Source organism: Bombina bombina, chromosome 7, assembly GCF_027579735.1.
Source record: "Bombina bombina isolate aBomBom1 chromosome 7, aBomBom1.pri, whole genome shotgun sequence".
In the NCBI taxonomy this organism is placed as follows: Eukaryota; Metazoa; Chordata; class Amphibia; order Anura; family Bombinatoridae; genus Bombina; species Bombina bombina.
Window position 1 is genome coordinate 54,788,618 of NC_069505.1, and position 72,089 is coordinate 54,860,706.

Sequence of the window (72,089 nt, forward strand, 5' to 3'; positions counted from 1 at the left end):
TTTGTAAAGGATTTAGCTATGTATTGTAGCGAGAGCTCCACCCTCATATAGAGAAATGTGCCTTAAATTGTATTTGAAGAAAAAGTATAAGAAGCTAAACAGCTATTTTAAAGTAAAAGGTAATAATTTAAGAAAAATGCATATACAGAGCATACAAATACAGAAGAAATTATGAAGATTACAAATTCTAACCATGTACAGAATGAACCGCAGACATAATATTCTTTTCTCTTATTGACGTTCACCTTTTATAATAGCGGAAATATGAAGGTAGAGGTGGATTGGTGTTGGTCTGGGGCATTCCAGGCGGATACGTATGGTGAGTGACCTCATTATTCTTTTCCATACATTACACTACATGGCACTGGATGTTCAGTAGCTGAACCATCTTTTCCTTTCTTTTTTCTTCTTCTATCTTTTAGTTGAATATTCACTTTAGCTAGTTTAATTAAAATAGGTTAGGTCATGTTAATTTATTGTTTTGTATCGTTATATTTATTTATTTTATTATTGTGTGTGTATAATTGAACTTGGGTGCGAAACGTTAATTGATGGATATTTGGAGACAAATGCATGATAAAAAGACAATACAATAACACTTAGTCTGAACTTCAAGTGAGTAGTAGATTTTTTTCTGACAAATTTCACTTATGTCTATTACCACTCCCCCTGTATCATGTGACAGCCATCGGCCAATCATAAATGCATATATGTATATTCTGTGAATTCTTGCACATGCTCAGTAAGAGCTGGTGACTCAAAAAGTGTAAATATAAAAAGACTGTGCACATTTTGTTAATGGAAGTAAATTGGAAAGTTGTTTAAAATTGTATGTTCTATCTGAATCATGAAAGTTTTATTTTGACTTAAATGTCCCTTTAATCTTACATTGTGTGTAACTGAATGCTGCTTTTTTTTTTTTTTGCTTTATTCAATGATTGCTTTGTGTGCACTTTTTAAAAAAAAATTAATTCTAACCATGTTTAAAAAAAAATACATAGAAAATGTACTTTTTGATCCTAATCATTCATAAAACCAATAACTACATGTCTGCCTTTTATCAAGGAAATGGTGTATTTGGAAATGACAAGTAGAAAAGCTGGAACTGTGTCAATGGGACATGGATCCAAAATGTTTGCAGACCTGGCAAAAACTATCTTGTTAATGGTGTCTTCCAGTTCCCTGTTGTAGTGGAGCCAATTAGTCATTAACTTAACTATTTGTTTATTGAAACCAGCCTTTACCAGTTGTGCCGTCCTTAATCCATGGGAAAAAATAATATTTCAAAAGGTTTTGGGACTGTACGTTACCTTGAAAGCAACAAGAACATACTTAGAATTGCAACATGGAGTGAACAGTGGGTGGAGTTAAAACAGGAGGAACAGTATTTAAGGTAGAGAGGCAAAGGAAGGATAAGCAGATAAAGATAGATGAAAAGGCAGTAGGCAACTTATGAAAAAGTTTAATAATTTTTGCCTGGATTGCCAGCTAATTTGTCAGTGTCTTTAAGAATTTTGGAAAAGCCTTTTCAAACTAAAATAGCCCCCAACAGCTTGAGGTCTATGGCGTTCAATGATATTCTTGAGTCTTTAGGGGGAGTAGGGTACTTCCAGATCATGCATAGTATCCTTCTACTGATACCGGTGACCCTGCTAGCGTGCCATAACCTCTTGCAAAATTTCACAGGGGCAGTGCCTGCTCACCATTGCAGGGTTCCCTCTAATGTTTCTCAGAATCTTCAGGTGAAGACCTCCAAGGATCTGAACCAAGCAGAAATCCTAAAGTTGTATATACCATTGGACAAAGACAATAAACCAGAAAAGTGTGTCCGATACAAAATCACAAGAGGTTTGCTCTTGCTGCCTAATTCAACTGTCAAAAGACGGGAAGATGTGACCAAAGAGATTTGTAAGGAAGGATGGGTTTATGATCAGAGGGTCTTCTCATCAACCATCATTTCAGAGGTAAGACTGGAATTAGATTTTATCTTGGACATTATTTGATTATTTGATAATTAATGTATTAAAGTTTGTAATTGAGGGTTATGAAGTTTATGAGTTTTACAGATTGAGGGTTTTTTTTATCTAATGTAGCAGTCAATCACAATCATTTAGAAAAATTTCTCATATGATTTGTCTACGAATTTCCCCATAGACTTTGTTGGTGAATTTTGTAGAAAAATCATTAATTTTTTCAAAAGGATTGTGATTAACCCTGAAGTGCAACTATCTAACTAAATGGTTTTATTTTATGCAAGTTAAGTTCATAAATATCCCTGGGTTTATAGCTAAGGTTACGTAGACCTCTGGTTATTTCTTATATGGATAGGCTTGTGACAGATTAATATAAACAAAATGAACACCACAGATACTATTTTAAATAGCCAAAACCTTTTAAAAAAAAACTCATTAGAGCAGTGTATGTATCAACATCAAAATTTACAAATATAAAAGAAAGAAAAAAAGCTGTGCACTCAAGAATGAGTCAATGTAACACCATCATACATTAAATATAATTGTCTGGACAAAGATTGCAAACACCGCCAGAAGTAAACATAGTGTGTATATTACAAGTTGAAAGTAAATTATCTTCACATGGGATAACATGTTTTTTTATTTATAAATATTTATATACAGTATATGATCTTTTTTGTAAAATATATATCTATATTTATCTATTTAAAGATAAGACAAGCAAGAAACAGTAAGAGCAATAGAGAGACCCAATCTAATATTGTCCAGGGAGGCGTTAGTGTTAATAGGTTTTAGGAAGAGCTTATTATTTTATTGCTGCTACTATAATGACAAAAATGTAAGAATCTATCTCCCATATACAACTTCCCAGCCTGTAGAAGGAGACCGGTTGCTGTATTTGGAGGTGTGCTCAAAAAGAACTTAAAGTACTGCAATAGTCTAATATGCTTTTAATAAATACAATTAAAACATACAAACGATTGCACTCACAAACTTTAATGAATTATGAAGTATGATGAATGCAAAGGTTGGTAATTAGGGATGGGAAAATGTGCTGAAAGTGTCATTTGTTTGGTAGAATGAATAGTCCTGTGGACATTGTCTTACATACGATGGGTAAATATGGTTTATAATCGTACCCTTTTTTTCCAGTGGAACCTTGTTTGCGAGCAGAGCTCCTGGAAGCAGGTGGCACATTCGATTTACATGACAGGGGTGTTTTTTGGAGCCATAGTGTTCGGCAGTCTAGCTGATAAGTAAGTGTTTTTATTTATTCAATATAATTCTAGATATCACAGTATTACTATTTTGTCTTATAATATCCACCTTCCATATTCCAGCATCTTAAAAATATTGATCCAGCAAATGATAACTTTTATGTTTTAGATCCATAACATTCTATAAACTCATGATTCAGTGACACATTCGTCAGTAGTGTTTTAAATGGATAAATGTCAAAACATGTTGATATAAGGGCTGCCAGTTTCTTTGTCTAACACATCTGTTTCTTCTTGGGTTTCAAAGAGGCCTACAACTTGCATGTTGGGTAACAATCAGTTAATAGGGTGTGTCTGTACAGTCTGTTTCATGATTCAGATAGAACATGCAATTTTAGGACGGCCCATTTTTGGCTCAGCACACTTGATATTGCTTTCTGATTGGTGGCTTTATTTAGCCACTAATCAGCTAGCGCTACCCAGGTGCTGAACCAAAAATGTCTCCCAGCTTAAATCTCTGCTTTTGAAATGAAGATACCAAGAGAATGAAGAAACATTGATAATAGGAATAAATTAGAAAGTTGCTTAAAATTGCATGCTCTATCTGAATCATGAAATAATAAAATTGGGTTTCATATCCCTTTAATAAAATGGTAGGCTAAATATATATGAAATCCTAGAAATATCAAACAATGCTTGTCTGACAAATGTAGAAGAACATTGATCTATGTGTTTTATAGTATGTCCATCTGGACCAGGGTCCCTTTATATGTTTCTGTTACTAACATTTTGATATTAATACCATTTGATGCCAGCCAATCACAGAGAACCACACCTACTCACCAATTTGTCATAACTAGTTATTTTTTAATCTATTTTTTCACTTTCCTTTTACAATAGAAAAATAAAGTAAACTTTGATTGTCCTTTCCTCTGCCCTTCATAGGCTTGGTCGCATGGAAATACTCACATGGTCCTACCTCCAGATGGGAATATCTGGCATCTGTGCAGCATTTCTGCCCAACTTTGATGCATATTGTGCTTTTCGATTTCTTTGTGGAGTGGCATCTTCTTCAATATCTGTTAATACCATCTCTCTGAGTGAGTACCCACCTAAGCTATTCAAATCAATTTGGTAGATAGGATTGCCAGGTTCAATATTTATATAAACAGACCAGTATTTCAACTGGTTGGCCCATAAAATATAAGAAAGGAAACTATGCACTTAACTATTAGGTCTGTTCTGAGGTCTAATGTGGGTATATGGATGAGAGTGGCTTCAGGCTTGGATTTGATCTGAGGTTCTCTATGACCATATATCTACGGTCTCATAATAAGGCATTTTCTATATTTTTCTACTCAATCGCCTAATATTTTGTCCATAATTTTTGTGATTGGCCACCTTAATAATGGTACACATCAACAACATAGATGCATAAAATTGTAACATTATCTAGGTAGTCTCTAATACAATTAGTTGACAGTGTGATATTTATTTTGCTTCTACATAAGGTATTTCACCTATATAATCCAATAAAAAATAAACAAATACAGTTCAGGTGTAATGTGATGTGGTTATTACATTTTTTTTTTATATAAGGTACCACCCAAAACAGTCCCTTGATATTATACCAACTCATTTGCTTTTATTAAAAACAAAAAAACAATAGCAAAAGAAAAACATGTTTAACTAGTATATTGTTGTAATGAATTGTAATATATATCTTGTACTGCCTTGGAAAATACTTTTTTTTAATAGAGGAACATTTTTAAGCAGTTTTGATAACTCATTTTTCTGTTGTTTTTTTAACCAGTCCTGGAGTGGATGCCGCAAAAAGGAAGGACACTGGCTGGAAACTTTTTTGGCTTTTCATACTCCTTGGGGCAGATTTTACTAGCTTTTGTAGCATATCAGATTCGAGATTGGCGTCAGCTCCAGTTTGCGATCTCTGCACCGTTTTGTATCTTTTTTTTATACTCCTGGTATGTATTACAGATATTACATTTTGTTTTAATTTGACTTCAAATATTAGCTCTAAATTGCTTGTATCGAATATTATGCACGTTTATAATTAATTATAGGGAAAGGTTATTCTAGCATTAATAGTGTGGTTCTTTGAGCAATCTCCAGTCTTGCTTTGGTAGTTCAGGGCAGGGTCAGTGTAGATTTTAGGCATAACTGGTGGTTCTAGGAGGAGTTTGGGCAGTCAATAAGTTGGTTTGGATTGTTCCTGATTTTATGATGTGAAACTGGACATAAGGGTTGATCATTATCTTTTAGAAAGGTTTATACTCATTTGAATTATGGTGAAGATAAAGGCAGGAGATTAAAACCTTCCATTTCATAAAAATATGAGTAATATATTATTATTGTATAGAAAATTAGCAAATATAGGCAAGTATCCTGCTTGCTTTATCCCAGAAGTACTTTCTAGACATAGTTACCAATGCACCAGATTGCCTAGATTTGCTAATTTTCTATACAATAATTCTATGACTTACTTTAAGGAAATAGAGGCTTTTACTCTCATGCTTTTATCTCCACCATAACTCAAATAAGATTTTTTTCCCCCTGGAAATAAGCTTCACCAAGCATCAAATCAAACCTATCTTCTGCCAATGAAAGTTAATAAACTCGGAATGGCTGTGCAGAAGTGGTTTGTTTTTTTACTGCACCTACCCCATAAAGGGAAAATTGCTGGGCTTGAACATAGTGTTGGAAGCAAAAAGCATGAGATATTGTATATCTAATTTGCATATCTTACCCAGAGTTCTATAGTACATTGGTAAAAATGGAAAGGGAGTTCTTCGAGGGTAAGTAAGCGGGATTCTTGCCTAAATTTGCTCATTTTTTTTATACAATAATTCTATCTCTCTTAGGAACGTTTAGCAAATTATTTATGTACAAAAATCTCTATAGGCTTTAATGGGGAATTTTGTAGAAAAATCCTTTGATCAACTTTTCTAAAGGATTGTGATCGCAAATCAATTCAACTTTTGCTAATCTTATAAAAAGCAGTATGGTTGGCAACTTAAAGGAAAATTAGATGAAATAAAATTTAAATTTGCCTGGCACCCTGTGTCAGCCAACCACAGGCTCATATGCATATACACTATGAATTCTTGCACATGCTCAGTAGTAGCTGGTGCCTCAGAAAGTGTGCAAATATAAAAAGACAATTTAAAAATTTAAGTAAATTGCAAACGATCTTAAAACTGCTGTTATATCTGAGTCAAGACAGTTTAATTTTGACAGTAGTGTCCCTTTAAGTTTATTGTTTTGTCTTGAAAACCCCCAAAATTATATGATATCAGAACTCTAAACACAGTATCGGTAAATAACTCCCTTTACTTTAAAGGGATACTGAACCCTTTTTGTTTATTTCATGATTTAGATAGAGCATGCAATTTTAAGCTAAATGTAGCCATCAATCAGCAAGCGCTACTCAGGTGCTGAACCAAAGATGGGCCGGCTCGTAAGCTTAAATTCTTGCTTTTTCAAATAAAGATACTAAGAGAACGAGGAAAAATTGATAATGGAGTAAATTAGAAAGTTGCTTAAAATTGCTGCTCTATATGAATCATGAAAGAAAAAAATTGGGTTCAGTGTCCCTTTAACACACAAATATAAAAGCTAAAAATATTTTTCCCCAGCATAGGAAAATTAATTCATCAAAAAAAAAAAAAAAAATGGAAAGCCCTCTCTTTCATGCAAAACAATTAAAGGGACAGTCTACACCTAAAACAGCGTTACCCCATAGTTACGATCTCATGATTACAATTCTATTGATACCCTGGATCCCTATTTTCGTGTATCCGCTTACCCACTTTTTTAGAAAAATAGTTTTTATTCCTTGATTCAAACATGGCCGTTTAACTCCTCCCATTAGCTTCTCCTCCTGTCTTCTCGAGTCCTGATCTTCCCCTATAACACTCGTGCACGGACTGAACAGTGACCTCAATAGACCCTAAAACGCATGCGCAATTATCCACAGTTCAAAACCGGAAGTCGGTATTTGTTATCTCTGCACACACAGAGGGGTCGATCCGATAAAAATCGTCGCCCGCAAAAGCCGGCGACGCCAATATTTACGCTGGTTTGGTATCACATATACGGCGTAACCTAGAAGTTACGACCGTATATTTCTGCAGTCGCCTGTAGTTTTTTGGGCCATAGGCAGGTATACCAAACCAGCGCAGTTTGGTATCCAATATGCAGCGTAAGGACTTACGTGGCGAAAATGGAGAAATCTTACTCCATTTTTACCTCGCCACAAAAAGCAGCCGTAAGAAGCCTTACGCTGACTATTGGAGCCCCGTAACTCCCTAAACTAACTAGAAAAGAAACCTAACACCTAACGCATGCGCAATGTCTATCTACCTGTCACCCGCGATCTGCTAAATAAAACCTAACACCTAACGCATGCGCAATGTCTATCTAACTGTCAACCGCGATCTGCTAAATAAAACCTAACACCTAACGCATGCGCAATGTCTATCTACCTGTCAACCGCGACCCCCCCCCGAAATCCCTAATAAAGTTATTAACCCCTAAAACCGCCGCTCCCGGACCCCGCCGCCATCTACATAAACTAACCCCCTACTGTGAGCCCCTAAAACCGCCGCCATCTACCTTATCTATCGCCTAATGTGAACCCCTAAAACCGCCGCCATCTACTTTATCTATCCCCTAATCTGACCCCTTACACCGCCGCCACCTATATAAAAATTATTAACCCCTAATCTAATCCCCCTATACCGCCGCCAGCTATATTAATATTATTAACCCCTAATGTAAGCCCCTTACACCGCCGCCATCTCTATTAAAATGATTAACCCCTAATTTAATCTACCTACCCCGCCGCCAGCTATATTATCTATATTAACCCTAAGTATATTATAGTTAATATAGGTATTACATTATATATATTAACTATATTAACCCTAATTATATTAGGGTTAATATAGTTAATATAGTTACTATAGTATTTATATTAACTATATTAACTCTATCTAACCCTAACACCCCTAACTAAATTTATATTAAATTAATCTAATTCATATTATAAACTAAAATATTCCTATTTAAATCTAAATACTTACCTATAAAATAAACCCTAAAATAGCTACAATATAATTAATAATTACATTGTAGCTATGTTAGGGTTAATATTTATTTTACAGGTAAATTGTTAATTATTTTAACTAGGTATAATAGCTATTAAATAGTTATTAACTATTTAATATCTACCTAGTTAAAATAATTACCCAATTACCTGTAAAATAAATCCTAACCTAAGTTACAAATACACCTACACTATCAATAAATTAAATAAACTACAAATATCTATCTAAAAATACAATTAAATAAACTAAACTAAATTAAAAAACAAACACTAAATTACAAAAAATAAAAAAAAGATTACAAGATTTTTAAGCTAATTACACCTATTCTAAGCCCCCTAATAAAATAATAAAGCCCCCCAAAATAAAAAAAATTCCCTGCCCTATTCTAAATTAAAAAAAGTTCAAAGCTCTTTACCTTACCAGCCCTTAAAAGGGCCTTTTGTGGAGGCATGCCCCAAAGAATTCAGCTCTTTTGCATTTAAAAACATATACAATACCCCCCCACCCCATTACAACCCACCACCCACATACCCCTATTCTAAACCCACCCAAACCCCCCTTAAAAAAGCCTAACACTACCCCCCTGAAGATCTCCCTACCTTGTCTTCACCACACCGGGCCGAACTCCTAATCCGATCCGGGCGATGTCTTGCTCCAAGCGGCAAAGAAGAATTCTTCCTCCGGCGATGTCTTCCTCCAAGCGGCAAAGAAGAATTCTTCCTCCCGGCGACGTCTTCCTCCAAGCGGCAGCAAAGTCTTCTTCCTTCCGGCAACATCTTCCATGAAGCGGCATCTTCAATCTTCTTTCTTCGCTCCTCCACCGCGGAGCATCCATCCCGGCCGACGACTGAACAACGAATGAGGTACCTTTAAATGACGTCATCCAAGATGGCGTCCGCCGAATTCCGATTGGCTGATAGGATTCTATCAGCCAATCGGAATTAAGTTAGAAAAATCTGATTGGCTGATTGAATCAGCCAATCAGATTCAAGTTCAATCCGATTGGCTCATTGGTTCAGCCAATCGGATTGAACTTGAATCTGATTGGCTGATTCAATCAGCCAATCAGATTTTTCTAACTTAATTCCGATTGGCTGATAGAATCCTATCAGCCAATCGGAATTCGGCGGACGCCATCTTGGATGACGTCATTTAAAGGTACCTCATTCGTCGTTCAGTCGTCGGCCGGGATGGATGCTCCGCGGTGGCGGAGCGAAGAAAGAAGATTGAAGATGCCGCTTCATGGAAGATGTTGCCGGAAGGAAGAAGACTTTGCTGCCGCTTGGAGGAAGACGTCGCCGGGAGGAAGAATTCTTCTTTGCCGCTTGGAGGAAGACATCGCCGGGAGGAAGAATTCTTCTTTGCCGCTTGGAGCAAGACATCGCCCGGATCGGATGAGGAGTTCGGCCCGGTGTGGTGAAGACAAGGTAGGAAGATCTTCAGGGGGGTAGTGTTAGGCTTTTTTAAGGGGGGTTTGGGTGGGTTTAGAATAGGGGTATGTGGGTGGTGGGTTGTAATGGGGGGGGGTATTGTATATGTTTTTAAATGCAAAAGAGCTGAATTCTTTGGGGCATGCCCCCACAAAAGGCCCTTTTAAGGGCTGGTAAGGTAAAGAGCTTTGAACTTTTTTTAATTTAGAATAGGGCAGGGAATTTTTTTTATTTTGGGGGGCTTTATTATTTTATTAGGGGGCTTAGAATAGGTGTAATTAGCTTAAAAATCTTGTAATCTTTTTTTTATTTTTTGTAATTTAGTGTTTGTTTTTTTTTGTAATTTAGTTTAGTTTATTTAATTGTATTTTTAGATAGATATTTGTAGTTTATTTAATTTATTGATAGTGTAGGTGTATTTGTAACTTAGGTTAGGATTTATTTTACAGGTAATTGGGTAATTATTTTAACTAGGTAGATATTAAATAGTTAATAACTATTTAATAGCTATTATACCTAGTTAAAATAATTAACAATTTACCTGTAAAATAAATATTAACCCTAACATAGCTACAATGTAATTATTAATTATATTGTAGCTATCTTAGGGTTTATTTTATAGGTAAGTATTTAGATTTAAATAGGAATATTTTAGTTTATAATATGAATTAGATTAATTTAATATAAATTTAGTTAGGGGTGTTAGGGTTAGATAGAGTTAATATAGTTAATATAAATACTATAGTAACTATATTAACTATATTAACCCTAATATAATTAGGGTTAATATAGTTAATATATATAATGTAATACCTATATTAACTATAATATACTTAGGGTTAATATAGATAATATAGCTGGCGGCGGGGTAGGTAGATTAAATTAGGGGTTAATCATTTTAATAGAGATGGCGGCGGTGTAAGGGGCTTACATTAGGGGTTAATAATTTTAATAGAGATGTCGGCGGTGTTAGGGGCTCACTTTAGGGGGTTATAGATTTAATATAGCTAACGGCGGGGTACGGGAGCGGCGGTTTAGGGGTTAATAACTTTTTGTATTGTTAGGCTAGTGAGGGGGGATAGCGGATAGAGGGTTAGACGTGTCGGGCTATGTTTAGGAGGCGTGTTAGACAGTGCGGGTGATTTAGACTTTAGTCAGGTTTTATAGGCGCCGGCAGTTTCTAACGTGGCGCAAGTCACTGGCGACTCCAAAAATCTGTACTTACGCAGATTTCTGGACATCGCTGGTTTGTGAGACTTGCGCCACTTTAGCAAGTGACGGCGCCGCATATTGGATAGCTCGAGTTGCGAGCTGAAACTGCGGGCGATGCGGGTTCCCTCGCTTGCGCCGCAAACTGCGATCTATATCGGATCGCGCCCAGAATGGGTAACTTACAATAAATAAACACTGGTACTTCTGTGAATTCATAGCGTTAAAAACATAGATCGAAACTTTGGTTCCGGATACTTGGTTCCCAGTTAAGTTGCGCATGCGCGAAGCAATGAATGCGCAATACAGTTTTTTAATCGGTGATCAGTTTTTTATTGGACGATGCAAACTAAGAGAGTGGGTGACGTATTGAGTGGGCGGATCGGAGCAGCCATTTCTAACAGTGAGAATATAGCTTTTCCGAGAGAATAACTCTGGATGTGTAAAAGTCTCGATATGGTTGCAGGGGTGAGCAAACAAAATCGGAACTTTATCTAATGGATGGGTTAACATTGTTTTAGGTGTAGACTGTCCCTTTAACAAACAGATAAATAAATACATTAAGTTACTTTGATGTCTCTTAGACATATTTTTTTTATTAATATTACATTCAAATTTATTTTTATGTAAGAAACTGCTATATACTTATTTATAGGCTATTGCACTGCTAATTGCAAAAAACTCACAGTTCAAATACAGTGGTGAGATGCTGGTAAATACTCTCATAAAGGTTTATTACAGTTCATTTAATAGCTCTGATGTGTCCCTTAGTTATATTTTGATGATTTAAATATGAATGAATTTTTAAGGTATAATTACTTTGTCCATCTCAAGCAGTTTTGTAATTATACTTAGAACTTCAACATATAAATGCACATATAGGAATCACATCTTTGAACAGAAACATATTTGCAAAAATGCTTCTAGTAAAAGTTTAATTGTCAATATTTTTCTCTGCTCGTGCACGTGAAGCATAGCTAGATATTCTCAGTGCACCAGCATTTTAAATAGTGCAGCTGCCCAGAGACCAAGTGGGGCTTGTATCACGTCAGCAATTAACAAATTGAGCCATTAACAGATGCTGCAAACACCTTAGGCTCTCTGAACAAGTGCTGTGTTTAAAATGCTGGTGCACAGAGCATACTTAAATATACGTTTGAAACAGCTATAGTTACTGTATATAGCTATTTTATAAAAATGCTTCTATTCAAAACTGAAATGCATCCATGTGGATTCACATTTTAGCTAGAATGAATGCCTCCTTAATGTCTAATTATATTTATTTATTTAGGTGGCTACCAGAATCTGCTCGGTGGCTCATCCTTCAGAATAGGCCCCATCAGGCTTTAAAAACTCTTAGGAAAGCTGCCTGTTTTAATGGAAAGCGAGAAGAAGGCGAGATGCTGACAGCTGAGGTAAGAATTGCATCCATAACATTTCTGTGGGTTCATGGGACAGATTCTATAATATAAAATTCTCAGGTATGAAGTAAAAATATCATGCTAACCCTCGCACTGGCAAGCCGTCAATCAATTCTCTAAAAATGGGGGTGTAGTCTGGAAGTCCCGGCAAGTGGCGATCTGCCTTCCATCGAAAGAAATGATCTTCTGTTCTATGAGACAGACAGGACTAAGCACTAATCAGCGTACTATACACATCTTTTCCACATGTACAATCAGTGCATTGCCTGTTTTGGTGAGATCAAATAGTTGGACCTGATAGTCGGGGTATCAAGCTCAATGCACCTTGGGGCAGGTGGCCAAGTGTTTTTCTCCCATGGGGGCCACTTGGACTGAGTAAGTGCTCCAGAACTGGATATACTAGGAACTGGAAGTTACATTTACCCAAGTAGTAGTGCGTGGTGGGAGTTGTAGCCCACAATAGACATACACTGTTGTCTATATTTATTTTGTGAGGGCCAAGTGAAGTGATCATTCTGGAACTGTATAACAATGCTATCCAAACATTTATCCAAGCAGTGCATGATGGGATTCTAGACTGGATGCTTGTCTTTAAATTTATCTTGTGAGTGCCTATATATAACATCCACTAGTTACACCTCTTAGAACACCCCCCCCCCCAAAAAAAAAAAATAATTTACAGCCTATGTTAATGGTTTACCTATTAAACAAGGGAGGGCCAGATGAAACTATTTTGAGGGCTGCATATGACCCCAGGGCAGGTACTTTGAGACTACTGTGCTAGTGTAATATAGACATGTGTATTCAGTGATTAGTTTGCTAAATGATTGCTCCATACTGTTGAGGGAAGCTGCATTCAGATTTTCTTCTCTGCTGGATTTATTTGCGTGAAAGTGCAACACACAAATATCTGTGCAAATCTGTGAAAAAGAGGAGGGTGTTCCCTATACTATGGCTCACATTTGACATAACTCAGTTGAATGCCAAATCAAAGTATATGAAATGTGAGTCATAGGGCTCCATTTATCAAAGATTAAACAAACAAAGTTCCCATTCAGGAACCCTGTCCACTCAGCATCACAGCAAGCCAGCAACATTTTTCTGCCCACAGTTAACATTCCACAAGTATTAGCTTATGCAACTGTGAACCCCTGTTTTTGCGCAACCAATTGTACGAGAGCAGGGCTTATCAATAATCCTAGTTGGATCAGGATCTGTAGCTTAAGAAATGGAGCACATAGTTTTATGTACAACACAATTTGGTGCTCATATTCTGCCCCCTTCCTTGTCATGTTTGTGCTTATTTCTAAACAAAAGCTCAAGATGCTTTTCAATAGGAATGTAAATTCAGCGGTTTTATTAGCTGCGGCATACAAAAGACGGTGGCTGTTTGCGACATCCGGCTCTTTTCAGAGCCAGATTTCTTCTTCTGAAAGTGCAACTTACTAAGACCTGGATTTGCACAGAATTTAGTGTGTTGTTCTTTCACAAGAAGAAATCCGGCTCCCTACTTTTACACATCAACGTCAAGGAGAAGATAATTCTTGCAAGTGTTCAGGAAATCCCTTAGCACTAGTATCTCAAACCGTTTACTTTCTAACAGTCCCAAATACAATGCCCTGGCATGTCTTCAGTAGGGATGGGCGAATGTTTTGCAACATTCGAAAAATGAACCAAATTTTAGCACATTCATTCATTAGTTTTGATTTCGAATGTTTGTACAACATTCTAACATGTTTTCAAATTATGCAATATTCGAATTTTAAAATTTTTAATATATATATTTGTAATAGTATTTCTATTGCTTTCTTTAAATGTAATATTCAAATTATGCAATATTCGAAATAGAAACATTCAAATTTATATATTTGTATCAATTTACTAAATTCCCTACCACATGAACTATTGAACTTCTGAATAGTATTTGTTAAATCAAATGTTACATTTGAAATATCAAATGTGGACATACGATCTAATTATGAACATTCAAATTCGAAAGTGACATCCGAAAACTGTAAATAGCATTCTATCATAGAATTTTTAAGAATATTCGTTCTTATCAACATTCGATTATGTAAATTGAATTTCTACAATAACATTCGTTCTAACATTCAAATTTGAATATAAACACATTCACCTATATATCTAGTCTTCAGTGTAGGAACTATAATGAAAAGTTATTTTGTCTATAATATAATGCAGAATATGCCCCCATGCATTGGCATTCGACTATTTTCGGCACCGGATATATCAGTGTAAAAGAGCAACAGACATAGATGTGTACAAATCCATATCTTTATGTTCAGCACTTTCACACTGATATATCTGGCACCGGAAATAGGACAATGTTGTTGCCTGTGGGTATATTTGGCATTTAGTTAAAGGGACACTGAACCCAATTTTTTTCTTTCATGATTCAGATAGAGCATTCAATTTTAAACAACTTTCTAATTTACTCCTATTATCAATATTTATTCTTTCACTTGCTATCTTTATTTGAAAAAGAAGGCATATAAGCTTCTTTTTTTGGTTCAGTACTCTGGACAGCACTTTTTTTTATTGGTGGATGAATTTATCCACCAATTAACAAGAACAACCCAGGTTGTTCACCAAAAATGGGCCGGCATCTAAACTTACATTCTTGAATTTCAAATAAAGATAGCAAGAGAATGAAGAAAATGTGATAATAGGAGTAAATTAGAAAGTTGCTTAAAATTTCATGCTCTATCTGAATCACAAAAGAAAACATTTGGGTTCAGTGTCCCTTTAACGAATGCCGAATATGAAGATTCGCCCATGCCTAGCCTTCAGTAATCTACTATGTCATGATATATATAAAATTACTCATACACTTAAAGGGGCAGAACACACTGATATTTTAATATAAAATGCTTAAAGGGACATGAAACACATTTTTTTATTTCATGATTCAGATAGAGAATAGCATTTTAAACAACATTCTAATTGACTTATATTACCTAATTTGCTTCATGTTTGACTTGAAGAAATATCAGTGCACATTGTGAGCCAATAATATGAGGAATCTATGTGCAGCTACCAATCAACAGCTACTGTGCATAGTTAGATAGGCTTTTCAACAAAATATATTAAAAGAATGAAGAGAATTTAACAATAGAAGTAAATTGGAAAGTTGTTTAAAATGGCATGCTCTTTCTGAATCATGAATGATTTGTGATAAGATACAAATATAATGGACTAAACAAAATTAGTACAGGACGAAGAGGGCCATGCTCCAGAGCACTTACAGTCTATAGGTTGAGGATGCAAGAAGAGCTTACAGTCTACAGGTTGAGGATGCAAGAAGAGCTTACAGTTTACAGGTTGAGGGTACAGGAAGATCTTACAGTCTACAGGTTGAGGGTGCAGGAAGAACTTACAGTTTACAGGTTGAGGGTACAGGAAGATCTTACAGTCTACAGGTTGAGGGTGCAGGAAGAGCTTACGGTCTACAGGTTGAGGGAGCAGGAAGAGCTTACAGTCTACAGGTTGAGGATGCAAGAAGAGCTTACAGTCTACAGGTTGAGGGTGCAGGAAGAGCTTACAGTCTACAGGTTGAGGGTGCAGGAAGAGCTTACAGTCTACAGGTTGAGGGAGCAGGAAGAGATTACAGTCTACAGGTTGAGGATGCAAGAAGAGCTTACAGTCTACAGGTTGAGGGTGCAGGAAGAGCTTACAGTCTACAGGTTGAGGGTGCAGGAAGAGCTTACAGTCTACAGGTTGAGGGTGCAGGAAGAGCTTACAGTCTACAGGTTGAGGGTGCAGGAAAAGCTTACAGTCTACAGGTTGAGGGTGCAGGAAGAGCTTACAGTCTACAGGTTGAGGATGCAAGAAGAGCTTACAGTCTACAGGTTGAAGGTGCAGGAAGAGCTTACAGTCTACAGGTTGAGTAATCAGGAAGAGCTTACAGTCTACAGGTTGAGGGTGCAGGAAGAGCTTACAGTCTACAGGTTGAGGATACAGGAAGAGCTTACAGTCTACAGGTTAAGTGTGCAGGAAGAGCTTACAGTCTACAGGCTGAGGGTGCAGGAAGAGCTTACAGTCTACAGGTTGAGGGTGCAGGAAGAGCTTACAGTCTACAGCTTGAGGGTGCAGGAAGAGCTTACAGTCTACAGGAAGAGCTTACAGTCTACAGGTTGAGTATACAGGAAGAGCTTACAGTCTACAGGTTGAGGGTACAGGAAGAGTTTACAGTCTACAGGTTGAGTAATCAGGAAGAGCTTACAGTCCACAGGTTGAGGGTGCAAGAAGAGCTTACAGTCTACAGGTTGAGGATACAGGAAGAGCTTACAGTCTACAGGTTGAGGATACAGGAAGAGCTTACAGTCTACAGGTTGAGGATACAGGAAGAGCTTACAGTCTACAGGTTGAGGATACAGGAAGAGCTTACAGTCTACAGGTTGAGGGTGCAGGAAGAACTTACAGTCTACAGGTTGAGGGTGCAGGAAGAACTTACAGTCTACAGGTTGAGGGTGCAGGAAGAACTTACAGTCTACAAGTTGAGGGTGCAGGAGGAGCTTACAGTCTACAGGTTGAGGGTGCAGGAAGAACTTACAGTCTACAAGTTGAGGGTGCAGGAAGAGCTTACAGTCTACAGGTTGAGGGTGCAGGAAGAGCTTACAGTCTACAGGTTGAGGGTGCAGGCAGAGCTTACAGTCTACAGGTTGAGGGTGCAGGCAGAGCTTACAGTCTACAGGTTGAGGATGCAGGAAGAGCTTACAGTCTATAGGTTGAGGGCACAGGAAGAGCTTACAGTCTACAGGATGAGGGTGCAAGAAGAGCTTATAGTCTATAGGTTGAGGGTGCAGGAAGAGCTTATAGTCTATAGGTTGAGGGTGCAGGAAGAGCTTACAGTCTACAGGTTCAGGGTGCAAGAAAAAGCTTACAGTCTATAGGTTGACGGCACAGGAAGAGCTTACAGTCTACAGGATGAGGGTGCAGGAAGAGCTTATAGTCTACAGGTTGAGGGTGCAGGAAGATCTTACAGTCTACAGGTTGAGGGTGCAGGAAGAGCTTACAGTCTACAGGTTGAGGATACAGGAAGAGTTTACAGTTTACAGGTTGAGGGTGCAGGAAGAGCTTACAGTCTACAGGTTGAGGGTGCAGGAAGAGCTTACAGTCTACAGGTTGAGGATACAGGAAGAGCTTACAGTCTACAGGTTGAGGGTGGAGGAAGAGCTTACAGTCTACAGGTTGAGGGTGCAGAAAGAGCTTACAGTCTACAGGTTATGGGTGCAGGAAGAGCTTACAGTCTACAGGTTATGGGTGCAGGAAGAGCTTACAGTCTACAGGTTATGGGTGCAGGAAGAGCTTACAGTCTACAGGTTGAGGGTGCAGGAAGAGCTTACAGTCTACAGGTTATGGGTGCAGGAAGAGCTTACAGTCTACAGGTTGAGGGTGCAGGAAGAGTTTACAGTTTACAGGTTGAGGGTGCAGGAGGAGCTTACAGTCTACAGGTTATGGGTGCAGGAAGAGCTTACAGTCTACAGGTTATGGGTGCAGGAAGAGCTTACAGTCTACAGGTTATGGGTGCAGGAAGAGCTTACAGTCTACAGGTTGAGGGTGCAGGAAGAGCTTACAGTCTACAGGTTATGGGTGCAGGAAGAGCTTACAGTCTACAGGTTATGGGTGCAGGAGGAGCTTACAGTCTACAGGCTGAGGGTACAGGAAGAGCTTACAGTCTACAGGTTGAGAGTGCAGGAAGATCTTACAGTCTACAGGTTGTGGGTGCAGGAAGAACTTACAGTCTACAGGTTGAGGGTGCAGGAAGAACTTACAGTCTACAGGTTGAGGGTGCAGGAAGAACTTACAGTCTACAGGTTGAGGCCGTGCAGGAAGATCTTACAGTCTACAGGTTGAGGGTGCAGGAAGAACTTACAGTCTACAGGTTGAGGGTGCAGGAAGATCTTACAGTCTACAGGTTGAGGGTGCAGGAAGATCTTACAGTTTACAGGTTGAGGGTGCAGGAAGAACAGGTTGAGGCCGTGCAGGAAGAGTTTACAATCTACAGGTTGAGGGTGCAGGAAGATCTTACAGTCTACAGGTTGCGGGTTCAGACACATAAGTTTTGAGGTAGCTTGTTACATGGATTGTAGTTGCAGCAGCGGGTCAGGTAGTTCATGATTTGTTTTGGGTATGATGAAAAACAGAGCAAAGATGGTAAGCCTGTTTGAATAGGTGAGTTTTCAAAGAGTGTCTGAAGCTATAGGAGGTTGTAGACAGTCTGATTGAGTGTAGTAGAGAGTTTCAGAAGACAGGAGCAGCAAGTGAGAAGTCTTGGAGGTGAGAGAGGGACGTAGAGATAATGGAAGTGGAAAGACATAGGTGAACGGTTGATTGAAGAGACGATTTGGACAGTTCCACATATATTATGTACAATCTTTGGGCAAAGCTTGGATTGTAACTTGCATTATTATTCTGATTCTAATCTGAAATGTTTATGTTACCTCCTTGTAGATACTCTGCTCAGATATGCAGAAGGAAATTTTGGAGATAAGGTCTTCCCATTCTGTCATGGACCTTGTGCGTACTCCAGCCATGAGACGTATGTCTATGTGCCTCATCTTGGTGTGGTAAGTATCTAAGACATAGTGAGAGGTTTACAAAGAAAAACAAAAAAAATTACAAAAATTTGTACAACATGTAAATTTTATAATAGAATAAGAATATAAAGTGAAATTGTTAGTTCTGTATTTAACTACTAATGATAATTATCCCCAAATTTATCATAAAATAAATCCCATTGAAAAATTTAATTAATTCAGTGGTGCAAATGACAAATTAAAAAAACTCTCCAGAACAAAAGTCTTGAAGGGACTTGAAACACTGCATAAAAATGCAAAATGATAAGCATAAAAACAACTTACTTGTTTTCTTGCAATTCTTAGAATTTTTAAGTGTAGCCGCTATCTGGAGCTAGATAATAAAGCTAACATTACATAACTTAAGTTCTACAGTCATATAAATGTTTGCATATAAAGTCCCCTACTGAGCATGGGCAATAAACTGACTAAAGTTAGTGCATGTTTTTATTAGCAACTACTTCAAAGGGAAAGCTCCTCATTTTATAAGCGATAATTGCTACCGCAAGCTTGCCCATTTTCAGGTGCGTGATCATTTAGTGCTCCACTTGTAATCTAGCCCTGTGTAATGCCACTCCCTTCTCTCACGTGACCAAGCATGCAAGAGAAGGGCTTGTCAATCACCCGAGCAAGCGTGATTGGGGTGATTTTTCTCCACCAATTCTGAGGTGTCAGAGAGTGTTTGAAGCAGAAGAATGAGAGCCGCTACTTTCTACAGTGCTAGCCTGACCCACAAGGGCTTAAAGCAGGTTACGCTACTTCATACATTAAGCCCACAATGTTGCAGACAAATGTCCTTAATGCTGGCATTTTTATCCCAAAGAGAAAAATAAGAGTCCTTGGTATTATAGTTGGAAGAATGTGTCCATGAAATATAACAAAAACAAAACCTACAATATTTAATTTCATTCAGCTAGATTATGAGTTTTGCGGTACAGCTTTTAATGCTGAAAAATTGTCCATTACACTGAAATGGCCAGGAACGCATATTACGAATCGCGGCGGTATAGCTGTACCGCAAGCATTTTAGCCTGTAATGCAACGTCCATTCCGCACTCAAAGAAATTACGTTTCAGTGCAGGATTTTTATAGCACCCGTATTACAAGTTGTGCGTTCAGGCTAAAATGCTTGCGTTACAGCCTATACCGACACGATGCACACCGCCATCTGAGACCAGTAGTTATGGATTTTGCGAAACAAAAATGTTTCACAAAACTCATAAATAAAATGTTACAAAGTACACTAACACCCACAAACTACCTATTAACCATTAAACCGCCACCCTCTCACATAGCAAACACTATATTAAACCTATTAACCCCTAATCTGCCGCCATCCCAAATCGTGATTATTAAATAAAGTTATTAACCCCTAATCTGCCAGCCACCCACATCGCCAACACTATTTAAATATATTAACCGTTAAACCGCCGCTCCCCGACACTAAATAAACCTATTAACCCCTAAACCTCCGGCCCCCCACATCACTGCAACAAAATAAACATATTAACCCCTAAACCGCTAGCCTCCCACATCGTAACTACTAAACTAAACCTATTAACCCCTAAACCACCAGCCCACATCGTAAATTAAAATATTAACCCCTAAACCTAACTGCCCCTAACTTTAAATTAAAATTACAATATAACTATATTTAAATAAATAAAAACTTACCTGTGAAATAAAAATAACCCTAACATTAAACTATAAATTAACCTAACATTACTATTCTAATAAAATAAAAATAAAAATTAAAAAAAAACTAACACTACGAAAAAATTTAAAACCTGAATCCCCCCAAAAGTAAAACCCAACCAACCCCCCAAAATAAAAAACCTAACTCTAAAAAAACCTAAGCTTCCCATTGCCCCTAAAGGGGCATTTGTATGGGCATTGCCCTTAAAATGACATTCATCTATTTTTCACTGCCCTTAAAAGGGCATTCACCTCTTTTACACTTCGCCCAAAGCCCTAATCTTAAAAAAAAAAACGCCTCAAAAAATAAAAAAATACCTAACACTAACCCCAGACTATATACTCACGATTCTTGAAGTCTGGACATCCATCTCCATCAAGGCGGCAAGAAGTCTTCATCCAGGTGGCGACATCTTCATGCATCGCGGGTGCATCTTCTATCTTTATCCCCCCGGTACAAAGCGGAGCTATCCTGGACCGGCGATGACATCCTGCGCAGAGCGTCCTCTTTATAAGGTCACCATCGTACACTGAACGTACACTGTCTTCAAATTCAAATCAGCCAATAGGATGAAAGCTTCTGAAATACTATTGGCTGACAAAACAGCCAATAGGATGAGAGCTACTGAAATCCTATTGGCCGCCTGGATGGAGATGGATGTCCGGACTTCAGGAACCGTGAGTAGATATTCTGGGGTTAGTGTTAGGTATTTTTTTTATTTTTTTGGGGTGTTTTGTTTTCAGATTAGGGCTTTGGGAAAAGTGTAAAAGAGCTGAATGCCCTTTTAAGGACAGTGATAAAAAGCTGAATGCCCTTTTAAGGGCAATGCCCATACAAATGTCCTTTTAGGGGCAATGGATAGCTTAGGTTTTTTTAGAGTTAGGTTTTTTATTTTGGGGGGTTGGTTGGGTTTTACTGTTGGGGGGACTTTGTATTTTTTGCCAGGTTAAAGAGCCCTTTTAAGTGATTGGTAGTTTGATGTAGGTTAGGGGGGGGGGTTATTTTGGGGGGGCTTTTTTATTTTTATAGGGCTATTAGATTTGCTGCAATTGTTTTTTTATTTTTCGTAATTTAGTGTTTATTATTTTTTGTAATTTTAGATTTTTATTTTTTTTCGTAGTGTTAGGTTTTTTTAAATTTGTAAGTTAGATTTTTTAATTGGTAGTTTTTTTTAATTTTATTAGAATAGTTATGTTAGGTTAATTTATAGTTTAATCTTAGTTTTTTTTATTTATTTTAATATAGTTATATTGTAATTTTAATTTAAAGTTAGGGGGATGTTAGATTTAGGGGTTAATAGTTTAATAATTATATTTAGTTTCGGGGAGTAGCGAATTTGGGGTTAATAACTTTTATTAGGGTCGGCAATGTCGGGGGCGGCGGATTAGGAGTGTTTAGACTAGGGGTTTATGTTAGGGTGTTAGGTTTAAATGTAACTTTCTTTTCCCCATAGACATCAATGGGGTTGCGTTATGGCGATCTCCATTCCGCACTTCAGGTGTTAGTTTTTTTTCTAACACTTTCTCCCCATTGATGTCTATGGGGGAAAGCGTGCACGAGCACGTAAACTCAGCCCTTGGCTTTTGTGCGGTATGGAGCTTAACGCCACCATATTGCACGCACAAGGAGGCTTTTCAGTAACTCGTAATGGCAGCGCTATGGAGAGTGAAATAACACAATTTTTTTGTCGTTAGTTTCGCACCCTGTTTAGTGATAAACTCGTAATCTAGGTGTTTGTCTTAAGCCCAGAAGTTTTTCATGGCTTAATAATTGTCTGAAGTGTTTCACCAATAAAATTATTAGTAAATGTGTAAGTTGTTCTTAGTTTTAGTACGCCACCAATATACTTGCTAGATTGTATTTGCCTGTAAATGTTAACAAAACTGCTTTGCAAATATGTAGTGTGTTCTTTTAAATTTTCTTTTCAGTCCGAATATGGTTCTTACTTTTTCATTTTTTCATTTTGCTATGTTTTCATTTTATAAAACAATAAAAGTTCTGTTTTAATTACACACTAGTATTTCTTATTTCATGCACTTTACAAATCATTTTTTTCCTGGGTTGAATTACTGATTCAGAAAAAATGCCTGTAATCTTGAAAACATGGCGTAAAACAAAGGAGTCTTAATATTTAATAAAAATTCAAATCTATCCACCCATCCATCTATCTATCTATCTACCCATCCATCATCTATCTATCCCTCTATCCATCCATCCATTATCTATCTATCTATCTATCTATCTATCTATCTATCTATCTATCTATCTATCTATCTATCTATCTATCTATCTATCATCTAGCTCTCCATCCAATTTGTGCAACTAGGAGATTAATATATTAATAAGAATAAAACTGAATTGTATAGCTTGTACAATATTATTTGGAAACTTTGCTTTTTTTTGTGGTACTAATAGATTTATGTTCTCTAGGTTTTCCACTAACTTTGCCTATTATGGACTTAGTATGGACCTGCAGAACTTTGGATTAAATATCTTCCTAGCCCAGGCTGTGTTTGGGGGATTTGAGATGACAGCTAAAATCTTCATTATGGTGGCAATGACCTTTGTAGGAAGACGTGTCTTGCAGTTTATGTCCCTGTTTCTAGCTGGAATAATGGTCATATCCTATGGCTTTATACCACAAGGTGAAGCACGCAGATATTCTAGCTCTATCAAATCTTTCATTTGTCCTTCTAAGAAAATCTCCACCTTTCTCCAATTCAAATAATTTATCAGGACTAGGGATGGGAGAATATTTTTGCAACATTTGAAAAATGAAATGAATTTTAACACATTTGTTCATTCATTTAGAATTTCGAATGTTTATACAACATTCTAACATTTGTTTAATGTAATAGTATTTCTAATGCTTTCTTTAAATGTAATATTCAATTCCAATTTTTCTAATAATTCTATTCGAATTATGCAATTTTTAAATTTGAATATTCAAATTATTACATTTGTAATAGTATTTCTAATGCTTTCTTTAAAGGGACAGTCAACACCATAATTTGTGTTGTTTAAAAAGATAGATAATATCTTTATTACCCAATTCCCTAGTTTTGCATAAACAACACAGTTTTAATAATACACGTTTTATCTCTGTGATTACCTTGTATCTAAGCCTCTGCAAACTGCCCCCTTATTTCAGTTCTTTTGACAGACTTGCATTTTATCCAATCAGTGCTGACTTCTAGGTAACTTCACGTGCATGAGCTCAATATTATCTATATGACACACATTAACTAATGCCCTCTAGTGGTGAAAAACTGTCAAAATGCATTCAGATTAGAGATGGCCTTCAAGGTCTAAGAAATTAGCATATGAGCCTACCTAGGTTTAGATTTCAACTAGGAATACCAAGAGAACAAAGCAAAATTGATGATAAAAGTTAATTGGAAAGTTGTTTAAAATTACATGCCCTATTTGAATCATGAAAGTATATTTTTGACTTGACTGTCCCTTTAAATGTAACATTCAAATTATGCAATATTTGAAATAGAAATATTTGAATTGATATATTTATATCTATGATGTATCAATTTACTAAATTCCCTACAACATGAACTATTGAACTTCTCAATAGTATTTGTTAAATTGAATGTTACATTCAAAATTTCAAAAGTGGATATTCGATCTAATTATGAACATTCGAAAATGAAAGTAACATTTGAAAACCGGAAATAACATTCGATTACCGAATTTTAATGGATTTATATTCTTATCAACATTCAATTGTCCAAAACGAATGTCCACAGGACATTTTCAGCACATTCGCCCATCCTTAATCAGGACCCTATCCATGTTAAAGAACTCTCATGTCTTTCTCAAAAATGTATCTGCTCTTTTTCTTCCCATCATCAATAAAAATACCTTTAGCTTGTAACCTGTCAAAAAGCTACATATCCGTAAAACACTTCTTTGTAATCACCCATGTGTATTTGATACAAATTCTATTCTTTATTTTTAGAAATGAAAATGGTTTGTACAGTGCTTGCTGTAACAGGGAAAGCTTTCCTGGCCTGTTCTATAACATGCATGTACCTCTTCACAGGAGAGCTGTACCCTACGGAAATTAGGTGAGTTGTCTAGATAAAACTGAAACTTCTCTTGTTGTGAAACTGTTAGAGGGGGTTGGTAGCAATAAAGTACTTTTATAAACTTCTATAAAAGTATTAGAGGAGGACTTAAGTTGAAAAAAAGGTATTTTTTTTTTAGCAACTGAGGTTTCCCAGGTATGGAGTGATTTGACCACAATACATGAGATTGGTTTATAGAAGAGTCAAAGTAAGGTTTAAAATTGTTGTTTCTGAGACACCAAAGAAAGTGAAGCAGCAGCCAATAATATAATAATACTTTTATGTATCTATCTTCTGAGGAAGGTGTTTTCCAATATTCACAACAAACAAACCCAAATGAATCAGAATCTTTAACGTTTAAGGTGTAGAATGCAGGTAGTTGTTCACACACAGGTGAAAGGACCATAAGTGATACTTGTGTTAAATAAACCATACAACAGGATAGTGGTTGGGCTCTCATATTACAATATGTTTTGGCATGCAAACTAAGGGCTAAATTACAAGTGGTGTGCTATTGTAAGCACAGGTCAATGCGTATTCCAAGTTGAAAGTAAACGCATTTGCTCAAGTGCAAACAAAATTATCTTGTGCTGGGTTTGTGTGACTGAATACTTAGCGTAAAGTGTAACGGTTAAATAAAAGTTGCACCAAACACAACATAAATGTTTTGAAACAGAGTGTTACACTCACATATAAACTACTTGATAAAAAAAACTTTATACTATAAATATGACATATTTTATAAGGTTTAAAAGGTATGTAGTATATGAAAAGATATTTCACTGGGAAGGGCTATATTGTATACATACATACGGTATCTCACAAAAGTGAGTACACCCCTCACATTTTTGTAAATATTTTATTATATCTTTTCATGTGACAACACTGAAGAAATGACACTTTGCTACATTGTAAAGTAGTAAGTGTACAGTCTGTATAATAGTGTAAATTTGCTGTCCCCTAAAAATAACTCAACACACAACCATTAATGTTAAAACCATTGGCAACAAAAGTGAGTACACCCATAAGTGGAAATGTCCAAATTGGGTCCAATGTGTCAATATTTTGTGTGGCCACCATTATTTTCCAGCACTACCTTAACCCTCTTGGGCATGGAGTTCACTAGAGCTTTACAGGTTGCCACTGGAGTCCTCTTCCACTCCTCCATGACGACATCACGGAGCTGGTGGATGTTAGAGACCTTGCGCTCCCCCACCTTCCGTTTGAGAATGCCCCACAGATGTTCAATAGGGTTTAGGTCTGGAGACATGCTTGGCCAGTCCATCACCTTTACCCTCAGCTTCTTTAGCAAGGCAGTGTTTGTCTTGGAGGTGTGTTTGGGGTCATTATCATGTTGGAATACTGCCCTGCGGCCCAGTCTCCAAAGGGAGAGGATCATGCTCTGCTTCAGTATGTCACAGTACATGTTGGAATTCATGGGTCCCTCAATGAACTATAGCTCCCCAGTGCCAGCAGCACTCATGCAGGCCCAGACCATGACACTCCCACCACCATGCTTGACTGTAGGCAAGGAACACTTGTCTTTGTACTCCTCACATGGCTGCCGCCACACACGCTTGACACCATCTGAACCAAATAAGTTTATCTTGGTCTCATCGGACCACAGGACATGGTTCCAGTAATCCATGTCCTTAGTCTGCTTGTCTTCAGCAAATGGTTTGCAGGCTTTCTTGTGCATCATCTTTAGAAGAGGCTTCCTTCTGGGACGACAGCCATGCAGACCAATTTGATGCAGTGTGCGACGTATGGTCTGAGCAATGACAGGCTGACCCCCCCACCCCTTCAACCTCTGCAGCAATGCTGGCAGCACTCATACATCTATTTCCCAAAGACAACCTCTGGATATGACGCTGAGTATGTGCACTCAACTTCCATGGCGAGTTGAACCTGTCCTGTGAAACCACTGTATGGTTTAGCCCCCGTGCTGCAGCTCAGTTTCAGGGTCTTAGGAATCTTCTTATAGCCTAGGCCATCTTTATGTAAAGCAACAATTCTTTTTTTCAGATCCTCAAAGAGTTCTTTGCCATTAGGTGTCTTGTTGAACTTCCAGTGACCAGTATGAAAGTGTGTGAGAGCGATAACACCAAATTTAACACACCTGCTCCCCATTCACACCTGAGACCTTGTAACTCTAACGAGTCACATAACACCGGGGAGGGAAAATGGCTTATTGGGTCCAATTTGGACATTTCCACTTAGGGGTGTACTCACTTTTGTTGCCAACAGTTTAGACATTAATGGCTGTGTTATACAGGCTGTACACTCACTACTTTACATTGTAGCAAAGTGTCATTTCTTCAGTGTTGTCACATGAAAAGATGTAATAAAATATTTACAAAATATGTGAGGGGTGTACTCACTTTTGTGAGATACTGTATATATATATATATAAAAATATATGTGTGTGTATTTATGTAGTGTATATATTTGTTTATCTATGCATATACAATGTATAGACATATATATATATATATATATATATATACACATTTATATAAATACTTAAAAATGAAAGAACATTTTCTTCTATGTAAAGAACATTGGAATGTAAAATATTTATTACTATCTTCAGCTTTAGCGCTGTAGATTTAATGCAGTGTCAGGTTAGCGCATGAGCAATAAGTGTCTAAGGGAAGAAGAATTTAACAAATTTGCAATATCCGAAGTCTAGCTGTTAGCGTGAATCAGGTTTTGTTTCCACGCAAACAATTTACTCACAACTTGTAATACGAGCTGTGTTCAAAGTTTACTTCCAGCGGTGTTTGCATGTGACGGAAAACTTTATTTAGCGTACAAGTTGTAATCTGGCCATAAGAAAACACTGCACATTCCTGTACATGACTGTAAAAGTAAAGAAATGCAGCATGTACTTCCAATAGATAACACTAATTCATTAAACTGCAAATGTCAGACTTAAATGGATCAGTCATTTTTTCCATGAAGACAAAATTGAGTATGTTTGCCAACATTGGCTGTTTTGAAATGGTCGACGGACTTCTCCTACCTGGTAGTACGTCATCATGTCCCAGGGGTTGTGGCTGCGAATTGCACAGCTCATGCACAATGATTCGTGCTTGTGAAAAGCAAGTAGCGCATGCGCATTGTGTACAACTTGACTCAGCCGGCTTTTTAAAACATGGAACTCAACTAATGGTCTCCCCTCTCTCATACTGAAAGATAAACAAACATATGTAAGTTGAAATGATTGCTTAGCCAGGGCCCTTTTTATTTTAGCTGACAGGGAACTTAGTAAAAAGAAAAAAAATATATATTAATTTGACAAAGGGTATTGAATATACACGCAAATGCCAGGATATTAAAACAGAGTGTTAAGATGCAGGGACAAAGGTTTAAACTACACATAACACTATTCGATAGCACAACTTTCAAGGCTTGCCTCCATTAGAAGAGTGAGGCTGCTCTAAAATATAGCTGCTGCTGAACAGCTTGTATAGCGCATGCGCAGAGCAAGCACCCTCAAGCATGGGAACAAGTCTTCATTAACAACCAACACACCTTAGGGCATGAAGACGTATTGGTAGAGTCTGTCAACCATTTCAAAACTGCCAGCGCTGGCCAACATACTCTATTTTGACTGCATGGAAAAATTGACTGATCTTTGGGATAATGTACTACGGTGTATTCAGTGGGCCAGGATTCCAATACAATAAGGCTAATTTTGGTGTAGACTGTCCTTTTAAGAGCAAAAGTAAAGGCACACTAATGTCAAAATGAAACTTTAATGATTCAGATAAAGCACGCAATTGTAAACAACTTTCTAATTCATGTTCATTTTAAAAATGTGCGCAATCTTTTTATCGTTATCTTTTTATAAGCACACTTTCTGAGGAACCAGCTCCTACTGAGCATGGGCAAACATTTACAGAATATACATCTATGCATTTTGTGATTGGCTGATGGCTGTCACATGATGCAGGAGGAAGGAAAATTAAACTAACTTTGAACCTAGTCTGACAAAGGGCTTTTTCATTGTCTAGTAAGTGAAAGTGAATAACTTAATGGACGGCAGCTAAATGTATATGTGAATGAGATAAGATCAGACTTTCATAATATCCCTTCAATCCACAGACAAACTGGAATGGGATTTAGCGCCATGAATGCGCGTCTGGGTTCCGCAGTTGCCTCCGTTGTGCACCTGACAGGTGACTTCTCTGCTTCGTTCCTTCCAGTAGTATTTGGTATCACACCTATTGTAGCCGGACTCTTTTCGTGCTTTTTGGAAGAGACCAGAGACTCCCCACTTCCTGACACAATCAAAGAAGTTGAAAGCAGGTTTGTTGAAAACCCATTTATTATTACATAAAAAAAATGGCCAGTGTTAGGATGAGAGTTCTATCATATACAAGGGAACACTTAAAGGGGCATGAAACCCTAAATTTGCTCTTTCGTGATTCAGATAGAACAACTTTCTAATTTACTTCTATTATCAATTTTTCTTTGTTCTCTTGGTATCCTTTGTCAAAAAGCAGGGACATAAGCTCAGGAGCGTGCACTTGTCTGGAGCACTATATGGCAGCAGTTTTGCAAGAATGTTATCCATTTGCAAGAGCACTATATGGCAGCACTATTTCCTACCATGTAGATTTCTGGACACCTACCTAAGTATCTCTTCAACAGAATATCATGGGAACAAACCACTTTGACAATAGAAGTAAAATGGAAATGTTTTAAAAACTGAATGCATTGTTTCATATCCCTTTAACCCCTTGAGTGCTAACGACGGCTCTGAGCTGTCGCAAATTGTCTCAGTCAGGTGCTAACGACGGCTCAGAGCCATCGTTAGCACTCTCCCACCTTGAGGGAGATCTTGTGGCTCCCACCCCGGAGATCTTGCCTGCATAGTGACAGGCATTGCCGGGGGATTTACGTTTCGGGCGGTGACATCATGCTCAATGACGTGATGATGTCACCACGCAACTTTATTTAAAAAATACAATAGACAGTATAGGGAAATGGGGCATGCTGCTTAGTAGCCTGTATCTCAAGCATCTAAGCAGCTACAGACCTGCAAGGCCCACTGTTGGAAAGGCAATCGCCTAACCTTTCCAACGATATAAGTCTTGGGGATCTGAAGAAACAAAAAGCTAAAAAAATATATATAAAAAATAAAAACCCCTTAAATCCAGCTTAGCACCCAGTTGGGAAAGTGCTTAGAACTCAAAGGGTTAAACTTTCATTATTCAGATAGAGACCTCCTTATTTGGAGAGTTCCATTCTTTATTGTTTTTCTGTTCATATTCCTTCACCATATTTGTTTCCATACTTTATAGATTCTGTATAAGTTAACTAAATCAGTCATTACCTGCTGACTTATTAGCTTAGCCTGATTTATTGCAAGAGCACTAGAGGGCAGCACTATTTCCTGTCATGTAGCGCTCTAGACTCCTACCTAGGTATCTCTCCAACCCAGAATTCCATAGGAATTAAGCAAATTTAATAGAAGTAAATTAGAAAATGGTATGTTCTGTCTGAATCACAAAATAAATTGTTTGGGTTTCATATCCCTTTAAATTTGACATTAAACAAATACTTATATAAACATTTCTTTGTTATTAAAGAATGGTTTCTGGCTTATTAAATACCCCCCACATTACAAGGACAGGAGGTAGTTAAAAAGATTTTATCAGTCAGAAAATTCTATGACCTCCATTTTTGAAAATGTGGTTGTGCAAGTGGTCACGAAACACTAGTAAATTAGCTGTTGTCTTAAAGGGACACTAAACCCATTTTTTTTTTCTTTCATGATTCCGATAGAGCATGCAATTTTAAGCAACTTTCTAATTTACTTCTATTATAATTTTTTCTTCATTCTCTTGCTATCTTCATTTGAAAAAGAAGGAATCTACGCTAAGTAGCCAGCCAATTTTTGGTTCAGACCCTGGACAGCTCTAGTTTATTGGTGCTGGCCAATCAGCAAGGACAACCCAGGCTGTGAACCAAACATGGGCCAGCTTCTAAACATACATTCATGCTTTTCAAATAAAGAAAGCAAGAGAATGAAGAAAAATTGATAATAGGAGTAAATTAGAAAGTTGCTTAAGATTGCATGCTCTATCTGAATCATGAAAGAAAAAAATTGGGTTCAGTGTCCCTTTAAGGTGACAGAGTTAAATTATCCAATCAAGATGATTGCATGAGAGCAGGGGGTGCGGCTTCACACACATTTGCTTAGGCAAAGATAACTGCAGTCAGCAGATGCTACCTGCTCACAGTGATGCCAGGTGAACTGGTTCCTGTAAGCAAACCTTTTATTTTGGTGTTGGTTAAATAGGGGCCCTATGACTCTTAGTGATAGAAGTAGTCTTCAAGTGTAGTGTTCAGAGGTCGCAGGCCATACTTTAGGTAGTAACACAAAATTAGCTAGATCGTAGTAAATGAACAGTTACCTTGATGGCTTCAAAAACACCACAGTAGATCTGTAAGAGCTCAAAATTGAGTAGAGCTGATTCAATGGTATAAGACGACAAGATTATCCATTCTTGTAGTCAAGACAGATCAAATAAAATAGATTAGAGGCAGCAACAAAACGTAGGAGACTGATGTTAGGTCCAGGTAAAGGTTTGGTAACAATCGATCAGTCCTAATTAAAAAAAAAAGTGGTCAAACAGCGACTCAAGCAGCTAAATGTAAGATTAGCTGGAGTTTGTATTGGAGAGATGAGAAGCTAAGACATTTTAGGGTATTGAATGATAAAATATAAATTGTCTGAGATAACATTAACAACCTATAATAATTATATATATATATATATATATATATATATATATATATATATATATATATATATATATATATATATATATATATATATATACATACAGGTGGCCCTCATTTTACAACGGTTCAATTTACACCGTTTCAGAATAACAACCTTTTTTTCCAGTCATGTGACTGCTATTGAAAAGCATTGAGAAGCAGTGCATTTATTAAAATAGCCAGTAGGTGGAGCTGTCCGCTTGTGTTGCAGCAAAGCCAAGCAAGCTGAAATTAATCAGTTTAACCAGATCTGAGCTATCAAGCAGATTTTAAAGGAACAAGATCTTCCTGTCTATAAATCAGTCCAGATTGGAATGCATAGAAAGAACTGTTTGCAAAAAAATGCAAGTGAAGTCTGTGTTGTGTGAATATTTTATTTGGTTTATAATGCTGTTTAGCAAAAGTTTTTGTTCATTTAACTTAGTTTAATTATATAGTCTATGTTGTGTGATTATTTTATTAGGTGTATAATGCTGTTTAGCAATTAAAGTCTTTATTTCAAAGCTTTAAAAATAATGTATTAGATGTTACTTATGACAATTTTGAGAGGGGCCTGGAACCTATCTCCCTCACTTCCCATTGACTTACATTATAAATTGGGTTTCAATTTACAACGGTTTCGATTTACAACCATTCCTTCTGGAACCTAACCCCAGCGTAAACTGAGGGCTACCTGTATATGGAAAGTCGAATATTATATAACCTAAGGAATACAATAAGACCAAAATAAGTGCTAAACCTTAAATTGACAGTATGGGCTCAATTTATGAAGCAGCGAATGTTGCTTCGGAGGCCCATTGTCTCAGGCTCGCCTTTAAACGAAAGATAAGAAGCAGCGGTCATTAAAGGATCAGAATGGCTGATTATCCTCCAATGTGCAGGGGGCGGCATTGCACAAGCAGTTCACTAGAAATGCTTGTGCAATGATAAATGCTAACAGCGTATGCTGTCAGCATTTAGCGATGACGAGCAGACATAATTCTCTATAGCAAATCATGTCCGATCGACATATGTTAAATCTACCCCTATGTGTACAGCCATGTCATAGAATCAACTGAGTTAAATGAACATGCAAACATATGTACATATAGCTAAATAATAGATAAAGTGAAGGTCAATTTTGATGAATTAGTGCCCGGTTTTTAATAATCCTATTAAAAACAAGGGCACTTTAATTCATCAAAATTGACATTTCACTCCTTTTCTTACAAACTTACCTTTTAATCCTGACAGCCGCTGCAGCGCTTCCTCCGTCCGTCGCGAGCCATCTTCGCAAGCCCTCTTTGCGGGTTCAAAATGACGAATCCGGCTTCCTCCAATCACTGCGTTGCATCAGGTCATGAAAGCCGTGATTGGAGGAAGCTGGATTCCTAATTTCTGACGTAAGAAGAGGCTTCTGACACCCGGGGGAAGCTCTGGAGCGGCTTTCAGGATTAAATGGTAAATGTTTGAAGAAAAGGAGTGAAATATCCATTTTGATGAATTAAAGTGCCCTTGTTTTTAATAGGATTATTAAAAACCGGGTACTAATTCATCCAAATTGACCTTAACTTTAAAGTCAAGGTGAAGAGTTCAGTTTGCAGGAGTACTTTGAGATACATTCCATTGCAGCTAAATTACCAGGACTATGCTGATTATCCTACAGCACCCAAAAAGTAAAGTTCAGCGAGGAAGTGTAGCAATAGAGCACATAGAATATGTTCTCAAAATGAAGAGGTTGATCAGTAATAAGTATAATGATGAATAATCCCCCTTTTGGGTGTGTACTTACTATAGTTGTCTTCAATCAATATAAGCTAAGTATGGATTTCCAAGAGCTCAGTCTTTAATCTCTTTAATCTTAACCTTCAAGCATCTTATTGAAGGCTCTTTACTATTGGCCCCATTTATCAAAGGCTGGACAGATATGGGTCCCCCGCCGTTAATGTTGCACAAGAAATTGCTTGTGCAGCCACACCCCTTACTCTTGCACAACCAATTGCGAGAGCAGAGCTTGTCAAACCTACATATCAGATCTGATTAGGATGATTCAACTCCAACCATCCTTGAGGTGGCTAAGTAGCAGCAGTTTTAAGACCACAGCCATTTAACTAGCATTTCAGGCTGCTCCCATGAGCCTGCAACACTCAGGCCCCAAAGCTGTAGTCTGCAGCTTCATAAATGGGGCCCTATAGCTCCTTGCTGATCCAAGCTATGTTCTGTTTTTTTCTAAGTAGATCCCCCTTCTATTTATAGATATTTAGTTAATCAGTCAGGATTTTGTGTCAGTGCAAAACTTTCAAAATTCAGTCCACCGACTCTTCTGATTGGTTAATCATGTTATAGTTAATTGTGGCAGGGACGCTGCTGGGCGGAGGCTCTTTTACTATCATTAACAGTATTCTCCAAAGAAAATGTTGTCAGCAGGGTAGCATTATGAAGTAGCCTGGTGAGGGGCAGTATAATACCTTGCAATAAAATGTTAAGCTATCCAAAGTACAAATGAATTGCATAATTTAATATAAAAAATGTATAACACCACTAAAGTGTAGTAAATAGGGGCGCCGATAAGAATACAATTTTAAAAGAATATAAAAAAGTCACAAAAACACTTAAGAAACATCAAAAAAGTATGTATAAATGTACGTTTAGAAAGTCCCAATGTTAAAGGGACAGTTTACACTAAAATTGTTATGGTATAAAAAGATAGACAACGCCTTTACTACCCATTCCCCAGCTTTGTAAAACCAACATTGTTATATTAATATACTTTCTAACAAGCCACTAAAGACAGCCTCTTATCACACTCTTTTTTATAAGCTTTTCACAACAGGAGACTGACAGTTCATGTGAGCCATATAGATAACATAGTGCTCACGCCTGGGGAGCTGTTTAAGAGTCAGCACAAAACAGCACTAATTGGCTAATAGATAATAAATACAAAAAGTCATGTGATCAGGGGGCTGTCAGAAGATATTTAGATATAAGGTAATCACAGAAGTAAAAAGTGTATTATTATACCTGCGTTGGTTATGCAAAACTGGGGAATGGGTAAAGGGATTATCCATCTTTTAAAACAATAAAAATGCTTTTGTAGACTGTCCCTTTAACAAACAGACAGTCTGTTTCTATTATGTAGATATCAGGCAGCTCTTCTCGAGTGTATGTCCTTCCACCTCAAAGGAACCTTTAGGAAAATCATAGAAGGCGCTAACATAGCGTGATACAATTTAAAATATCAAATGGTACATAAACTGGATACACTCACATTTAGAGAAGCACTATAATGAGTGCAAACCCGGCTAACTCGCCTCCCATAACAGGAACAGTGTACTCATCTGTCTGGATAACCACAGTGATTATTCAACAAACAGAAAGTATCAAGCAGCCTGATGAAACAGTTTGTAAACGAGAAACGGGTCGCTACTTGATACTTTGTGTTTGTTGAATAAACACTTTCATATTACGCTACCTTGCTCATCATTGGAGTATTTGGAGCTGTTGCTTCTTACGACCATCGAGTTGGGACCTGATAGACCCACACATCACTGTGGATATCCAGAAAGACGAGTACACTGCTCCTGTGATGGGGTTACTCTAAAATGATCCGGCCTGCTTCTTTTGCACTAATTTTAGTGCTTCTCCAAATGTTAGTGTATCCAGTTTATGTGTATTATCACACATTTAAAACTGTATCATGCTATGTTGGCACCTTCTCGGATTATCCTATAAGATAATTTAATGTAAACTGATTTATTGATAACCTATGCAACAAACATTGATTTTTTTTTTTCTAATATTAGCTACTTTTAACTTGGTTGTAATTGTAACGGGTGGTCAGTAAAATTTGCCAGGTAGTGCGCCCTTTAAGTACGTTCTGGGTGGAATACTGATTTGCATTGCTTCTATTCAAATATTGAAAGCAAATAAAACTGGTTGTTTCATAGCATGTCTTCTAATCTATTGAACAGTTTTGTTACGTGAGCAGTGCATCCTATATCTAAGTACCTCTAACATATTTTTTTGCTCACAGGTTTCAGAATAGTATGTTGGATATGGATGGATCAGAAGATGACACTTTGACTCAGAAGATGTATTTTAAAGAGGTCCCATAAAAACTGAAGATAGCATTTTATCTAGATTATGTGAACACCCTTTCAAAGAGTTTGCATTAACCCTTTCAAGGAAAGGTGCGACATTTCCGTAGTGATTTGTTATCTAAGAGCTAACTGCACTTTCAATGGAAAGTTTGTCCAGCCAGAGGCCAAGAAGGAGACACTGTTTTGATACATACCCATACGCTTTAAATAGGCATTTTATTGCAATAATTGGAACTACTTTCAATGAAAAATATTAAAGGGACACTAAACCCAAATTTTTTCTTTGATGACTCAGATAGAGAATGCAATTTTAACCCCTTAAGGACCAGCGACGTACCCTGTATGTCACTGGCCATTTTTTCGGACTTGATTGTTTTATAGCACGGTCTTGCCACCAGCGTTGCGACTGCTCTATTCCAGAAAGCCTACTGGAGGGAGTGCATTAATAGTGTGTTCTTGTTAGACTTGTGCTATTATGTCCTGAAAAAAACCTTAACGACCAGTGATATACAGGGTACATTGTGGTCATTAAGGGGTTAAGCAACTTTCTAATTTTACTCCTGTTATCAATTTTTAAAAAAGCAGGAATGAAAGCTTAGCAGCCGGCCCATTTTTGGTTCAGCATCCTGGCTTGCGCTTGCTGTTTGGTGGCTAGCAAGCGCTACTCAGGTGCTAAGCCTAAAATGGGCCGGGCTGCTAAGCTTTCATTTCTGCTTTTAAAATAAAGATACCTAGATAACAAAGAAAAATTGATAATAGGAGTAAATTAGAAAGTTGCTTAAAATTGCATGTTCTATCTGAATCATGAAAGAAACAAATTGGGTTTATTATCCTTTTAAGTAGAAATACATTTGAAACTAATTTTCTTGTGTTTGGACTTTGGAAGGTACCAAGACCATAAGGTTCCTTTTTTCAGACATAAGAAATGATTAGTTCAGTCGAGATAACTGTATCTTTTATTTTAAACTGAAATGAGTTTATTTGTGAGAGTAAGTTAACTGTACAAAATACAACGTTCTATAACTTTCAGTGACACATTCACATGAATTCTTTTGCCAAGCAATAGAACACAAATCTGGAGGAGTGAGAGAGATTTTAATCCTGACACTACTTGATTTACAAAAGATCAACTAAGACTACAGGTTTATTTATTGTTAGTGTTCAGTAATATGTATAATCATATTACATTTAAACACAACACAAGGTGACACACAGTATAAAGGCTATACCTTTTATTAGAGCAACGTTTCAGGGCACCTGCCCCTTTCTCAAGCTAATCACAAATACAAACTATACACCATTTAAAAGGGAAGATCAAACTCCCTATTAAGCCCCTTGGGAAACATGGTATTGAGATATGTTTCCCAAGATGCTTAATAGGGAGTTTGATCTCCTTCCCTTAATTTAAAATTTGCAGAATTATATGTTCACACACAGTATTTAAGCAGAATAATTAATACTTTACTAAATTTATAAGTAAACTTATTGTGGTTGATAGTTTGCTGCATTTGTTTTTAATCAGGTAGTCCAATTCACTCATCATGAATAAAGGGTTAATGTTAAAAAGTTTTTTCTTATGTCTAATGAAATGAGCTGTGATGATGTCATTTTTCTTAACCCCTCCCATGCGTGTTTATTGGTCACCTGTTTTATTGTTGTGTCTATAAATGGTGTATAGTTTGTATTTGTGATTGGCTTGAGAAACATTGCTCTAATAAAAGGTATAGCCTTTATACCGTGTGGCACCTTGTGTTGTGTTTTCATGTATCGTGAGTGTTGCACCGGTCTGTTTATGAATATATACTGAAATACTTAGATACACTCAGTGGTGAAGAGCGGATTTCATTGCTTCAAATCATATTACATTTAAGTTATATAAATACCGTACAATAATGTGAAATGTAAATAAACTAGTATTTTTTTAAATTTAAAATATATGTTTTGTTATGATTTTTATTTTACACATGCACAAAAAATGCACCAACATTTTAAATAAACTTAATACATTTTATTTAAAGGGACAGTCTACTCCAGAATTTGTATTATTTAAAAAGATAAATAATCTCGTTATTACACGTTCCCCAGTTTTGCATAACCAACACTGTTATATCTGTAATTACCTTGTATCTAAACGTCTTCAGACTGCTCCTTATTTCAGTTCTTTTGACAGACTTGCATTTTAGCCAATCGGTGCTGACTCCTAGGTAACTCAACGGGAGTTAGCACAATGTTCTCTATATGGCACACATAAACTAGAGCTGTTTAGCTTTGAACAACTGTCAAAAGGCACTGAGATAAGAGGCGGCCTTCTAGGGCTTAGAAATTAGCATATGAGCCTACCTAGGTAGCAAATTTGATGATAAAAGTAAATTGGAAAGTTGTTTAAAATTGCATGCCCTATCTGAATCATGAAAGTTTAATTTTAACTAGACTGTCCCTTTAAATCTGTTTTTAGAGTATTGCGCCGTTTCAAGCTCTAAGAAATACTAAATATCATAATGAAATACATTTACATTATTTTTTATTATAATTAGCTTGATGGGATCAGCTTCCACTGAGTAACAAGATACCAACCTCTCCCTTTCTTAATTTCACATTAGTCATAAATACTAGAAATTATTTATTTTTGGGTTTTACACTAACATAATGCTGATGTAACCAACACCACAAAAATGGTTATTTTGTGGTATTATTTTAATATTATTATATTTCTGTCATTTCTTGCTCCTTAAAAGAGACATTAAACACTAAATTAATGCTAGACAGAATAATTCATTCAAAGAAAAGATTAGTTTGAAAATAACATGTTAATGTATTTTTTTTGAAGACTCCCCGGAAACACGGGGTATCAAGCTCCGTACAGAGCTTGATAAATATGCGCCTTAGTCTCTTTAAAACAATGGGAGCTGCCATGTTATAACTTAGGTTACCTTCTCTGCTGTGGCCAATTAGGGACAGTTATAAACAGGTCACTAGAGTGTGCAGCCAATGGCTGTGTGGAATATAACAGTGTTTTACACTTCCATTTCTAACAAAAACTGAAAAGCTCACAATTCCAAAATGAAATTACAGGAAAAAAGGACAAAATAAAAAATGAAAGTTTATTGCAGAGTATATATATATAAAATTTATCTTTTTATATTACCATCTCAAAGTATTTAATGTCACTTATTTATTGCCTTCCTTTATACCAGCTAAAGGAGTCTTGCTTTATTAAATTTTAATTTTATTTAATTGGATCATTTTACAAAGCAATATTAATGTTATGCACATTAAATATTTGATTATTATCAAACTTAAAGGACATTCATTTAAAAATGAGATTAAGGGAGATTTTATAATTCACTCATATTTTTAAAAACGTGTTCAAGCATTGCAGGAAATATTGTAAGTGTTGTTATTTTTAACAATTTTCAATGGGGAACACCCTTCTAGCGAATGCAAACTAATTGTTAATTATTTTAATATAAAAGTTATATCTTATTTTTCACCTCTTTGAGCTTTGAACAAAGACTATATATTATTTCCCCAAGCTATTAAAGGGATACTAAAGAATTTTTTTCTTTGCCACGTCTAAAAAAGTTTTTTTTTTAATAGATGTTCCTTTACTGAGAAATTTTTGTTTTTATGTTTGTAAGTTAAATCACTGCCTACTAGTAATGTAGTGAGTGATCTGCTTATCAGAGAGTAGACAATCAGGGCTTAAAGGACAATTAAAGGGACGTTATACACCACTTTTCATATACCTGCATGTAATACACACTACTATACAGAAGAAAATGCACAGATACTGATATAAAAAATCTAGTATAAAAACTTTTAAAAACTTACTTAGAAGCTCCCAGTTTAGCACTGTTGATGAGGTTAGGCTGGGACACCCAATGAAAGGGGCTGGGAAATCGGGAAGAGCAGACACTTTCTCCATTCCCTGCATTTAAAAAGACAGATAAAATAAACAGGAGCCAGCAGGAGTCTGTAAACGCGTGTATACTTCTGACACTGTGGGGCTTGGTTAGGAGTCTGAAAAACATAATTTATGCTTACCTGTAAAATGTATTACTTTCCGGATATGGTGAGTCCACAGAATCATCAATTACTAGTGGGAATATCACTCCTGGCCAACAGGAGGAGGCAAAGAGCACTACAGCAAAGCTGCTATATATGTCACTTCCCTTACCCATAACCTCCAGTCATTCGGTCGAAGAAAAAATAAAAAAAGAAGATAACACAAAAGTGTAGAGTTGCCTGAGATTTTAGAAAAAATAACTGTCTAAAATAAAGGGTGGGCCGTGGACTCACCATTTCCGGAAATAAATTTATCAGGTAACCATAAATTATGTTTTCTTTCCTAAGATATGGTGAGTCCACGGAATCATCAATTACTAGTGGGAATCAATACCCAAGCTAGAGGACACGGATGATAAGGGAGGGACAAGACAGGGAACCTAAACAGAAGGCACCACCACTTGAAGAACTCTTCTCCCAAAAGAAGCCTCAGTTGAGGCAAAAGTATCAAATTTATAAAACTTTGAAAAAGTATGCAAAGAGGACCAAGTTGCAGCCTTGCAAAACTGTTCCACAGAAACTTCATTTTTAAATGCTCAGGAAGAAGAAACAGCCCTCGTGGAATGAGCAGTGATTCTTTCAGGAGGTTGCTGTCCAGCAGTCTCATAAACCAAATGAATAATACTCCTTAGCCAAAGAGAAAGAGAAGTAGCCGTAGCTTTCTGACACTTGCGCTTTCCAGAAAAACAAACAAACAAAGCAGAAGACTGACGAAAGTCCTTAGTCGCCTGAAGATAGAACTTCAATGCACGCACAACATCTAGGTTGTGCAATAAACGCTCCTTAGGAGAAGAAGGATTAGGACACAAAGAAGGAACCACAATCTGCTGATTAATATTCTTGTTTGAAACAACCTTAGGTAGGAAACCTAATTTAGTACGTAAAACCACCTTATCAGAATGAAAAATAAGATAAGGAGAATCAAACTGCAGAGCAGAGAGTTCAGTAACTCTCTGAGCAGAAGGAATAACAACAAAAAACCCTTCCAAGATAACATCTTGATATCTAAGGAATGCATAGGTTCAAACATAGCCTGCTGTAAAACTCTAAAAACAAGGTTAAGACTCCAGGGAGGAGTAACGGGCTTAAACACAGGCCTAATCCTAACCAAAGCCTGACAAAGATTGCACGTCTGGTGCATCCGCCAAACGCGTATGCAACAAAATAGACAACACAGAAATCTGACCTTCCAGAGTACTAGCTGACAAACCTTTCTCCAGACCCTCCTGGAGAAAATACAAAATCCTAGGAATCCTGACTCTACTCCAAGAGTAGCCTCTGGATTTACACCAATACAGATATTTACGCCATATCTTATAGTAAATCTTTCTTGTCACTGGCTTACGAGCCGGAATCATGGTCTCAATGACCAACTCTGAAAACCCACGCTTAGATAAAATCAAGCGTTCAATCTCCAAGCAGTCAGCTTCAGAGAAACGAGATTTGGATAAAGAAAAGGACCCTGAAGTAGAAGGTCCTTTCTCAGAGGGAGTCTCCACGGAGGTAGAGATTACATTTCCACTAGATCTGCATACCAGATTCTGCAAGGCCACGCCGGCGCTGTGAGAATCACCGACACCCTTTCCTGCTTGATCCAAGCAATGACTCTTGGCAGGAGAGCGAATGGAGGAAATATGTATGCTAGACTGAAATTCCAAGGAACCGCCAGAGCATCTATCAAGAAAGCCTGTGGATCCCTTGACCTCGAGCCGTACCTCAGAAGCTTGGCATTCTGCCGAGAAGCCATGAAATCCAGTTCTGGCTGCCCCCAATTGAGGTTTAAATTGGAAAAAACTTCCGGATGGATTTCCTACTCCCCCGGATGAAAGGTCTGTTGGCTCAGAAAATCCGCCACCCAATTGTCCACTCCTGGGATGTGGATCGCAGAAAGACAACAGTTGTTAGACTCTGTCCACTGGATTAACCGGTCCACTTCTGACATGGCCAAGGAACTCAGAGTTCCCCCATGGTGGTTGATGTACGCCACCGAAGTTAAGTTGTCCGACTGGAACCTGATAAACCGGGCTAAGGTTAACTGAGGCCAGGCCAGTAGAGCATTAAAAATCGCTCTCAGTTCTAGAATGTTTATAGGGAGAACTGACTCCTCCCGAGTCCTAAGACCCTGAGTCTTCAATGACCCCCAAATTGCTCCCCAACCTAGAAGGCTGGCATCCGTGGTCACGATCACCTAGGAAGGTCTGCGAAATCAAGTTCCCTGGGAGAGGTGTTCCTGAAACAACCACCACAGAAGAGAGTCCCTTGCCACCTGATCCAGAACTATTTGCAGGGACAGATCCACATAGTCCCCGTTCCATTGCCTTAACATGCATAACTGCAGAGGTCTGAGATGGAACCAAGCAAACAGAATGATGTTCATGGAAGCTACCATCAGACCAATTACCTCCATACATAGAGCCACTGACGGCCGAGGAGAGGACTGAAGGACAAGCCAAGAGTTGAAGATCTTTATTTTTCTGACCTCTGTCAGAAATATCTTCATTAGTAGGGAGTCTATTATGGTCCCTAAAAACACTACTCTTGTGGCTGGAATCAGAGAACTCTTTCCCAGATTTACCTTCCAATCGTGGGAGTGAAGAAAAGACAACAAGATCTCTGTATGAGAGAGAGTTTGTTGAAAAGACGGCGCCTGAACCAGAATGTTGTCCAGATAAGGCGCAACAGCAATGCCCCAAGACCAGATCACTGCCAAAAGAGCCCCCAGGACCTTTGAGAAAATTCTGGGAGCTGTGGCAAGGGGGAAAGGAAGAGCCACAAACTGGAAATGATTGTCTAAGAAAGCAAACGTTAGAAACTTGTGATGATCCCGGTGAATGGGAACAGGAAGGTACGCATCCTTTAAGTCTATGGTTTTCATAAACTGACCCTCTTGAACCAAAGGCAAAATGGAACGTATAGTCACCATCTCGAAGGACGGTACACTGAGGAACTTGTTTAAACACTTTAGGTCTAAAATAGGTCTGAAAGTCCCCTCTTTCTTGGGAACCACAAACAGATTTGAATAAAATCCCAAACCTTGTTCCTGCGGAGGAACTGGAACTCCCAGGGCAAAAAGATCCTTGACACAATTTAAGAACGCCTCTCTTTATTTGGTCTACAGATAATCTTGAGAGAAGAAACTTGCCTCTGGGAGGAAAAGTCTTGAATTCTATCTTGTACCCCTGAGATACAATTTCCACGGCCCACAGGTCTGGGACATCTTGTATACAAGCCTGAGCAAATTGAGAAAGCCTGCCCGCTACTAGATCCGTTCCTGGATCAGGGGCCGACCCTTCATGCTGACTTGGAATCAGCCACAGGCTTCTTAGACGTCACTATCGTGTCTGACGTCACTATCGTGAGCCAAGGAGGCGCTCTGTGTGGAGTTTGGAGCAGCTAGCCGACACTGCTTGTTCTTAGACTTTTTCCCCTTGTTCCAAGACTGACCAGACTTCCAGGAAGACTTGGATAGTTTCCTGCTTGGAAGAGGAAGCGGAGGGTTTACCTGTAAAGTTATGAAAGGAACGAAAATTACTCTGATGTCGCTTATTCTTTCTATCTTGAGGAAGAAAAGATCCCTTTCCTCCTGTGATATCTGAAATAATTTCATCCAAACCAGGCCCAAACAAGTTCTTACCCTTGTAGGGAATAGCTAATAATTTAGACTTATAAGAAACATCCGCAGACCAGGATTTAAACCAAAGGGCTCTGCGAGTGAGAACCACAAAACCAGACATTTTTGCTCCCAGTTAAATGAATTGTAAAGAAGCATCTGTAATAAAGGAATTGGCAAACTTAAGAGCCTTAATCCTGTCCTGGATCTCCTCAAGTGGAGCATCTGTCTAAATAGAATCAGACAAAGCATCAAACCAGTAAGCTGCAGCACTGGTAACAGTAACAATACATTGAAGATCTTGGTGAACATACATTTTCTTTAATAATGCCTCCAATTTATCCATTGGATCCTTAAATGAACAACCATCCTCTATGAGAATAGTGGTCCTTTTAGCCAAAGTGGAAATAGCTCCTTCCACCTTAGGAACCGTTTGCCACGACTCCTTAATAGAGTCAGCTATAGGAAACATTTTCTTAAAAATAGGAGATGGAGAAAAAGGAACATCAAAATACTTGTTCAACTTACTAGACTTCTTAGGGTTAACAACTATAGAGTATCGGAGTTATCCAAGGTAGCCAAAACCTTCTTAAGTAACAAGCGGAAGTGTTCCAGCTTAAATCTGAAGGACACAACTTCAGCATCAGTAGAAGGAATTATACTGCCTGAATTCGAAATTTCACCCTCAGATGCACCTGAAGAATCTTCATCCTCAGACGTCTGAGAGGAAATACTTTGATAAGCCACCACAGGATCAGAAACCTTACTTACTGTTTCTTTAAATTTCCTTTTGCGTTTTCCCTGCAGCATGGGAAAAGCAGACAGCGCCTCAGATACCACAGAAGATACCTGGGCAGCAATATCTTGCAAAGTAACTCCAGACGGAGCATGAGAGGAAACACAGGGCACTGCATGTGCAGATGAATAGGATTGGGACACTTGAGGAGAAAGCTGCGGCACATCTGAAACAGGAGGCTCCTGAACAGCATCAGCCTTAGCTAATGAAGGCTCAAAAAAGTCTATTTCTATAAGCTCAATACACGAAGAACAAAAAGGTACTGGGGGTTCCACCTGGGCATCAAAACATAAGCTACAGGTAACATCCTGCACAGCCTCCTGATCCATAATACAAAAAAAGAAGCAAATAAAAAATGTAACTTTTTTTTATCTTTTAACAAAGGATATAATACAGAACCAAAAAACGTTCTTAAATAAATGTTCCCCCTTAAATTTACCAAATCAAGAAAACATACCCCAGGCAACACTCTACATCTCAGCAGAATTACTGAGGTGCCCTACCTATTCTGCAACCCGCAGCAAACTGAGGAAAAAAATGATCCCGTTTACAATCCGGATTTCCAGAGAAGCAAAAACAGCAAGAAGCCTTCTAAACAGCAGAACCATCTGAAATATGCGCACCTCACTCTTACAGGTTTTCACTTTTCTTACAAGTGAAGAAAAGCACCAAACAACTCTGACATCAAAGAATCAGAACCTCTCTAAAAGGGGCGATCCTACAGCTGACAAAAAAGCCTTTTTTGAAAAACAGGCTTAAAAACAAGCAATAAACCCCCCCAAAAAAGTACATACTAAAAATGGATCCTCACTGAGCCATCAATAGAATAAATAGCTCCTCACACTAACAGTGCCTGAAAAAACTGCCATAAAAATCTGCACCCTGACAGGAATAATAAAAAACGTCCCCCTGCAGCATTTCAGCTGAATAAATGTCACATTTTCCCCTGCTACATAAAAAAATAAAACTGGCACTTACCTTAATATTTATCTGTCCGGCAGTAGAACAGCTCACCTGGTTTGAGAGGAGGCCATTCCTCACATGGACCTGTGGAAATACAAAAAGACTGAGTAAACTTACTCAGGCTATCTAAATAGGGCAGCAAAATGTTTCTGGAAAACGCAGTGAGGATTTTACCCCACAAGGGCCCAATTGCTTAAAAGCCACCAACTGCCCTACTGAAGAGACTGACATGGGCTCAGGCTAGACCCTTGAGAAAGATCAGGGCAAACCTACTCTCCTTTAAAATAAAAAAATCTTGATTGTAGATCAGACATCAAAACTTCACCTCCTCCTTGCACCGCAGGCAAAGAGAATGACTGGGGGTTATGGGTAAGGGAAGTGACATATATAGCAGCTTTGCTGTAGTGCTCTTTGCCTCCTCCTGATGGCCAGTAGTGATATTCCCACTAGTAATTGATGATTCTGTGGACTCACCATATCTTAGGAAAGAAATCATCACAATGTTATTAAAAAATAAGCAAAACTATACATTGTTACAAAAACACTACCAGGTAGGCTACATAAATGGATCATCTACCAAACATTTATGCAAAGAAAAATCTAGTGTACAATGTCCCTTTAAATATAGTAGAATTGCATAATCAAACATGAATAGTTAAGACAGTGCAGTAGAACTTAATCTAAATGTTAAATGAGCTTTAGAGTTTTTTTTCTGACAAATTTCAAAATCTACTTCAATTTGCCGACTCCCTTTACCATGTGACAGCCATCAGCCAATCACAGACTCATATACATATACAATGAAAACTTTTGCACTAGTAGCTGGTGCTTCAGAATGTGTACATATAAAAAGACTGTGCTCAGTTTGATAATGGAAATAGAGCATGCAGTTTTAAGAATCTTTCCAATTTATCTAAATGAGGAAGATTCCTTTTGACTTTAGGTTGCCTTTAAGGCCCAATTGCTCTTCTTGTAACTTAAAAAGCAATATAAAGAACTTTAACTCAACCTACTTTTTTTATACAAAAATATCTCAACATGTTTAAATAGTGCTTTTTCATTTGCATAATATTAGCATTTTTATCCCCTTAAAGGGACAGTCTACACCAGAATTTTTTATTGTTTTAAAAGATAGATAATCCCTTTATTACCAATTTCCCAGTTTTGCATAACTAACACAGTTATAATAATATACTTTTAACCTCTGTGATTATCTTGTATCTAAGCCTCTGCAAACTGCCCCTTTTTTCAGTTCTTTTGACAGACTTGCAGTCTAGCCAATCAGTGCCTGCTCCCAGATAACTTCTCGTGCACGAGCACATTGTTATCTATATGAAATACGTGAACTAACACCCTCTAGTGGTGAAAAACTGTTAAAATGCAATCTGAAAGAGGTGGGCTTCAAGGTCTAAGAAATTAGCATATGAACCTCCTAGGTTAAGCTTTCAACTTAGAATACCAAGAGAACAAAGCAAAATTGGTGATAAAAGTAAATTGGAAAATTGTTTAAAATTACATGCTCTATCTGAATCATGAAAGTTTATTTTGGCCTAGACTGTCCCTTTAAATAATAATAATTCCACAGGGTCATGTAGTCTGTAACTTTTGAATGTACACCTTTAGTAAGGAGAGTCCTAAAAATTAATAATCTCAAAATGGAGTTTAAAAGTACTCATACCTGTAATAGGGGCCATGACCTCACCAAGAAAAGTTTGAGGAACCAAACAATCCCTTTCTTCATGTTTCATACCTGGTGCTGTAAGTGAAGATACATCTTACTAACTTAGTATAACATGTCCCACCTAGTTATTTTTTTTTATTTTTTTTATCTTTTTCAAGACACAATGAAAAACAGTAGCATTGTGTGAAAAATTGTAAATCATAAGTAAAAAGGCAAGATGATTTGGCAATCAGTTTGGTCTTATCATATATTGGTCCATACCTGGGGAAGTCACATTTGTCCAAAGGTTGAATAAAAATTCCATTTTAAAAGGTACCAAGGTGCGTCTTATTTCTTTTCTTTGTCGCACATAAACTGTATATAACAGAATTAAACTAACAACCAGCAGGTCATGGTGTGTGTACAATTTTACACTGTATCATCTTCAAGTAATAAGTATAGCAAAGAGAAACAAGAGATGGTAAAATGGAGAGCGTTGAGATAAGATCTGAAGAGAATATTAGGAAATGAAGGATGGGAGAGAGGGAAACGAGGAAGAAGATAAGGATAAAAGTAAAGATATAGTTAAAGATGGGAGTAACGACCTGAGTAAGGAATAAAAAGTAGAGAGTGTAGAATTAAGTTATTTTGTTTCCTTTATCCCTTGCTGTCATGTGCATCATTATTGACACAGAAGCATTTTGTGCCCTTGCTGTGCCCACATGTACTACTTTCCCATGCCGACAGTGGAAGCGCTAGCTGAAATATTTGGAACCTAGACATCTGCCTGATTTGTCTTACTCATATTTGACCCTGGCTTGGAGTGTTTACTATTTTGGATTGTGGAAAAACTACATTTATTTATTATTGGATCATTTCTCTGTGAGTGATTTCTGGCCTCCATGACCACTCTTCTTTCTTGTGCCTGTCTTCCTGCAAATATGTACAGAAACTTCACAGCTACACAATCCTTAAGGTATTCTCAAAATAGTCTTACAAGTTCATGAGTGACTGGTGAGCCACATCCAAGCTATACCTAGCTTCTGAATCTTATTAAAATAGTGATTTAGTGGGGCAGAGCTAACCGGGGACGAGCGCAGGCGTGCATACAGAGATCTCCTGAAAAACGAAGGATAACTAACATTTTTTTGGTGCCATTATTGCAAGTTACGAGCAGTTTGCTGAGGGTCCGGACCGATTTTACTTTCATGCAGCTTCACAGAGTGTAGAGTGAACTGAGGGGCAAAACTGGGGCTTCAGGGTGCAGCCTGGTCCGCAAGTTTCAGGTGAGCAGACACACTGAGAAAAAGTGCTCCTTATACCACAGACCCGACCTTTGGGCAATTTGAGAGGTCACGACAAGGTGACAGCAGATCAGAAGCAGAGCTGCAAGATACCTAGTGGGAGCTGCAATTTTAGGCACAAAAATATTGAAACATATTGTATCACAGGATAGAACCGCAAGAAGTTCCTACTCTCTGAAGGTGAGAGATATCTTTCATACAGTCTTGGCATAGGCCACACCAAAGTGCCTGTGTAATAGAATCGCTACACAAATACTAATCTTGTGACTATAGATTACTATTTTAACGACAGATACACAGCAGGTCAAATAGGTAAATGGCCATCATTTAATTACTGCAATATTGTGCAGCCCCTCTGTGTTTACTAGCCGGGGGTGATTACGGTTGGGAAGTGGACAATTTGTATACTTTAAGACCCTTCACAGATATCATCAAGATATTATAAATATAACTAATCCGCTTTTATACAATAAGTAAGGCAACTTGCTCTGGAACGGTTATAGTTAACTTTCAGCCTATAGATTAACTCACTTGCCCCTCTGCACTCTCCTCACCAATATTATTTGAAGTTGCAAATAGTCGGCTAGATTACGAGTTGTGAGTTAGGGTAAAAAAAGCAGCGTTAACAGGTCCTAACACTGTTTTTTTACTACCGCTGGTATTAGTGTTGTAGGTTTAGGGGCCCTCCACACTTTTTTGGCCTTACCGCAAAATGACTTACGTAAACTTTGTAAAGTCTTTTTTCTATGGGACTTCCATAGCGCCGGTATTACGAGTCTGTTCTGGGAGGCCAAAAAGTAAGCGGTACACCCATTACCTCCAAGATCCCTAACGCATACTAAAGTCAGTAGTTATGAGTTGTAGCATAAAACTCATAACTAAAGTGCTAAAAAGTACACTAACACCCATAAACTTGGGTCATCCAAGATGGCGTCCCTTAGATTCCATTTTGCTGATAGAATTCTATCAGCCAATCGGAATTAAATTAGAAAAAATCCTATTGGCTGATCCAATCAGCCAATAGGATTTTTTTCTACTTTAATCGGAATTAAAGTAGAAAAATTAAATTAAAGTAGAAAAAATCCTATTGGCTGATTGGATCAGCCAATAGGATTGAACTTCAATCCTATTGGCTGATCCAATCAGCCAATAGGATAGAGCTTGCATTCTATTGGCTGATTGGAACAGCCAATAGAATGCCAGCTCAATCCTATTGGCTGATTGCATCAGCTAATAGGATTTTTTTTTCTACCTTAATTCCGATTGGCTGATAGAATTCTATCAGCCAATCGGAATCTAAGGGACACCATCTTGGATGACGTCACATAAAGTGATATTCATTCGGAAGAAGCCGTCGTTTGAAGAGGATGCTCCGCGCCGGATGTCTTGAAGATGGAGCCGCTCCGTGTCGGAAAGATGAAGATAAAAGATGCGTCTGGGTGAAAACTTCTGCCCGTCTGGAGGACCACTTCTGCCCGTCTGGAGGACCACTTCTGCTGGCTTCGTTGATGACATCTTGCCGCTTGGATGAAGACTTCTCACGGTAAGTGAATCTTCGGGGGTTAGTTTTAGGATTTTTTTAAGGGTGTATTGGGTGTGTTTATTTTTTAGGTAAGGGACTTTGGGCCACAATAGAGCTAAATGCCCTTTTAAGGGCAATGCCCATCCAAATACAATTTTCAGGGCAATGGGGAGCTTAGGTTTTTTTAGTTAGTATTTTATTTCTGTTGGTGGTGGGTTTTACTGTTAGGGGGTTGTTTGTATTTTTTTTACAGGTAAAAGAGCTGATTTCTTTGGGACAATGCCCCACAAAAGCCCCTTTTAAGGGCTATTGATAGTTTAGTTTAGGCTAGGGCTTTTTTTATTTTGGGGGGATTTTTTTTATTTTGATAGGGCTATGAGATTAGGTGTAATTAGTTTAAAGATCTGTAATTTGTTTTTTATTTTCTGTAATTTAGTGTTTGGTTTTTTGTGATGTAGCTAATTTAATTTATTTAATTGTATTTAATTAAGTTAATTTATTTAATTGTAGGGTAGTGTTAGTGTAACTTAGGTTAGGTTAATTTAGGTTATTGTAGGGTAGTGTTAGTGTAACTTAGGTTAGGTTTTATTTTACAGGTAAATTTGTATTTATTTTAGCTAGGTAGTTATTAAATAGTTAATAACCATTTAATAACTATTCTACCTAGTTAAAATAAATACAAACTTGCCTGTAAAATAAAAATAAACCCTAAGCTAGATACAATATAACTATTAGTTATATTGTAGCTAGCTTTGGGTTTATTTTATCGGTAAGTATTTAGTTTTAAATAGGAATAATTTAGTTAATTATAGTAATTTTATTTAGATTTATTTACATTATATTTAAGTTAGGGGGTGTTATGGTTAGATTTAGATTTAGGGGTTAATACATTTAATATAGTGGCGACGACATTGGGTGCGACTGATTAGGGGTTAATAAATATAATGTAAGGTGTCGGCGATGTTGGGGGCAGCAGGTTAGGGGTTAATAATTATAATGTAGGTGGCGGCAATGTCCGGAGCGGCAGATTAGGGGTTAATAAGTATAATGTAGGTGTTGGCGATGTCGGAGGCGGCAGATAAGGTTTAATAAGTGTAAGATTAGGGACGTTTAGACTCGGGGTTCATATTAGGGTGTTAGGTATAAACATAAAATTTGTTTCCCCATAGGAATCAATGGGGCTGCGTTACTGAGTTTTACGCTGCTTTTTTGCAGGTGTTAGACTTTTTCTCAGCCGGCTCTTCCCATTGATGTCTATGGGGAAATCATGCACGAGCACGTACTACCAGCTCACTGCTGACTTAAGCAGCGCTGGTATTGGAGTGAGATATGGAAATAAATTTTGCTCTACGCTCACTTCTTGCCTTTTAACGCCGGGTTTGTAAAAACCCGTAATACCAGCGCTGCAGGTAAGTAAGCAGTGAGACAAAACTGCTCGTTAGCACTGCACAGCTCATAACAAAAATTCATAATCTGGCCGAGTGTTTGTATCTACTTATAAGGGAAAAGTGACTTGAAGATTTCATTGTCATATAACACCTGGCAATAATCTTTCTGATTCACACATTGAGCATTGAGCACTATCCCCCTCAATTTCCTGCTGACCTTTGTACCAGTAGGTTATATCCCATATATCCCTCTCCGTCTCCATCCAGTGTGGACATCTAACCCAGGGGGTAGTGCTACTCAGCTCCATATTGAGTAAATACTGATCTAGACTAGAACCAAGAAGAAATACCCTAAAACAAAAACAACTACACTCTAACTAAAGAACATTGGAACTTTTTGCTTAAAATAATGGCTAACAAATGTAATGTGGGGATGTAGGGGGCGGCATCCAACTTCATTGCTGAGGAGAGACCGCCCAGTTCATAAATAGGGCTGGTTGTTTTGCTCTTCTCCTGCTCTCATTGTTTAGTGGTACAACACTTGAGGATACACAGAGAAATTTACCTGTGTGTCTACATTTCTGAGATGGCTCATTCAAACAAAAAGAAGCAGAGGCAGCTAGAAGGCCCCAAGCATACTGTTGCAGACCATTTTAACAGCAAAGTTCTACTTGACAGGGACGGATCTGATGAAGACTCAAGAGACTCTCACTTTACTTATAAAGAACAAACTGAAGCCGAGATATCTACTTTACTTAGACAGACAGAAGGGGATAACACAGTCCTTGAATCCTTCAAAGCTTTATCTTCCAAAATGGATAACCACTATGACTCCCTAAAGAGTGAAACCAAAAGCTCAGTGACAGAACTTAAAAGGTACCTAAATGCTTTAGGTGAACAAACTGAAATAATAGAGAGGAAACAAGAGGATATCTCAAAAGATTATGCCAACCTGCTATCATACGCCCAAACAATGTCAGAGACTATATCTGACCTGGAAACCAAATTGGCAGATATAGAGTACAGGTCCCGCCGTAATAATGTTAGAGTGAGAGGCGTCTCAGAAGATATCAACACAGCTGACCTGCCAGAATATCTCTTAGCACTCTTTAAGTCACTTCTGGAGACATTCCAAGAATCTCACTGATAGACTGAGCCCATAGGGCATTAAGACCCAGAACAGCTTCAGGAGACCAGCCAAGGGATGTGATTATTAGATTACACTACTTCACATTCAAATAAAGGATACTAAGAGCAGCATTTGCCACAAAAACCTTACTGGATATCTACAAAGACATCCAATTTTTTCCTGACTTGTCATTGCACACTCTAGCGAAAAGACAATCATTTATGCCTATAACGTTAAACCTTAGAAAAGAGGGAATCAGATACAGATGGGGATTTCCCGTTAAACTGTTTTTCCAGTAAGAAAGTAAGTCAAACACGACACCCAACTTGGATCAAGGCTTGAAGTTATTGGAACCTTTAGTTCTTCGCATTACACCAAACTTTCACTCTAACAACCCTACGGATGCAAAAGGGCTTAGAGCAGCTGCACCAGAATGAAATCCTTTACCATAGAGACCTAACACACCTTTCAAAAGAAAAGGACCAAATACTGGGGAAGAGTGACAGTTCAAAATTCAATAACTGAATTAACTCTACAATTTCAGGAACATGTTGTCGTTATATCTTTATAAATAACTATCTCCCTGCCATCTGAAGGATCCTACTTTGGGATATTTTTTCCCTTCACTGTTAAACATTTTTCTATTTCTGTGCTTAAAGGGACAGTCAAGTATAAATTAAACTTTCATTATTCAGATAGGACTTTTAATTTTAATCAACTTTCCAATTTACTTTTATCATCAAATTTGCTATTTTCTCTTGGTATTCTTAGTTTAAACTAAACATAGGTAGGCTCATATGCTAATTTCTAAGCCTTTGAGGGCTGCCTCTTATCACATGCTTTTTAAATCTCTTTTCAACACAAAGAGACAGAAAGTACACGTGGGCCATATAGATAACACTGTGTTCAGGCACACGGGGTTATTTAAGATCTAGCACAACACAATGCTAAATTTAAGACAATAGATAATAAACAGTCACAGTCATGTGATCAGGGGGCTGGAAGAAGGTTCCTAGATACAAGGTAATCAGAGGTAAAAAGTGTATTAATATAACAGTGCTGGTTGTGCAAAACTGGGGAATGGGTAATAAAGGGATTATCTATCTTTTAAAACAATAACAATTCTATGGTTGACTGTCCCTTTAAGAAAGTCACCGATATATCTACAGGACATTAGGAAAGTTTGCACAGCACACTGTTTGTATGAGTTACATGCTCCAGGTTAAATTGTTTGAATGTTTTAACTATGTTTTACTTTCCAGGTTTGCTTAGACATAGTGAACTGTAATTATGTGTCTCAGCGGGATTAACTTTTATATTTCTGTCGGACAACTCTTTAGGAGAGGTAACCTAGATGATATATGGGTAATCTACTACTTATATACATTGGTAATAATATGTCAAGTCAATCCCATAGCGACCTATTAGAAGTTAATTTTTGGTACAGTAATGTTTTACTATGATGTCCCCCCCCCAGCCCCTCCCCACATTTATTTTAACAACTCTGCTATAGCTTTTGGTTAGTTTTATAATTATTAGTAAACCCAGTCTGTTTTGCTGGGTATTTAACTTTGTAGTGTATGATATACAAATTTACAGGACAGTTAACATATTGGAAACCAGTGACAAACAAAATCCGTAAATTTAAAACAGGTTAGAGAACAGTCACATATTTGGAGTTAAGTATATTAGGGAATAATCCTACCTTCCTATCCTCCCTTTTTGCCTCCTAATTCTCATATTCTTTTTGTTTTTCTTGTTTCCAATATGTCGGATTTCAGCTTTATGACACAATACACAAGGGCTTAATACCCCTAGCAAACAAGCCTTTTACTTAATAATTTAAAGAACACTAAGACAGACGTGGCCTTTATTCAGAAGACCCATCGGATAAAAAACATGAATAGGACACATACCTTCTGCAATTATTCCCAAATGATAGAAGCGTCCTACATTACTAAGTCTAGGGGTGTGGTCATACTACTTAAGGATTCCATAGCCTTTGAAACCATTCACACTGAATTTGATCCACAGTCCCGCTACATCATTTTAGTTTGCAAATTGAATAATGTTCTCCTGACTCCGGTTAATGTTTATGCTCCTAATTTGGGACAGCTGCATTTTTTCAGGAAACCCCTGAGGTTGGTGTCCGCTGTCAGGCAGGGGGAGTTATTAAAAGATAGAAAACAAGAGGGGCACCTCATGTGCATATCAGTATGCCAAACAGTAGGAATAATGGTGATAAGCCAAGTGCGTACTCACTTATGTACTAGTAGGTGCAGGCTGGAAACTAAGGTTTGCCAGCTAACCCTTTGCAGTATGACAAGGTAATCCCACAATGGTGATATGGATAGGCTGCTCTCCTCCTCACAGATTAATCCAGAACTATATAAAAAATAAGGAACAAGAGGGGCGCCTCATGTAAAAAATAATCACAATATATCTTGATTGGTTGAACAGAGGGTGTGTTTCCAGCAACAGGTTAGGATTGTCTGAATATCGACCTAATGCCTAGTGCATCCATTGTATTGCACACTTTCTAGTCTCTCATTCACAATATGCAAACAATTGTTTCACAAACCGGTATGTTTATTAGTTCACCAAAAAGAGTTACATATTTTAAACATTTGGAAAAACTTTCAGAGGAAAGCTGGCTGTGAACCCAATCAACTATTGATCAGATATGAGAAAGACATTTGTATGTGATGGAGGTGTGTATTATTGATAATAACAACAATGAAAAGTTGATTAGTTGCACCATATATGAATTATTTTTAGATTTATGTATACACTCTTTGTTATTTGTAATAGTAGATCAGTTGTACTATACATGAAATGTTTTTAGAAATTCTGGACATTTAGAGATACCTTCTGTTATATGCACTGTTCAACGATTGCATTTATTTAGATGGGAGACACTTTATGAGAATGCAGAAATGAGAATTAATTTCTTACGGCTAGATTACGAGTCTTGCGTTAGCCTTAAAAAGCAGCATTGAGGGGTCCCAACGCTGCTTTTAATGACCGCTGGTATTACGAGTCAGGCAGGAAAGGGTCTACCTCTCACTTTTTTTCCGCGATTTTAGCTTACCGCAAATCCCCTTACGTCAATTGCGTATCCTATCTTTTAACAGGATTTGCCTAACGGGATTTGTATTACGATCGCCTGAAAAAATGAGCGGTAGACCCTCTCCTGTCCAGACTCCTACCGCATTTAAACGTCAGTAGTTAAGAGTTTTATGGGCTAACGCCGGAACATAAAGCTCTTAACTAAAGTGCTAAAAGTACACTAACACCCATAAACTACCTATTAACATCTAAACCGAGGCCCCCCCCCACATCGGAAACATTTAACTAAAATGTTTAACCCCCTAATCTGACGACCGGACATCGCTGCCACTTTAATAAATATATTAACCCCTATACCACCGCACTCCTGCCTCGCAAACACTAGTTCATTTTATTAACCCCTAATCTGCCATCCCTAACATCGCTGACACCTAACTACATTTATTAACCCCTAATCTTCCGACCCCAACGTCGCCGCTACTATATTAAATTTATTAACCCCTAAACCTATGTCTAACCCTAAGTCTAACCCCCCCTAACTTAAATATAATTTAAATTAAACTAAATAAATTTAACATAAATAAATTAATACTATTTAAAACTAAATACTTACCGATAAAATAAACCCTAAGCTAGCTACAATATAACTAATAGTTACATTGTAGCTAGCTTAGGATTTATTTTTATTTTACAGGCAACTTTGTATTTATTTTAACTAGGCAGAATAGTTATTAAATAGTTATTAACTATTTAATAACTACCTAGCTAAAATAAGTACAACTTTACCTGTAAAATTAACCCTAACCTAAGTTACAATTACACCTAACACTACACTATAATTAAACTAATTACCTAAACTACCTACAATTAATTACAATTAAATTAAATAAACTAAATTACAGAAAAAAAATTTAAACTAATTTTAGCTAAAATAATCCCCCTAATAAAATAAAAAAGCCCCCCAAAATAATAAAATTCCCTACCCTATACTAAATTACAAATAGCCCTTAAAAGGGCCTTTTGCTAGGCATTGCCCCAAAGTAATCAGCTCTTTCACCTGTAAAAAAAAAAATACAATACCCCCCCCAACATTAAAACCCACCACCCACACACCCAACCCTACTCTAAAACCCACCCAATCCCCCCTTAAAAAAACCTAACACTACCCCCTTGAAGATCACCCAGCCGGGCACAAGTGGTCCTCCAGAGGGTCCGAAGTCTTCATCCTATCCGGCCAGAAGAGGACATCCAGACCGGCAGAAGGCTTCATCCAGGCGGCATCTTCTATCTTCATCCTTCCGGATCGTAGCGTGTCCATCTTCAAGACATCCGATGCGGAGCATCCTCTTCATCCTAAGGCCGATGACTGAATGACTGAATGACTGTTCCTTTAAATGACGTCATCCAAGATGGCGTCCCTTGAATTCCGATTAGCTGATAGAATCCTATCAGCCAATCGGAATTAAGGTAGGAAAAATCCTATAGCAATAAGATTGAGCTCGCATTCTATTGGCAGTTCCAATCAGCCAATAGAATGTGAGGTCAATCCTATTGGCTGATTGCATCAGCCAATAGGATTTTTCCTACCTTAATTCCGATTGGCTGATAGGATTCTATCAGCCAATCGGAATTCAAGGGTCGCCATCTTGGATGACGTCATTTAAAGGACCAGTCATTCAGTCGTCGGCCGTCGGATGAAGAGGATGCTCCGCGTCGGATGTCTTGAAGATGGACCCACTCTGGAAAGATGAAGATAGAAGATGCCGCCTGGATGAAGCCTTCTGCCGGTCTGGATGTCCTCTTCTGGCTGGATAGGATGAAGACTTCGGACCCTCTGGAGGACCACTTGTGCCCGGCTGGGTGAAGACAGCTCAAGGTAGGGTGATCTTCAAGGGGGTAGTGTTAGGTTTTTTTAAGGGGGGATTGGGTGGGTTTTAGAGTAGGGTTGGTTGTGTGGGTGGTGGGTTTTAATGTTGGGGGGGGTATTGTATTTTTTTTTTACAGGTGAAAGAGCTGATTACTTTGGGGCAATGCCACGCAAAAGGCCCTAGGGCTATTTGTAATTTAGTATAGGGTAGGGAATTTTATTATTTTGGGGGGCTTTTTTATTTTATTAGGGGGATTAGGTATAATTAGTTTAAAATTCTTGGATTTCTTTATTTTTTTCTGTAATTTAGTGTTTTTTTTTGTAATTTAGTTTATTTAATTTAATTGTAATTAATTGTAGGTAGTTTAGGTAATTAGTTTAATTATAGTGTAGTGTTAGGTGTAATTGTAACTTAGGTTAGGATTTATATTACAGGTAAATTTGTACTTATAGGGAGTGCAGAATTATTAGGCAAGTTGTATTTTTGAGGATTAATTTTATTATTGAACAACAACCATGTTCTCAATGAACCCCAAAAACTCATTAATATCAAAGCTGAATAGTTTTGGAAGTAGTTTTTAGTTTGTTTTTAGTTATAGCTATTTTAGGGGGATATCTGTGTGTGCAGGTGACTATTACTGTACATAATTATTAGGCAACTTAACAAAAAACAAATATATACCCATTTCAATTATTTATTTTTACCAGTGAAACCAATATAACATCTCAACATTCACAAATATACATTTCTGACATTCAAAAACAAAACAAAAACAAATCAGTGACCAGTATAGCCACCTTTACTTTGCAAGGACACTCAAAAGCCTTCCATCCATGGATTCTGTCAGTGTTTTGATCTGTTCACCATCAACATTGCGTGCAGCAGCAACCACAGCCTCCCAGACACTGTTCAGAGAGGTGTACCGTTTTCCCTCCTTGTAAATCTCACATTTGATGATGGACCACAGGTTCTCAATGGGGTTCAGATCAGGTGAACCAGGAGGCCATGTCATTAGATTTTCTTCTTTTATACCCTTTCTTGCCAGCCACGCTGTGGAGTACTTGGACGCGTGTGATGGAGCATTGTCCTGCATGAAAATCATGTTTTTCTTGAAGGATGCAGACTTCTTCCTGTACCACTGCTTGAAGAAGGTGTCTTCCAGAAACTGGCAGTAGGACTGGGAGTTGAGCTTGACTCCATCCTCAACCCGAAAAGGCCCCACAAGCTCATCTTTGATGATACCAGCCCAAACCAGTACTCCACCTCCACCTTGCTGGCGTCTGAGTCAGACTGGAGCTCTCTGCCCTTTACCAATCCAGCCACGGGCCCATCCATCTGGCCCATCAAGACTCACTCTCATTTCATCAGTCCATAAAACCTTAGAAAAATCAGTCTTGAGATATTTCTTGGCCCAGTCTTGACGTTTCAGCTTGTGTGTCTTGTTCAGTGGTGGTCGTCTTTCAGCCTTTCTTACCTTGGCCATGTCTCTGAGTATTGCACACCTTGTGCTTTTGGGCACTCCAGTGATGTTGCAGCTCTGAAATATGGCCAAACTGGTGGCAAGTGGCATCTTGGCAGCTGCACGCTTGACTTTTCTCAGTTCATGGGCAGTTATTTTGCGCCTTGGTTTGTCCACACGCTTCTTGCGACCCTGTTGACTATTTTGAATGAAACGATTGATTGTTCGATGATCACGCTTCAGAAGCTTTGCAATTTTAAGAGTGCTGCATCCCTCTGCAAGATATCTCACTATTTTTGACTTTTCTGAGCCTGTCAAGTCCTTCTTTTGACCCATTTTGCCAAAGGAAAGGAAGTTGCCTAATAATTATGCACACCTGATATAGGGTGTTGATGTCATTAGACCACACCCCTTCTCATTACAGAGATGCACATCACCTAATATGCTTAATTGGTAGTAGTCTTTCGAGCCTATACAGCTTGGAGTAAGACAACATGCATAAAGAGGATGATGTGGTCAAAATACTAATTTGCCTAATAATTCTGCACTCCCTGTATTTTAGATAGGTAGTTATTAAATAGTTAATAACTATTTAATAACTATTCTACCTAGTTAAAATAAATACAAAGTTGCCTGTAAAATAAAAATAAATCCTAAGCTAGATACAATGTAACTATTAGTTATATTGTAGCTAGCTTAGGGTTTATTTTATCAGTTTTAAATAGGATTAATTTATTTAATTATGTTAAATTTATTTTGTTTAATTTAAATTATATTTTAGTTGGGGGGGTTAGACTTAGGGTTAGATTTAGGTTTAGGGGTTAATAAATTTAATATAGTAGCAGCGACGTGGGGGGCAGATTAGGGGTTAATAAATTTAATATAGTTGCGGCGACATTGGGGGGGCAGATTAAGGGTTAATAAATTTAATATAGTTGCGGCGACGTTGGGGGGGCAGATTAGTGGTTAATAAATATAATGTAGGTGTCGACGATGTTGGGGGCAGCAGATTAGGGGTTCATAGGGATAATGTAAGGTGTCCGGAGCGGCAGATTAGGGGTTAATAATATAATGTAGGTGTCGGCGATGTCGGGGACAGAAGATTAGGGGTAAATAAGTGTAAGATTAGGGGTGTTTAGACTCGGGGTTCATGTTAGGGTGTTAGATGCAGACATAACTTTTGTTTCCCCATAGGAATCAATGGGGCTGTGTTAGGAGCTGAACGCTGCTTTTTTGCAGGTGTTAGGAAACAATGGGGCTGAGCTGGCTGAAAAAAAACCTATGGGGAAATTATGCACAAGCACGTTTTGCCAGTTTACCACTACCGTAAGCAACGCTGGTATTGAGGTGAGATGTGGAGCTAAATTTTGCTCAACGCTGACTTTTCTGAGGCTAACGCCGGCTTGCAGAAAACTCCTAATACCAGCGTTGGCTTAAGTGAGCGGTAAGAAAAAAAGGCTCGTTAGCCCTGCACAGCCTTACCGACAAAAACTCGTAATCTAGGCGATAGTTAATATTAATAAGCATTGTTTTTTTTATATTTATTATTATGCCATTGGTATTATTGGACTGCTGTATACTAATCAATAATGTATGCATTTAGAAACTCCCATTAGGGGTGTATCCTAGTTTACTATTGGATCAAGCTATGTTTAAATGGATTGTCAGTTAGAAGGTTCATTTTGCCTGATGAAGAGAAACACATTGCATTATTTTACCATTGCTTGCTAATGTTTTTAATATTTGTTTTAATAAACTGAACTTGTTTTATGCAAGCTTTGGTTCATTACCTTCTATAGCAGTTTCATACACTGCTTCTGACTATCCACCAGCAACTACTGTGACAGGATCCCCCTGCATTGTTTGCTCTGCACCTGGAGAGGTTTAGTTGGTACACCTGAAGATACCAGCCAGCTCCTACCAGTACATAAGTGTACTTGGGCCAAATGTGAGTACCCATTTGGCTATTGTATGTGGGGGAGTTATTAACTTAGTATGGGAACCCGACAAAGATAGATTTTTGTCACCAACCACAAAAAGGATAGATCATCCAAATCTCTTTCCAAGGCCTTCCAGAAATTGATTTCACAGCATGAGCTTTATGATGTTTGGCGATCTCTCAACTCGGTAGAGAGGGAGTTTACATTTTACTCTAACCCTCATAAGTACTATTCAAGGATAGATACATTCTTATAAACTCCTAGACTGACTGACTACCACTCGGTTTCGATGACAATAGGTTCCAGAATTCATGATTCAGGCTTTTCATTAGCTGACTGGCTCTTAGGTTACCCACTAAAAAAAGATAACATTAGTAAAGTAATTGCAGACTTTTTAAATATTAATGATAATGGTCAAAACTCAAACCAAACTCTATGGGCTACACTAAAAGCATACATGGGAGGTCATTTTATTAAGCAGGCAGCACTAGCGAAAAAAAAACCCAGGAAGGGACTTTAGCAGAATTGACGTGTAAACTTAGATACCTACAACAACAACTAATTCAAAATCCATCGCTCTTTTTAAATGACCAAATACAAACAACCAAAACCCAAATTCATAATTTAGAACTCCAAAGAATGCAGAGAACGTTAGAGAGATTTAAACAGATATTTTATTACAGCAATAGCAAAGCAACAACGAAATTTAGCCAATAAATTGCGTAATAGGGCTGCCCAACATAGAATAGCTTCCATCAAGATAGGCACTGAGACTGTACTATCTCCTAAATGTATAGGGAAGGCATTCTATCAGTACTATCAATCTCTCTACAATCTGAATACCCAACTAACTAATCCTAACTCATCTAGCCAATTCATTAGGGGGTTCCTAGATACTTTACAGCTGCCATCAATCTCGCAGAAACATTTCCCTTTCTTGGAGACCCCATTTTAATTGAGAAAATTCGGGATGTAATTAAACACTTGAAACTAGGGAAAGCCCTGGGTCCTGATGGCTTCACGGGTAGATTCTATAGGTATTTTAAGGACAACCTAATTCCTATTCTTCATAGGTTCCTTAACAATGTTATGACCTCAGGTAAATTCTTCCCAGAATCCCTTTAAGCCACCATAATCACATTACTGAAACTAGAAAAAGATCCTCAACATTGTAATAGTTAAAGGCCAATCTCACTTATAAATATTGACACAAAAATGTATCCCAAGATTTGGGCTAACCGTCTAGCTAGAATTATCCCCTCTTTGGTACATGGTGACTAAGTGGGTTTTATTACGGGAAGAGAGGGCCCAAACAACACTAAGTGAATTCTCCAAATATTAACTGAAGCGAAGAGAAGTGGGGTCCCCCTCCTCGCCCTGTCCTTGGATCCTGAGAAGGCCTTTGACAGGGTGAGGTGGGATTACTTTTGGGAGACAATGAGAGCATTTCAATTCTCTGCATCGTTTATAGTGGCAATCCAGGCACTATACTCCTGCCCATCTGCTAAGGTGAGGGGAGTAGGCTTAACATCAGAGAGTTTAAAAATAACAAATGGTACATGTGAGGAGTCGTCAGTAGAGCATAAATCACTAACGAGGTGCGCTTGTGTGAAACAAGAATGAGACCTCATGCGGATCTTGAGAACTCAGGCAGCACTCCCAATGCAAAATGATGTAATACGAATTCCTGTATAAGACAGAAAAAGAGAGGCACCACCATAGGACAATATCGTCTGGAACAACAAAACAGCACAGGAAAGAGCCCCCCCCCTTTTGATGTGGAGCTACTCACAGAAGCAGCGGCACAGCCAGGGTGCCAGATACAGCCGATCGGAACGATAGTGAGTCGCCCGACAGACACGCTGGAAGGTCAGATATGTCACTGATGTCATCACAGGGGATCACCCAATGCAAAGACCAAATCCTCCGGTTTAGGCACAGACGGTGTTCAGCTGGAAATGCCGGTGTAGGTACACAAGTTCTGATGAAACGGCTTTTTATGAGCTGAGAAACACGTTGCTGTTTGTTTTTAGACTTTTAATAAATTGTCTTTTTATTATACACCTTCACTCTGTGCCACAAACCTACTGCTTGCAGTATTCATGCTCTATCCTTTGGAGCTTGTGTACCTACACAGGCATTTCCAGCTGAACACCTTCTGTGCCTAAACTGGAGGATTTGGCCTTTGGATTGGTTGATCCTCTATGACGACATCAGTGATGTATCTGACGTTCCAGCGTGTCTGTCGGGCGACTGACTATAGTCCCGATCAGCTGTATCTGCCACCCTGGCTGTGTCGCTGCTTCTGTGAGAAGATCCACATCAAAAGGGGGGGGGGACTCTCTCCTGTGCTGTTTTGTTGTTCCAGACGATATTGTCCTATGGTGGCGCCTCTCTTTTTCTGTCTTATACAGGAATTCCTAACACGTGAGGAGTGCACGTTGTCCCCTTTGCTCTTCGCTTTGGTGGTGGAACCTCTTGCACAGGCTATAAGAAAAGAAAATACAATCAAAGGAATTGAGAGTGGCAATCTGCGACATAAAATTGTGCTCTTTGCAGATGATATTACTCTATTACTCACTTTACCTAAAACCTCATTACCAGCCTTCCTTGACTTTCTTACACTCTTTGGAAAGATCAGTTACTCAAGCTCAATGTCACCAATACAGAAGTACTAAATATCAACCTAACAAGAGCTGACCTCGCCTGTCTACAGAGTAGGCATTCGTTCAGTTGGTCCCCTGACTTTATCAAACATTTAGAGGTTTATCTTAGCCCTGAAATATAGACATCTTGGGCAGGGAGGATAGCAGCAATACAAATGTCCTTTCTTCCAAAGATCACAGTGCTACATCAGTATGTGCACATACCTGTATATAGTGCTACAACAGCTTGTGCAGATACCTGTATATAGTGCTACATCAGTATGTGCACATACCTGTATATAGTGCAACATAAGCTTGTGCAGATACCTGTATATAGTGCTACATCAGTGTGTACAGATACCTGTATATAGTGCTACATCAGCTTGTGCAGATATCTGTATATAGTGCTACATCAGCATATGCAGATACCTGTATACAGTGCTACATCAGCTGGTGCAGATACTTGTATATAGTGCTACATCAGCTTGTGCAGATATCTGTATATAGTGCTACATCAGCGTATGCGGATACCTGTATATAGTGCTACATTAGCTTGTGCAGATACCTGTATAAAGGGCCATCAGGGGGTGAATAGGGTGACTCCTGTCAGGGACCCAGTGGGCCCCATGAGGCAATAAAGAGCTGCTGGTGCAATGCTGAATACAGAGAGCGTATTGCTCTCCGCATTCAGCGATGTCTGTCGGACCTGACCGCACTGTCAGATCAGGTCCGACAGACATATGATAAATAGGCCTCTATGACTTGTAGTTGGGATCTAGGATGGCACGCTCACAACTAATTAATATGGACCCATTTATCCGTAAAAGTATCATTTTTAGGGATCCTAATTTTATAAGCGACTGGAGATATGTTGTCAGTAACGACAATAGGACCCTTCCATGATGGAAAAAATTTCTTCTCCTTAACCTGATCTCTTCCAAAGTTAAAATGATAAACTTTATCATTTATTTCATATTCCTTCTTGGACGTTTTGAGATAATAATACATTTTAGTGGCAGTTGCAGCTTTCTCTATGTTTCTTTGAGCAAATGCAAAAGCATATTGCAGGTGCTTCCTTAAGTTCTCCACATATTGATGAGTACTGGCAGCATTTATCAAGTTCTGGTCTGATGTACGGTACAGTAGATGATGAGGTAGAACCATTCTTCTACCGTCATCAACTCAAAAGGTGACATCTTAGTAGCACTACTTGGAGTTGCTCTTAATGCCATTAGGACTAGAGGTAATTTTACATTCCAGTCTTTACCCATTTCACTCACAAACTTTTTGAGGATTTTCACAATGGACTGGTTGTAACGCTCTACACCACCACTTGAGGCAGCTCTTTATTCAATATGGAGCTTTCTTTTGACCCCTAGTATTTTCCACATCTTGGTCATCACTTCGCTAGTTAAGTGGGTTCCCCGATCGGATTCGATTCTCTGGGGTAAACCAAATCTGGAAAACACGTGGTTGATGAGCAATGCTGCGCATATTTCAGCACTATTGTTAGGTGCACTGATGCACTCTACCCATTTAGTGAATAGGCATGTCACTGTTAACATGTATTTGTTACCTCTAGATGACCTTGTTACTGGACCAATAAAATCAATTTGTATATCTGACCATGGCATTACCATCCCCCTTTACTGCAATGGTGCTCTATGGGTTGGAACAGTGGACAGATTAAACTACCTTGACAGTAGGTTTGAACATCCTTTAACATGTGTGGCCAAAAGGCGTAGTCACGTAATATTTCATACGTTAATTTGCCGCTATGATGACCAGATGTGTGGGCATCAGGGGCATGTTGAAGCATTAGAACTCTGAACTTTGTAGGTACCACCCATTGCTGGATGCCAGTTTTGGAGGTTCTAATTAACAGACCATCCTGTAACTTGAATTGTGATCTGGACTTCATTAAGATTCTAAGATCTTCCTTGCCAATACCGTCCTCTTTTGAGATGGGGTTGCCTTCAGGATCTTCTATGTGTTTATAGAAGATGCCTACAATGGGGTCTTCTTTTTGAATAGTGATCAGGTCCTCACTAGGAGAATCCTGATTCCATTGCACCAGGTTAGACTCACTCTGTTTAGCCTGGTTTCAGGTGATGGCTTCTACCTGAATTGCACCCATTAAGTGGTCGATATTAAGGAGTTCAACCGTTATGGCTCCTTCCTTATCAGGACCTAGAACCCTGAAATGACCCTTGGTCTTTTTCCAGTGTATGGTTAAATCATTGGGCACCACTAGATTATCAATCTTGCAGAACAACCTGCCATGTTTGACTGGTTTGTTGTTAGTTTTCTGCATGCCATTCCTTTTCCAAGTTGGCAGGTATTCAACAAAACTGTCACGCACGTAATTTGAGTCAGTAATGATCACAAATTCATGAATACCGTGTTCAATAGCAATTTGAATGGATTTTAGAACAACAGTGAGTTCTGCAACTTGATTGGATCTTGGTCCAATGTTGAAACCTATAGAAATGTTTGGGAATCTATTCGCCCAAGTTATACCAATGCCAGAGACTAGTCTGTGCTCATTATCAATAGTGGCATGGTAAGAACAACCATCAACATATACCCAAGGTAAGGTTTGACACTGGTCCTCGTATATTTTATATGGGGAAAGCAATTGTTCCTCCAGGAAATCATCTTCTGATAACTCTTCCTCATGAACCTTAGCCGTACAGTCGTGGAGCTCAGCAAGCCCCTGTGCGACTGGATTCTTTTTATTCTGCTTGTAGCGAATTTCTAAAGGCCAGCCTTGTAGGGAAAGAGTCCAAGCTTTTATGCGGCTATTATACAGATTTCAATCTCTTATTCTCTCACTTTGCATATATAGCAAAGTCTGGTGGGCCATTACTACAATAATGTTGTCGCCCTGTATATAGCTGCAGAAATTTTGCAGAGACCATACAGTAGATAAGAGGGCATTTTTGCAATTGCTAAATTTTATTTCTACTGGGGATAGAGTTTTGCTTGCATAAGCAATGACTTTGCTTAAATTATCATGCTTTTGGTATAAAACAGCACTCATGCGTATATCTGTGTAACCTATTTCTAAGTAGAAAGGTTTACCACCCTCAGGGTACGCTAAGCAAGGTGCTTGAGTGAGTTTGCTATTTAGCTCGCTGATGGCTGTCTCTTGAGTCTCACTCCAGTGCCATTTTATGTCCTTCTTTAGAAGAAGTAGAAGTGGTTTAGCTTATTCTGCATAATTATCAATACATTTGCGAGAATAATTTGTCATACCCAGGAATGATCTCAATTCCTTTAAGTTATTTGGGTTCTTAGAATTTATTATAGCTTCCACCCTTTTCTTCTGAGTATTTAGCCCTTCAGAAGTAACTTCATGTCCCAAGAAGTTTACACGAGTGCTGCACTATTGAGCTTTTTGTAGGGATAATTTGACACCTGCCCTTTTAAGTTGGCTGAGGACGTGTTTAAGTTCTGCAATGTGTTTTTCAAAGTCTGTGCTTTTGATTAAAACATCATCAACATAAGATAAGTTCCCCCTTTCCAGTGCATCAGGCATAGCCTTATGCATGAATACAGAAAATTCATGTCCTGAATTTATGTATCCAAATGGGAGTCTCTGGAATGCATACTCAACCTTTTGGAACGAGAATGCAAGCTTATACTGGTCTTCTTCATGTACCTTTATGGTCCAATATCCCTGTGCACAATCAATGGCAGTGAATATTTTGGTTGCCTGCATCTGCGCTAGGCACTGGTCAATATATGGCACAGGCTAGCCAGACATGTACACTCATTTGTTTAGCTGTCTTAGGTCAGCACACAAACACCATTGTCCATTGGGCTTAAAAACACCTAGAATAGGATTGTTATAAGAGCTGTGCACCTGTCGGATAATACCCCGTTCTTCCAAGTTCCTTATGATTTCTGCAAGAGAATCATATGAGGCTAAAGGAAGTCTGTATTGTTTAACAAAGACAGGTGAGGCATTGGGATCTGTTTAGATTCTTGCAATGTGCAAGTCTATAGTCCCACAATCATAAGAATCCCTAGAAAAAATATCCTTGTACTCCATCAGGAGTTCTCGTAGCTGTCGGCGTTCATTATCACTGGAACAGTCATTAGCTAAAGATATTTGCTCTTCGACTATTTGCTGAAATCCTGGAAAGATTTCAGGCTGTCTTATTTCATAGGCTTCTTCCAACCTAGAGGTGAGATCCCCTTGATTATAATTTACATTGCCCCCATGAATCTGGGTATTGGGGTATTCTTGATCATTGATCAGCTGATCAAATATTAGAGAGGCTTCTTCAATTTTACAGATGCCTTATTCTGAGCTGAAGGGATAAATAGACTGAATAGTAAATAGACCCTCTGGCATCGATGCAAAAGATTGTTCTATTAATTGTTCTTCGGTTAAGTATCCTTCAGCTATTAGCCCAATTACATTATTCTGGAATCCAAAAGTGTAATAACTTGATTCCAGCGCATATCCTATGATAGTTCCCTTGGATAATGTTATATCCTGTGGGGTTATGTTATGTACAATAACATATACTGGAAGAGTTCCAATATTTACCATAGGAGTATGGGTCATTGCTATACCCAGATGTTGTATTCTATGGGAGAGGCAAATTAGTGTTTCAGAAGATTTTAATTTCTGACCTCTCTTTACCTGTAATGATAAGAGGAATTTATCAGCCCCAGTAGGAATTATAATATCATTAGATACCTGCATATTCACAGCATATGACATTTGCTGGTTTGACTTCAGGGCGGCATTTTCATCCTAAAATACTTCAGGGTCCTCCTTTAACCTGCTCCAGAGGCAAGAGTTAATCAAATCTATTTGTATGGCATATCTATGTAAGAGATCATTGCCATTATAGAGATAGATAATAAACATTTAGCTGTGACATTATAGCTTTCAGACCTGTCATCCAGGCCGTGGCCACAGTGGTCTTGGGGAGAAAGATATTTAATCACTTTAGGTTCAGCTATCTGCGCTAATAAGCTTTAAAGGGACAGTCAATACTAGAATTTTTGTTGTTTAAAAAGATAGATAATCCCTTTATTACCCATTCCCCAGTTTTGCAAAACCAACACTGTTATATTAATACACTTTTTATTTCTGTGACTAACTTGTATCTAAGCATCTTCTGATCGCTCCTAATCACATACCTTTTAGTTATTATCTATTGACTTGCATTTTAGCCAATTAGTGCAGTGTCTACCACTAGCTACGGGCGTGATCACAATGCTATCTATATGGCCTACATGAGCTTGTTCACCCCTGCTGTGAAAAGTAAATAAAATAGAGGCGGCCTGCAAGGGCTTAGAAATGATCATATGTGCCTTCTTAGGTTTGCTTTAAACTAGAATACCAAGAGAACAAAACAAAATTGTTGATAAAAGTAAATTGGAAAGTTGTTTAAAATTACATGCCATATTTGAAAAATTAAAGGTTTTTTGGACTTGACTGTCCCTTTAACTTATGTAGCTAGGTTCCTGTTTTAAGTTCAATTTAGCATATTTGGTTTTACCAAGGTCATGCACTTGCATAGGGATAAATAGATCATCCTTAACTCTCTCAATTCCTGCGAGGTATTGAGTGTGGCCTCCCCCTTTAGGGATTTTATGATCCCCCTTGTGGAGAAATATGGTTAATACATCGCCGTCTAAGGAAATATTTGCTATCTTTCCAGGTGAATTATTAAAAATATTACCATCAGAGCCACTTAAAGGAGTCTGATCATCTATTTGTAAGATAGTGATTTCAGATATAGAGTCATTCTTGAAATGAATCTCCACAGCATCTGGCTTCTCTTCCCCAATGTGACAGTTATGCCAGGTGCGAGATATCCCGGACCGCTCATAATTAATAGGCCTTTTTACTTGTGACCAAATTACATTATTTATGCAATCAATTATGGTGCTTAATCGCTTCAGGAGATCACTACCAATAATTAAACAATCAGTTGGCAGATCCACTATAATGACAGGGTGTCTTATGACCCTGTTCCCCAGCCTTAGTTTTAACCATGCCGTACCCTAGACTTTGAGAGAGTCACCCCAACTCCTATTAGTGAACCATTAAATTCTTTTATCTTAGGTTTGTGGGGTGTTAGCTCATTTAGCTGTGTGTAGTACCTGTGGGGTAAAATAGTTGCCTGAGATCCAGTATCAATTAATCCCATGATAGGGTTAGAGACTGAATCCTGGAGTTCAGCACATACATAATATCTCCCTGCAGTTTCTACCATTTCACACATAAAATTGGCATGATTACACATCTGTGGGCTTCGCCACCAGTTACCTGAATCTGCCACGTTACCTGATGCAGAAGAATTCTCATTGTTACCGGTCCTCTCATCTATAATAGGGCCAGCCGGGTTCCTGTGTACTGCATCTGTGGAAATAAGGTTAAGAGAATTCTGCAAAGGAAGAGATTTGTTAGAGCTTTCAGGCTGAGGTCATCACTGCTAAATCGTCAGTTTCCGGTCTGTAGGGAGAGAATATGATTAGTACCATTATTGACATTTATAATTTCATTTGGTATATCTCTCCCCTCTCTTTCAGGTAATACTGCAGTATTTATGACTGTGCCTGTGGCCCACTGCTGGCCACTGGCTGTACCCCTAAAAAAGGATTATTGGGGTGCTGAGTTGTAAAAGCTTGGCTCATATTAGTAAATAGCGTACATAGTTGACTTACTTGCGTACTGAGTTGGCCCACTTGAATGGACAAGCTATCTTTACCCATGGACCGATTTTTTTATATCCCAGGGTATTGATTCCTGGATCCTTGGGATCCCTCAGAATCATAGCTATTGTTCTTATTTTGACAAGGTTGTCTTTGGGGTTCAACTCGTTCAGCATTAATATCTTGGGGAGCACTATTTACTTGGGGTGTCTGGTTATCCTGAGAGTATTTTCACCACTTTTGGTATTTATTTTTACGGGGATACCGATTACCTTGTGAGTATTCATCTCTTTGGGGATACCTGTAAATAGTGCTTCATAAGCTTGTGCAGATACCTGTATATAGTGCTACATCAGTATGTGCAGATAACGGTATATAGTGCTACATCAGTATGTGCTGATATCTGTATAAAGTTCTACATCTGCTTGTGCAGATATCTATATATAGTGCTACATTAGCTTGTGCAGATATCTGTATATAGTGCTACATCGGCTTGTGCAGATATCTGTATATAGTGCTACATCGGCTTGTGCAGATATCTGTATATAGTGATACATCAGTATGCTCAGATATCTGTATATAGTGCTACATCAGCTTGTGCAGATACCTGTATATAGTGCTACATCAGTATGTGCAGATATCTGTATATAGTGCTACATCAGCTTGTGCAGATACCTGTATATAGTGCTACATCAGTATGTGCAGATGCCTGAATATAGTGCTACATTAACTTGTGCAGATACCTGTATATAGATACCTGAGGGTGTCACTTGGGTATATGGTTGTGTTTGCATGAGGGGGTTCCTTGGTTATAAGGTTGTGTTTGCATAAGGGGTTCCTTGGGTATAAGGTTGGGTTAGAATGAAGGGGTCACTTGGGTATAAGGTTGGGTTTGCATAAAGGGCTCATTTGGGTATAAGGTTGGGTTTGTATGAAGGGGTTCCTTGAGTATAAGGTTGGGTTTGCATGAAGGGCTCACTTGGGTATAAGGTTGGGTTTGTATGAAGGGGTTCCTTGGGTATAAGGTTGGGTTTGCATAAAGGGGTCCATTGGGTATAAGGTTGGGTTTGCATAAAGGGGTCCATTGGGTATAAGGTTGGGTTTACATGAAGGGGTACCTTGGGTGTAAGGTTGGGTTTACATGAAGGGGTACCTTGGGTATAAGGTTGGGTTTGCATAAAGGGGTCCCTTGGGTCTAAGGATGGGTTTGCAAGAACTTGGTCCCTTGGGTCTAAGGATGGGCTTGCAAGAACTGGGTCTCTTGGGTCAAATATTGGGTTTGCATCAATAGGTATCTTGGGTATAAGGTTGGGTTTGCATGAAGGGGTCCCTTGGGTATAAGGTTGTGTTTGCATGAAGGGGTCCCTTGGGTCTAAGGATGTGTTTGCATGAAGGGGTCCCTTGGGTCTAAGGATGGGTTTGCATGAAGTTGTTCCTTGGATCTAAGGATGGGTTTGCATGAAGGGGTCCCTGGGGTATAAGGTTAAGTTTGCATGAGGGGGTCACTTGGGTATAAAAGTAGCTTCAAATGAAGGGACCCTTTCGTGTAAGGTTGGGCTTGTATGAGGGGTCCCTTAAAGACAAGGAAGTATTTTAATGTTTGAGCGGTCAATTGGCAATTGATTGAGGTTTGCATCAAGACATATAGGAGGTTCCCATTGGTTCCTGGTCCAGTTCCTGTCTATGGAATCGGGTTTACCTTGTTTGTGAAGGTCAACTGATGCTAAATGTGGAATATTAAGATGTGTGACTGACACTGCCCTCTGCATCAGCTGAATTATAAAGTATACTTACAACAAGTCTTTAAAGAACATTTACAGAACCACATCTCAGCTGACACTACCCTCTGCATCAGCTGAATTATAAAGTATACTTACAACAAGTCTTTAAAGAACATTTACAGACCCACATCTCAGCTGACACTGCCCTCTGCATCAGGTAGTTAAAGGAAGAGAATTATCCCATTATATTTCATCTCTGTTTCTAATAATGTGTATGTTGTAATATGTATTGGCTATTATTTTTATTCTGTATTTTAAATGCATATTGGTGCACATTGATGGGCCATATATCTTGCTTGTTAAATGGTTTTATTTTCCTCAATGGATACCTCTCTTATCTCTATAATTTGTGGTCTTTCCCTGTGTTTTTTGCCTGTATGACCCCTAGTACCCTCCCTTAACTTTTTTTGCAAACCAGTCAGTTTTTTATCTTTCCCCCAGCTGAATTATAAAGTATACTTACAACAAGTCTTTAAAGAACATTTACAGACCCACATCTCAGCTGACACTGCCCTCTGCATCAGGTAGTTAAAGGAAGAGAGTTACCCTCCCACCCACCACAGGTTCATTCCCCCATTT

At 38.2% G+C, this 72,089-nt stretch overlaps 1 protein-coding gene across 1 annotated transcript; it reads left to right on the forward strand.

The window, feature by feature from the left end:
• The first annotated feature begins 1,562 nt into the window (after nucleotides 1-1,562).
• LOC128636212 (solute carrier family 22 member 20-like) lies at nucleotides 1,563-35,642 on the forward strand. Its single transcript, XM_053689257.1, has 10 exons — nucleotides 1,563-1,964; nucleotides 3,126-3,229; nucleotides 4,136-4,290; nucleotides 5,004-5,172; nucleotides 12,247-12,370; nucleotides 18,851-18,966; nucleotides 23,102-23,316; nucleotides 24,642-24,750; nucleotides 28,861-29,064; nucleotides 35,561-35,642. The coding sequence occupies exons 1-10, from the start codon at nucleotides 1,563-1,565 to the stop codon at nucleotides 35,640-35,642; spliced, it is 1,680 nt and encodes a 559-aa protein (XP_053545232.1).
• Nucleotides 35,643-72,089: the final 36,447 nt, after the last annotated feature.

What these genes read in the sequence shown, in the direction of transcription:
- LOC128636212 (XM_053689257.1), top strand. Translation starts at nt 1,563, where the DNA reads ATGGCGTTCAATGATATTCTTGAGTCTTTAGGGGGAGTAGGGTACTTC. An exon ending in CATCAACCATCATTTCAGAG is followed by an intron (nt 1,965 to 3,125) that starts GTAAGACTGGAA and finishes CTTTTTTTCCAG; the next exon opens with TGGAACCTTGTTTGCGAGCA. An exon ending in ATCTTTTTTTTATACTCCTG is followed by an intron (nt 5,173 to 12,246) that starts GTATGTATTACA and finishes TTATTTATTTAG; the next exon opens with GTGGCTACCAGAATCTGCTC.